Source organism: Cicer arietinum, chromosome 5, assembly GCF_000331145.2.
Source record: "Cicer arietinum cultivar CDC Frontier isolate Library 1 chromosome 5, Cicar.CDCFrontier_v2.0, whole genome shotgun sequence".
Classification (NCBI taxonomy): Eukaryota; Viridiplantae; Streptophyta; class Magnoliopsida; order Fabales; family Fabaceae; genus Cicer; species Cicer arietinum.
Window position 1 is genome coordinate 60,416,448 of NC_021164.2, and position 72,089 is coordinate 60,488,536.

Consider the following 72,089-nt stretch of genomic DNA (forward strand, 5'->3'; position numbering starts at 1 on the left):
AAATGTTAGAATGTGTGGGACAGGGTTGCATCATTAATTAAATTATTTAGGAAGACAATTATATCTTGGTGATATATGCATGGATCTAAAGCTAATAAATCATTAATTAAGAGCTAGGTAGCCTGCATATATATGACAAAATTCATGCTGTACTCACAAATATTTTACAAAACAAGCTTATAGTGACAACCGAATCTTTTGTTTGAATAATAATATAAGTGATTGTGCAAATTGAAATATCTATTTCAGATTTGTGGATGGAGTGCATAAGATAATGTAAGGTCGTTTTAATATAACTTTTACTTTGGTACGGTGCTTTATTTTCCTTGTTTTATTTTCTAACGAGACAAGTGGCGTCTCCTTTTCTTACTCTTTTTTTTGACGGATCTCCTTTTCTTACAATTGACACTTATACCTAATGTGTGTCTCCATCACACATGTTTTTTGTTTTAATAACATAATGTTTACCTAATGTGACACTTCAACCCGGTTCAAACTATCCATCTCATTCATCCAACCCAACAAACCTCAACTCAATTGGGTCAATGGACATAACTAGTTTAAAAATCATGTAACACATAGTTTTTGGGTCGGGTATTGGGTTTGTTGAATCCTAAATTGGACAATAATAAAAAAATTATTTTATTAAACTACACAATTTAATTATTGGTGGATTTTCCATTGACATTAATGTAAAATATAATAATGTTTTTGAATTTGTATACATAATAATAATGAAAGGGTGCTATAAAAAAATAATTACAGTTGCATTAAAAATTAATAATGATATTCATTTTAAAACAAATTTAATTTTGTTAACATGATATTTATTATGAGATAAAATGAGTAAAAAAAAAATTTTTGAAGTGAATCCAATGTAACTATAAAGATGTTAACTCTTCCTCCTCATTCTCCTTCTTCCTCCTCCTCTTTTTATTCTTCTTAATCACTCTGCATTTGCATTTTTTTTTATATGAAAATGTTTGACAGTTTTGAAAGTAAATCATTCAAACATCAGCATCTCTAATTAATAAACAAGATCAAAATCTAAAATCATTTTAGTCTTACTTATTAAATTTCATGATTGTCCTACTTCTTGATTTAGGCTTGTGAATAATTTTTTTCTCACACTTCTTTTTAATATATTTTGAAATTGTTATTTTTAATATAATTGTTTATTTTTTATTATAGAATTTAAGCTAAAAAAATATTGGAACAAATTGGTGGGGTGGGGACAAACTCTCTAGTAATCCTTGTAGAATGCAGATGCTTTAGAGCATCTTCAACGATAGCAAAATGAGTTCGTCGCGTGTAATTACATAAAATTCAGTTTTTGGCGAGTTCATTGTTGGAGATGTGTCAAGCTGTCATCACGGTTCTCTCAAGAAGGAACCATACTTTCGTCACGGTTACCTTTTTTTTAATTAATTTACGAATAATAATAAATATATGACTGTTAGTGGTGGGCCTTATTTAATAAACTCGTGAGCTCATCGTTGGACTAAAAGATAAATGAGTTATTTCAAGATGATGTAGCACGGTGGACCCCATTTAATGAACCAATATTGAGTTCACTGTTGGAGATGCTCTTAGGTTGTTCGTCTAACACCAATCAAAAGACATAAAATCTGCACTTTTTTCAAGGATGTATATTAATGATGCTGATCTTAGTAAAACAAATTCTTAAATTGTTTATTAAATTAATCAAACAATTTATTGAATAATTAATGCACTCGAGAATTGTTTCTATTTGAGAATAAATGCCACTTAATTTCAATAATTTTATAATTTAATTTAAAAAAAAATGTTTTTCATTTTGAGTCATTTGATTAATTTTTTAGTTTTATTTTGATTCCATTTCACTAATTATACACGAACAGTTAATATTTTATTTTTGTTAAAAATTAACAAAAAAATATTAATATGATTAAAATAAGGTTGAGAGATTAAAATAAAATAAATAAAAATTAAGGAACAAAATAAATAAATTAAGAGACTAAACTCTTAATTTGACCATATTTTTAAGTTTGTAAGTATCTATGCCTTAATTGTTTAAGTCTTTGTTTTGACTGGTTTAATTGCCTATGCCCAACCCGAAGACAATGAAAACAGTCCCAAAAAAGTGGGTTTCTTCGCCCACCCAACCTGACTCCCAGGTTACTATGATTGGGCCAGGTATTGGGTTTGACCAAACTCGGCCCAGAAGCGTACAGTCCTAATTTTTATTATATGCATTACATAAAAAGAAAATCTGTTATAAATAAAATATAAAAGAGAAAACAAACTAATTGATCTTAAAATTGGGCTAAGTGGGGCTAACACATAAATTTGTGGTAAAGTTACTGTTTTCATTATTTATCTTCTTTTTGCTTTAGATTTTTATCTTTGTTCGGTGATAAGTTAATTATTTATATTTGTAAACTTTTCTACTGATGAGATATACTGTTTTTCCGAGTTTATTTTAGCAACAATCACTCTCGAACTTTGGATATATTTAACAATTTAGTAGTTGTAAGTTGGTAATGTTTTCCTTTTAAATAATAAATGAGCGTATTCCAGTAAATGTTTATAAGAGTTGTTAAGGTACACCATATTATTTTTTAGAATGATTGTGTATCATAGCAAACTTCTCTTTCTGGTGTACTTAACTATAAGTTGTAATTTGTTAATGTGCTTCTTTTGACAAATTTCACAAAATAACTTACATTCAATTTAAGAAATTGAACTCCGTATAGAAAACATTTTTATAAACATCACACGAAATTTAAACACTCGACAAATAGGGAAGTAGTACATTTATCTCCAAATTAAGATTCTTTTAGAAATGTTGTTGTTTCTTTTATTGGACGTGCGACACTCTAAATTTAAAAATAATATATAATAATTTGTATTATAATTTTTTTTTAAAATTTACATCAGATAAATAAAAACTCTTTCAAAATAAAATGAAACTTTTACAAACTCTTTACTATATCACATTTTTCAAAATTCAAAAGAAATCCCTTAAACTTTTTTTCACATTTCTCATTTATTTTATATTTTACTATTTTTTCCTATTTTTATTTTGATAAAATAAAATTAATAATTATTTAATCTTATTTTTAATACTCCTCCAAATACCACTTATTTTTCATAACTAATATATTTTAAATTAGAGTAGCTAAAATAATTAACTTCTTTTTTTAAAATTACATAGTACTAATAACTAAAACTCTCATATCCAAAATAATCACTATAATCATATTTATTTTTCAAAATATTCACCTTAAAATACTACCATCATTAGAGAATAGCCAAAATTATAAAGTAAATAAATATAACATCAACACTTTATATAAAGTCATAATATCATAACAAATATATGAAAATAAAAAAAAAAATCAAACACATTGCCACTATCCCAAGATAATTTTTTATAAAATAAATAACTAAAATAGGATACTTATAAATAATTAAAATATAAGTATGTGCACACTTAATATTAGTCACACATACAAGAAAAGACCATATTATTTACGAATGCACATCTGCACGTAAAATCATATAAGATCTTATTCTTTAAAATATTTACACTAAAATACTATTATTTTTAGAAAAATATATAATATTTATTATATATATCACTCATTTAGTTAAATATGTACAAGATTAACACATCATAAAAAACACACATATAAAAAAAAAATTAATCATAAGATTAATCAATATATATTCTAAAATAATTTTTACACTTTAATCTAATTTTATCTATTTCATTTTTACTTATTTTCATTGAAAAAAAATTGGACTCGTTTTTATTCCACATAAATACAACAACAACAAAAATGGTATGAACTTTTTTCTTCTAAAAATCCAATTTAGAAATTAACATATCATATCCTTAAGTTCTAACTCAAATAATAGAAAAAAAAAATATTGTTAGGTTGAATATCATACACCAGAACTTTGCAATTATGTGTAAGTTTCAGGTGGTAATTATATAACATAATCTATAGACCAACAGAAAAAAATTAACTTACTGAAAATTTTGAAAAATAAAATTCCGATATGAAAAAAAGAGAAAAAAAATTGACATACCGAAAATGTTCAATATAAAAAATTGGAGAAAAATATTTTATATAGCAGAAATTTTATTTTTAAAATTTTCGCTATATAAAAAAATAGAAAGAAAAAAATTATATATATAAAAAAATTTGATATGCAAAAAGTAATTTCCATACTAGAAATTTCAAAAAAAAAAAGTTTCTTATATATAAAAAACCCAACAAAAAAAAATTACATATCAGAAATTTCATTTTCAGAATTTTCAATATATAAAGAAATGTGGGATACAAAAAATAGACCGGTTCTATTTTAAAATGTTATATGTTTATAACAGAAATTTCAAAAGTTTATGAAAAAAATAATAAAATATAGAGTAAAAATAAGATTTGGGGGGTATAAAACCCAATATTCTAACTTTTGAATTTTAATGTGGACTTCAATGGAGTCCAACAACTCCACCCTAGCAGAAGGATTCTTCGAATACCATTCAAATTTGATTCTTATCTACACAAACTCCCTTAAAAATCAAATTTGTCCTTGAGATTTTTTTCATTTATTTATTAAAAAAAATTATAATTATTCATTAAAATTAGAATAAATTATATTGATCGAGAATTATATAAATCAAAATTGGTAAAAAAAAAAAGTATGAATGTAGGAACAAACTCACATCATCCAAATTATAAAATAAAACGATAAAATATTTACAATAATGACAAAACCTACCTATATGACAAAATTAAAATGTGAGAGATACACATGTTTCTGGAGTTGCAACGTTTATGACATTAATATCATAAATTAAATTTAAATATATATTTAATCGAAGTTCATCTGTCAAACTGAATCAAACAAACACTACATCAAGATGAAATATCAAAGCATTACATTAAAATAGAAAAATATAAATATGTGTGAAAACACATATTTAATTAAGAGGATAAAAAAAAAAATAGTTGGAGAGTGATTTTATGCCAAAAAAATAACTTTAAACTACCCTTATTCAATGGATAGATGAAGAATAGCTAAGAACAAGAATAAAGTTTTATACGGAGACTAGATTTTTAAAAATTCATGTTTTTAGATTTTTGGATAAATGTTACTTGTAACACCCCGTTTTTCAAAGCGAGGGTATATTTTTTTTTTCAAAAGTAATTAAACTAAAACAGAGAAATAGATAAAGAAATGCATTTGGATAAATAATTGAGTCATTATAATTTACAAGCAGCGGAAAGGTTTCTCCAATTATAAATCCAAAACATTTACATAACCATAAATGGTACATGGAGCCCATTCACATAAGAAGTCGAACTGACAATGATAGTATAAATACAGTTTTCCCAAACTAAAAATACTCCAATCCAAACAGAAGGACACCTAGTCCCTATACATCATCCTAATCTGATCATCCTACCAAAAAGCTATACACCCTGAGTATCTCCACGCGCCCCGTGAGATCCTCCTAACGTGACTGCAGTCAAACGTTCCCATCTCCATCCCCGTCCGTAGGGTACGAACCGGTAAGACCGTCCTGACTCTCATCTGAGGGCAAAGCCCAGATTTCCACAATAATTGTAAAGGGTCACCAACCAGAAAATAACAGTTAACACATAGCAATTAAGTTTTTAAATGCTCAAAACAACTTTTCAACTAAGCATGCACCTTAACAGGATTTTCCATATGCTAAAAGTTCATATAATGCTTGCCAATTAACAATGAACTCAAAATGAAGTTCTCCAACCATCAAGTAATACATAACTGACCAAAGCATTGATAAATCAATTGAGAAATCGATTATCTAACTCAAAATGAGGACTTTTGCTGAGCCAATCGATTGCCAAATCGATTTGGTCAGTTCTGCTGAGTTTTTGCATGACCAAATCGATTTCTAAGTCGATTTTGTCAGTTCTGATGAGTCCCTGTGTTGCCAAATCGATTTCCAAATCGATTTTGGCAGTTTTGCTGAGTTCCTGCCTCTCTGCCAATCGATTTCCAAATCGATTTCTTAAAAGATTTTGAAAGACATATTTATACAATCGATTGGCAAATCGATTAGGTCAAAATGGTGAACTTCCTGCAACTCATCCAATCGATTGGGAAATCGATTTCCCTGATCGTTTTTCCAAAAATTCATGCATTAACTCAAGTCATTCCTAATCAAGTTCACAACCTAACACTTAGCAATTCCTACACGATTACCACGGCAATTGGGATCTCGATAACCATCATACTTACACACAACAATCAACACATAACACTTAGCATTTTCAACGCAATTACCACAACGACTCAAATTCAAATCACTTAAACATAAAACTCAAATCAACCACGACTCGCGTGCCAAGCACCCTAATGCAATGCGTATATGCCAAAATGCATGGACTCGGAATTCCAAACCAAAACCCTCCTCGAAGGGCCGTAAATCATAATCGTACCGCCTATCGCAGGCCAAAGTACCAATTACCGAGGTGCCACCTATCACGGGTCAGCACGATTTACTAAAATGCGTAAATCATAAACGTACCACCTATCACGGGTCAGTACAGTTTACCGAGGTGTCACCTATCACGGGTCAACACGATTTACTAAAAGAAAAAGCGGAAATCGTAAATGTACCACCTATCACGGGTCAGTACAGTTACCATGGTGTCACCTATCACGGGTCAACACGATTTACTAAAAGAAAAAGCGGAAATCGTAAATGTACCACCTATCACGGGTCAGTACAGTTACCATGGTGTCACCTATCACGGGTCAACACGATTTACTAAAAGAAAAAGCGGGAATCGTAAACGTACCGCCTATCACAGACCAGTACTGTTTACCGAGGTGCCACCTATCACGGGTCAGCACAATCCACCAAAAATGTAAATCGTAAATGTACCACCTATCACGGGTCAGTACAGTTACCATGGTGTCACCTATCACGGGTCAACACGATTTACTAAAAGAAAAAGCGGGAATCGTAAACGTACCGCCTATCACAGACCAGTACTGTTTACCGAGGTGCCACCTATCACGGGTCAGCACAATTCACCAAAAACGTAAATCGTAAACGTACCACCTATCACGGGTCAGTACAGTTTACCGAAGTGTCACCTATCACGGGTCAACACGATTTACTAAAATATAAATCGCAAACGTACAACCTATCACGGGTCCGTACAGTTTACCAAGGTGTCACCTATCACGGGTCGACACAATTTACCAAATGAAATGCATGAGCATACACAGACTCCATTCACAACAATCGTTAAGCAAATGCAGATATTAAAAGATTCCCCATTTTTAATACCCATTTAACTTAAACGACCTTCAAACAACATTAATTAAATAAGTCATTAAGAGATTCCCCGTTCTTAATACCGATTTAACTTAATGATTTTCAAAACAAAACGTTAAGCAAACAGTCATATTAAGAGATTCCCCATTCTTAATACTCATTTACCGAAACGATTTTCAAAAACGATAGTTAAGTAACCGAGACATTAAGAGATTCCCCATTCTCAACGCCCAGTTAACTTAAACATTTTCCTCAAATACACATTAAGTAAACCGAGGTATTAAAAGATTCCCCATTTTTAATACCCATTTAACTTAAACGACTTTCAAACAACATTAATTAAATAAGTCATTAAGAGATTCCCCGTTCTTAATACCGATTTAACTTAATGATTTTCAAAACAAAACGTTAAGCAAACAGTCATATTAAGAGATTCCCCATTCTTAATACTCATTTACCGAAACGACTTTCAAACAACATTAATTAAATAAGTCATTAAGAGATTCCCCGTTCTTAATACCGATTTAACTTAATGATTTTCAAAACAAAACGTTAAGCAAACAGTCATATTAAGAGATTCCCCATTCTTAATACTCATTTACCGAAACGACTTTCAAACAACATTAATTAAATAAGTCATTAAGAGATTCCCCGTTCTTAATACCGATTTAACTTAATGATTTTCAAAACAAAACGTTAAGCAAACAGTCATATTAAGAGATTCCCCATTCTTAATACTCATTTACCGAAACGACTTTCAAACAACATTAATTAAATAAGTCATTAAGAGATTCCCCGTTCTCAATACCGATTTAACTTAATGATTTTCAAAACAAAACGTTAAGCAAACAGTCATATTAAGAGATTCCCCATTCTTAATACTCATTTACCGAAACGACTTTCAAACAACATTAATTAAATAAGTCATTAAGAGATTCCCCGTTCTCAATACCGATTTAACTTAATGATTTTCAAAACAAAACGTTAAGCAAACAGTCATATTAAGAGATTCCCCATTCTTAATACTCATTTACCGAAACGACTTTCAAACAACATTAATTAAATAAGTCATTAAGAGATTCCCCGTTCTTAATACCGATTTAACTTAATGATTTTCAAAACAAAACGTTAAGCAAACAGTCATATTAAGAGATTCCCCATTCTTAATACTCATTTACCGAAACGACTTTCAAACAACATTAATTAAATAAGTCATTAAGAGATTCCCCGTTCTCAATACCGATTTAACTTAATGATTTTCAAAACAAAACGTTAAGCAAACAGTCATATTAAGAGATTCCCCATTCTTAATACTCATTTACCGAAACGACTTTCAAACAACATTAATTAAATAAGTCATTAAGAGATTCCCCGTTCTCAATACCGATTTAACTTAATGATTTTCAAAACAAAACGTTAAGCAAACAGTCATATTAAGAGATTCCCCATTCTTAATACTCATTTACCGAAACGACTTTCAAACAACATTAATTAAATAAGTCATTAAGAGATTCCCCGTTCTCAATACCGATTTAACTTAATGATTTTCAAAACAAAACGTTAAGCAAACAGTCATATTAAGAGATTCCCCATTCTTAATACTCATTTACCGAAACGACTTTCAAACAACATTAATTAAATAAGTCATTAAGAGATTCCCCGTTCTTAATACCGATTTAACTTAATGATTTTCAAAACAAAACGTTAAGCAAACAGTCATATTAAGAGATTCCCCATTCTTAATACTCATTTACCGAAACGACTTTCAAACAACATTAATTAAATAAGTCATTAAGAGATTCCCCGTTCTTAATACCGATTTAACTTAATGATTTTCAAAACAAAACGTTAAGCAAACAGTCATATTAAGAGATTCCCCATTCTTAATACTCATTTACCGAAACGACTTTCAAACAACATTAATTAAATAAGTCATTAAGAGATTCCCCGTTCTCAATACCGATTTAACTTAATGATTTTCAAAACAAAACGTTAAGCAAACAGTCATATTAAGAGATTCCCCATTCTTAATACTCATTTACCGAAACGACTTTCAAACAACATTAATTAAATAAGTCATTAAGAGATTCCCCGTTCTCAATACCGATTTAACTTAATGATTTTCAAAACAAAACGTTAAGCAAACAGTCATATTAAGAGATTCCCCATTCTTAATACTCATTTACCGAAACGACTTTCAAACAACATTAATTAAATAAGTCATTAAGAGATTCCCCGTTCTCAATACCGATTTAACTTAATGATTTTCAAAACAAAACGTTAAGCAAACAGTCATATTAAGAGATTCCCCATTCTTAATACTCATTTACCGAAACGACTTTCAAACAACATTAATTAAATAAGTCATTAAGAGATTCCCCGTTCTTAATACCGATTTAACTTAATGATTTTCAAAACAAAACGTTAAGCAAACAGTCATATTAAGAGATTCCCCATTCTTAATACTCATTTACCGAAACGACTTTCAAACAACATTAATTAAATAAGTCATTAAGAGATTCCCCGTTCTTAATACCGATTTAACTTAATGATTTTCAAAACAAAACGTTAAGCAAACAGTCATATTAAGAGATTCCCCATTCTTAATACTCATTTACCGAAACGACTTTCAAACAACATTAATTAAATAAGTCATTAAGAGATTCCCCGTTCTCAATACCGATTTAACTTAATGATTTTCAAAACAAAACGTTAAGCAAACAGTCATATTAAGAGATTCCCCATTCTTAATACTCATTTACCGAAACGACTTTCAAACAACATTAATTAAATAAGTCATTAAGAGATTCCCCGTTCTCAATACCGATTTAACTTAATGATTTTCAAAACAAAACGTTAAGCAAACAGTCATATTAAGAGATTCCCCATTCTTAATACTCATTTACCGAAACGACTTTCAAACAACATTAATTAAATAAGTCATTAAGAGATTCCCCGTTCTCAATACCGATTTAACTTAATGATTTTCAAAACAAAACGTTAAGCAAACAGTCATATTAAGAGATTCCCCATTCTTAATACTCATTTACCGAAACGACTTTCAAACAACATTAATTAAATAAGTCATTAAGAGATTCCCCGTTCTTAATACCGATTTAACTTAATGATTTTCAAAACAAAACGTTAAGCAAACAGTCATATTAAGAGATTCCCCATTCTTAATACTCATTTACCGAAACGACTTTCAAACAACATTAATTAAATAAGTCATTAAGAGATTCCCCGTTCTTAATACCGATTTAACTTAATGATTTTCAAAACAAAACGTTAAGCAAACAGTCATATTAAGAGATTCCCCATTCTTAATACTCATTTACCGAAACGACTTTCAAACAACATTAATTAAATAAGTCATTAAGAGATTCCCCGTTCTCAATACCGATTTAACTTAATGATTTTCAAAACAAAACGTTAAGCAAACAGTCATATTAAGAGATTCCCCATTCTTAATACTCATTTACCGAAACGACTTTCAAACAACATTAATTAAATAAGTCATTAAGAGATTCCCCGTTCTCAATACCGATTTAACTTAATGATTTTCAAAACAAAACGTTAAGCAAACAGTCATATTAAGAGATTCCCCATTCTTAATACTCATTTACCGAAACGACTTTCAAACAACATTAATTAAATAAGTCATTAAGAGATTCCCCGTTCTCAATACCGATTTAACTTAATGATTTTCAAAACAAAACGTTAAGCAAACAGTCATATTAAGAGATTCCCCATTCTTAATACTCATTTACCGAAACGACTTTCAAACAACATTAATTAAATAAGTCATTAAGAGATTCCCCGTTCTTAATACCGATTTAACTTAATGATTTTCAAAACAAAACGTTAAGCAAACAGTCATATTAAGAGATTCCCCATTCTTAATACTCATTTACCGAAACGACTTTCAAACAACATTAATTAAATAAGTCATTAAGAGATTCCCCGTTCTTAATACCGATTTAACTTAATGATTTTCAAAACAAAACGTTAAGCAAACAGTCATATTAAGAGATTCCCCATTCTTAATACTCATTTACCGAAACGACTTTCAAACAACATTAATTAAATAAGTCATTAAGAGATTCCCCGTTCTCAATACCGATTTAACTTAATGATTTTCAAAACAAAACGTTAAGCAAACAGTCATATTAAGAGATTCCCCATTCTTAATACTCATTTACCGAAACGACTTTCAAACAACATTAATTAAATAAGTCATTAAGAGATTCCCCGTTCTCAATACCGATTTAACTTAATGATTTTCAAAACAAAACGTTAAGCAAACAGTCATATTAAGAGATTCCCCATTCTTAATACTCATTTACCGAAACGACTTTCAAACAACATTAATTAAATAAGTCATTAAGAGATTCCCCGTTCTCAATACCGATTTAACTTAATGATTTTCAAAACAAAACGTTAAGCAAACAGTCATATTAAGAGATTCCCCATTCTTAATACTCATTTACCGAAACGACTTTCAAACAACATTAATTAAATAAGTCATTAAGAGATTCCCCGTTCTTAATACCGATTTAACTTAATGATTTTCAAAACAAAACGTTAAGCAAACAGTCATATTAAGAGATTCCCCATTCTTAATACTCATTTACCGAAACGACTTTCAAACAACATTAATTAAATAAGTCATTAAGAGATTCCCCGTTCTTAATACCGATTTAACTTAATGATTTTCAAAACAAAACGTTAAGCAAACAGTCATATTAAGAGATTCCCCATTCTTAATACTCATTTACCGAAACGACTTTCAAACAACATTAATTAAATAAGTCATTAAGAGATTCCCCGTTCTCAATACCGATTTAACTTAATGATTTTCAAAACAAAACGTTAAGCAAACAGTCATATTAAGAGATTCCCCATTCTTAATACTCATTTACCGAAACGACTTTCAAACAACATTAATTAAATAAGTCATTAAGAGATTCCCCGTTCTCAATACCGATTTAACTTAATGATTTTCAAAACAAAACGTTAAGCAAACAGTCATATTAAGAGATTCCCCATTCTTAATACTCATTTACCGAAACGACTTTCAAACAACATTAATTAAATAAGTCATTAAGAGATTCCCCGTTCTCAATACCGATTTAACTTAATGATTTTCAAAACAAAACGTTAAGCAAACAGTCATATTAAGAGATTCCCCATTCTTAATACTCATTTACCGAAACGACTTTCAAACAACATTAATTAAATAAGTCATTAAGAGATTCCCCGTTCTTAATACCGATTTAACTTAATGATTTTCAAAACAAAACGTTAAGCAAACAGTCATATTAAGAGATTCCCCATTCTTAATACTCATTTACCGAAACGACTTTCAAACAACATTAATTAAATAAGTCATTAAGAGATTCCCCGTTCTTAATACCGATTTAACTTAATGATTTTCAAAACAAAACGTTAAGCAAACAGTCATATTAAGAGATTCCCCATTCTTAATACTCATTTACCGAAACGACTTTCAAACAACATTAATTAAATAAGTCATTAAGAGATTCCCCGTTCTCAATACCGATTTAACTTAATGATTTTCAAAACAAAACGTTAAGCAAACAGTCATATTAAGAGATTCCCCATTCTTAATACTCATTTACCGAAACGACTTTCAAACAACATTAATTAAATAAGTCATTAAGAGATTCCCCGTTCTCAATACCGATTTAACTTAATGATTTTCAAAACAAAACGTTAAGCAAACAGTCATATTAAGAGATTCCCCATTCTTAATACTCATTTACCGAAACGACTTTCAAACAACATTAATTAAATAAGTCATTAAGAGATTCCCCGTTCTCAATACCGATTTAACTTAATGATTTTCAAAACAAAACGTTAAGCAAACAGTCATATTAAGAGATTCCCCATTCTTAATACTCATTTACCGAAACGACTTTCAAACAACATTAATTAAATAAGTCATTAAGAGATTCCCCGTTCTTAATACCGATTTAACTTAATGATTTTCAAAACAAAACGTTAAGCAAACAGTCATATTAAGAGATTCCCCATTCTTAATACTCATTTACCGAAACGACTTTCAAACAACATTAATTAAATAAGTCATTAAGAGATTCCCCGTTCTTAATACCGATTTAACTTAATGATTTTCAAAACAAAACGTTAAGCAAACAGTCATATTAAGAGATTCCCCATTCTTAATACTCATTTACCGAAACGACTTTCAAACAACATTAATTAAATAAGTCATTAAGAGATTCCCCGTTCTCAATACCGATTTAACTTAATGATTTTCAAAACAAAACGTTAAGCAAACAGTCATATTAAGAGATTCCCCATTCTTAATACTCATTTACCGAAACGACTTTCAAACAACATTAATTAAATAAGTCATTAAGAGATTCCCCGTTCTCAATACCGATTTAACTTAATGATTTTCAAAACAAAACGTTAAGCAAACAGTCATATTAAGAGATTCCCCATTCTTAATACTCATTTACCGAAACGACTTTCAAACAACATTAATTAAATAAGTCATTAAGAGATTCCCCGTTCTCAATACCGATTTAACTTAATGATTTTCAAAACAAAACGTTAAGCAAACAGTCATATTAAGAGATTCCCCATTCTTAATACTCATTTACCGAAACGACTTTCAAACAACATTAATTAAATAAGTCATTAAGAGATTCCCCGTTCTTAATACCGATTTAACTTAATGATTTTCAAAACAAAACGTTAAGCAAACAGTCATATTAAGAGATTCCCCATTCTTAATACTCATTTACCGAAACGACTTTCAAACAACATTAATTAAATAAGTCATTAAGAGATTCCCCGTTCTTAATACCGATTTAACTTAATGATTTTCAAAACAAAACGTTAAGCAAACAGTCATATTAAGAGATTCCCCATTCTTAATACTCATTTACCGAAACGACTTTCAAACAACATTAATTAAATAAGTCATTAAGAGATTCCCCGTTCTCAATACCGATTTAACTTAATGATTTTCAAAACAAAACGTTAAGCAAACAGTCATATTAAGAGATTCCCCATTCTTAATACTCATTTACCGAAACGACTTTCAAACAACATTAATTAAATAAGTCATTAAGAGATTCCCCGTTCTCAATACCGATTTAACTTAATGATTTTCAAAACAAAACGTTAAGCAAACAGTCATATTAAGAGATTCCCCATTCTTAATACTCATTTACCGAAACGACTTTCAAACAACATTAATTAAATAAGTCATTAAGAGATTCCCCGTTCTCAATACCGATTTAACTTAATGATTTTCAAAACAAAACGTTAAGCAAACAGTCATATTAAGAGATTCCCCATTCTTAATACTCATTTACCGAAACGACTTTCAAACAACATTAATTAAATAAGTCATTAAGAGATTCCCCGTTCTTAATACCGATTTAACTTAATGATTTTCAAAACAAAACGTTAAGCAAACAGTCATATTAAGAGATTCCCCATTCTTAATACTCATTTACCGAAACGACTTTCAAACAACATTAATTAAATAAGTCATTAAGAGATTCCCCGTTCTTAATACCGATTTAACTTAATGATTTTCAAAACAAAACGTTAAGCAAACAGTCATATTAAGAGATTCCCCATTCTTAATACTCATTTACCGAAACGACTTTCAAACAACATTAATTAAATAAGTCATTAAGAGATTCCCCGTTCTCAATACCGATTTAACTTAATGATTTTCAAAACAAAACGTTAAGCAAACAGTCATATTAAGAGATTCCCCATTCTTAATACTCATTTACCGAAACGACTTTCAAACAACATTATACCTCAAATATCATTTACTCATAATCATACACAAAGACTTCAAATTCATTTACCACGAAACATTCATCATTATAAACAAAACCTAACTCTAAGGTTTTACCCATAACGCACTAGTTTCGTTTTTCCCCAAATCGATACATTTAACCCTAACAAATTCCTTCCCACACAACCACAGATAAGTCCCTAATGCAAACTAGAAGTTTGGAAGGAGCCCTTACCTCAACGTTAGCTTTAACGTGCGTTTCCGGTACCGCGAGTAATTCCGGTAAAATCTCCGCTCGCAACGCCGCTTCCAAATTAGTTCACTAGCACCGTAGCGTGGTGGTGAGCAACTTTCCCTTCTATCTCTTCGAGAAATGAGGTTTGGATCTAGAAGAAACGGAGGGGTTTGTGTTTGGATCTCAAAAACCGTTTTTCTTCGTTGTCGAATCGATGAGGAAGAGTGGAGTTGCGAAAACCTTGATCTAACTCTCCCCCAACCTTGGGTTACTAGTTTTGAAGAAAAGAAAGCGACGAAAATGAAAAATGGGAGAAGGATGGAATTTGGCCGCGGCGGGTCTGAGGAAGGAGATGGAAAATTGGAAATTTTCTTTCCTTTCTTTTTCTTTCCTTTGTTTTTCCTTTCTTCCTTTTTCCTTCATTCCTTTATATACTATTTTCCTTTCCTTTTCCTTCCTTCTAGTTTTCCTTTCTTTTTCCCTCCAAACAAACATATATAAATATAACTTAACAAATATCTCAAAATCTAGATATTTGTTAAATTACCGTTTCACCTGAAACACATTAAATTCTCCGTAAAGGATTCATCGCAGTTAAATTCAATTTATTTATCGACGAGAAATTTTAATTGGCATCAAAAAATCTTTTTGATTATAAAACTCCAAAATATTATTAACTTTGGCTTAAAAGCCTCTGAGCCAAAATCCAAAATACACCAAAAATACATAAAGCACACTTTAAAATTACGGGTCTTACATTACTCTTATAAGATTGTATAAATTAACTGATTATGCAATTAAACAAAAACGTAATATTGAATATATTTTTTTAGTAAAGATCAATTTTGTTCAGTTTTAACCTTTTAATTTTTTTTTGTAAAGAAAAAAATTTAATTGTTTTTTATTATTACTAGGATTGATCAACTCTCGTTGAATCATCTCAAAAAAAAAAAAAATAGTCATATATTCTTTTGTTTTAAAATAGGTATAAAAGAATAAGATAAAAAAAAACAGGTGTAAAAATTGTAATACTATCTAAATGATAAAAAGCAGAAGTATGATATTAGTGTGAGTTTCACTCTCATCGTAAATATGAAAGATTTATTAATAAATATTCGTAAATATCTCTCAATACTCTCTCTCTTGACCTAGACCATCAAACTCAACTAACCTTTTCCTTATTAAAAAAATCTGAGAATAGTTTTTGTCAAATATTATTATTTATCATAATTGTTGGAAAATAAATAAAATGAGTCAAATAAATAAGTAAAATATGATTAAATTTGGGCACAGCCGCCCCAACCCAAAGGAAGGACTTCCCGCTTCTCCCTCAGTTTGTCTGAAATTGACATTTCCGTTTCATTTCAACTTTCAACTCTTCAAACTTCAAAGTCAACAACAACGCTTCTTCTTCTTCTTCTTCTTCTTTCCGATCTCTCACCGCGTAAGTAACTTCTCATTATTTCAACGATTCTTTCAATCAATATGCCTGCTACCTACGCTTTCGTTCTTCCATAGTAACCATCAACTAAACTTGTCAACCATTTAGGGAAGTTATTTTTTTCATTTTCATCTCTTTTCTCATACACACAGTTTACAGATCGGGAACAAGGTAATTGCAATACATATTTTCAAATATGTATGTCGCTGGATGCGTTTTCATTTTCTTTTTATTCATTAAGACCGTCATTTTTTTGGTTGTTCGTTTGAGCACTCTGTTAACAATTTTGTATTTGAATTATTGGGAATAAATAATACATGAATCGTGAATCTTATTTTAAAAACGTTTTACGGTCCAATCATATTTCACTGTCTCATCACATACTTTAAGAATTATTATTATGATATGCCAAGAAAGTGAAGCGTGATTAGATGTCCATATTTTGATATGTCAAGATAGGGAAATAATATGATTAGATTAGATTAGATGTCTTTGTAATTATAAAACTCATTTTTATTTAGTGATAATTGGCAAATATTGGAAATAATGAAATAATCAATTTCTAATCGTGATGTCAATTAGCGGCTATAGCAGCGCTATAGCATTAAAACGTAACAGTATTCGAATAAATCACCATTTCTGCAATCCGTGATTGACAGTACTGTGATAACTATATTGGAAATAAGGAAAGAAAAATAATTACAGATAAGGAGATTATGCTTACACTGTCATATTGTTTGCAGGTTTTTTAATTAGAGTGTAGCATATCATATACACTATAGCTTGTTTTCACCATGGAAAATCAACACTTGTTGGAGACAAAGGAAGCAAGTTCCCATGCTGTTGAAAAGCTGCAAGTGGATGCTTCTGCCATTCAGAATGAAGATCTGGATAAAGGGGCAAAAGCTCAGGATATTGGTCATGATGGCCCTGAGTTTGACAGTAAACTGGATGATATATCGGACGCGATAAAGGACGGCAAAGATGGAAGGTCTAAGTCTGATACTGATGAAGACGTAGAGACCAAATCTGAAATTAAAGTCAATAATGTTGGACAGGAGTATTCTGGTGAGCCTAAAAATGAAGAAACAAATCTAGATGGCAATTCAGGACAGAATGATTTGGCGAAAGAAGAGGATGGCAGTAGAGACAAAGAATCCACGCATACGGATCGGAAGGAAGATGAAATTCCAAGTGAGGACAACAATTTGGAGCCTGTATTTGATGGAACAGAGGTTCCAGGGTTGGAAGTTATCCGGAGCACATCTACCCGTAGATTGGATGGAGATCAGGACAGTCCAGGTGTGGTTGAGAAGGCAGTAGCTCTTAAAAATTTTGTCAGGGAGAAAAGTGCAGTGGCAGTCTCCACTATGCTACGTCGCCTTTCTGGAAAAGGTGACGAAGCTTCTGTGGGTAATTTTGATGATGAAGGCAAGGATGTTTCAAACATCTCAGAAGTCAATGAAGCCAAATTGGTTTCTGAGAAGCCAGTGGAGAAATCTGCCTGGAATCCCTTAAATTATATTAAGAAGTCGTCTGATGTTGATGCTGAAAACAAAACTGAGCAGAGGGATTCAATAACAGATGGTCCACTGCCACCTTTAGCCATTAAAGGAAGGATTATAATGTACACAAAACTAGGGTGTCAAGAATCTAGTGAGATTAGGCTATTTTTACGTACAAAAAGGCTTAGGTTTGTGGAAATCAATATAGATATATACCCCAGTAGAAAGATGGAGCTGGAGAAGATGTCTGGATCTACTTCTGTTCCCAAGGTGTTTTTCAATGAAATATTTATTGGAGGCTTGAATGAGCTAACAATCTTGGATGAGTCTGGACAGCTTAGCGAGAAGATTGACTTTCTTACTACTGAAGCACCACTATTTGAAACCCCATCACCACCATCTTCTGAAGAGGATGATATTTCCAGCAGTGGAGCAATTGATGAATTGGCTCTTATTGTACTCAAAATGAAAGAATCCATTACTGTGAAGGACAGATTGTACAAAATGCGCAGGTTCACCAACTGTTTTCTGGGCTCAGATGCTTTAGACTTTTTATCAGAAGATCAATATTTGGAAAGACAAGAGGTAAGTTTGTGTCAAGTCTCAACTGCGGGTCTAATGTATTGCATAGAATTAGGTCTTGCTATGCTTTCAATCACATGATCAAACTAATCATCCACTAAATATCTCATAGATTCACTCAATACAATTTTTAGCTTCACAAGGCCATTATTTTCTTTCTAATTCTTGTCTGGTGGTATAGGCTGTTGAATTTGCTCGAAAGCTTGCCAGCAAACTCTTCTTTCGACATGTTCTTGAGTGAGCCCAAATACTCTGCTTTGTGTTTTGATTTCAATGTTGTAATTTGTTTTGTTGTTACTGAGTTAATAATCCTTCCCAACTTAACTGATTTTGGTTTGCTCTTTTGCTTTAGTGAAAACCTATTTGAGGATGGTAATCACGTGTATCGGTTTTTGGATGATGATCCAATTGTTGTGTCACAATGTCACAACATTCGTAGAGGCATCATTACCATCACTCCCAAGCCTTTAGCAGAAATTGCATCAAGGCTGAGGTTTCTAGCCTCTGCAATGTTTGAAGCCTATGCTTTTGAAGATGGATGCCGTGTTGATTATACAAGCTTGCATGGAAGTGAGGAGTTTGCAAGGTGTCTTTATCATTTTATCTCTTTTGCTATGCTTTAGAAGTTCACAACCTTAACGTGCCATGTGAACTTGATAGTTCATTCTATCATTTCAGAATTTCACATGTTAGTTGTACTATTATCATTATAGGTATCTGAGAACAGTGGAAGAGCTCCAAAGAGTGGAAATATGGGATTTGTCTAGAGAAGAGAAACTTGCTTTCTTTATTAATCTTTATAATATGATGGCCATCCATGCGATCTTAATATTGGGTCATCCAGATGGATCACTGGAAAGAAGAAAATTATTTGGAGAGTTCAAGTATGTTATAGGTGGCTCCACCTACTCACTTTCAGCTATTCAAAATGGCATATTGAGGGGAAACCAGCGACCTCCATATAACCTTAAGAAGCCATTCGGTTCAAAAGATAAACGCTCAAAGGTGAGCTATTAGTATTAGGTTACTGCAAGCAATTCCATTATCTAATTTTTCTGTTAATCTAAATTCAACAGTCATAGTAGAGATAACAAGTATTTAGTTTTTATTCCATTTTCTGTAAACTAACAATAAACATACTTTTTATTTTTTGGCAGGTGGCACTCCCTTACCCTGAGCCTCTGATTCATTTTGCTTTGGTATGTGGCACCCGATCTGGGCCTGCTCTCCGGTGCTATTCTCCTGGAAAAATTGACGAAGAATTATTGGATGCAGCTCGCAAATTCCTGAGAAGTGGAGGCCTTGTAATTGATTTGGCTGCAAAGGCTGCATATGCTAGTAAGATCCTTAAATGGTAAGTTCCCTTTACCTCAGAGTAAGCAAACATTTTAAATTCTACTATATTTGGCTAAATGGTTCAAACTCAGTACTTACACTTTTAATCTTGTAAGTTTAACTGGCGGGTAGTATCACTTGAACTTAAAAAATACATAAAGAATCTTGTAGAAATGAAAATGAACAATATATCAGTTAAATTTCATTGTGATATGTAAATCTGAAATATGTACATTTGATCACTGTTATCAATGATTGCTGAATAAAATGCTTGATAGTTGATACTGAGCAGTCCTAAAAGCTGTGTTTTATTTGGTGATATTGAAACTGAAAATTTTATTCCTCCTTGTTCATGCTCAGGTACAGTATAGATTTTGGCAAGAGCGAGGTTGAGGTGATCAAGCATGTGTCAAACTATTTAGATCCAGCTGACTCAGAAATATTATTGGACCTGCTTGCCTCTTCTGAGTTGAAGGTGACATATCAGCCTTATGACTGGGGTTTGAACTGGTAGATCGTGCTATCAAAGTTCTGTAAATAGGTCACCTAGATTGCTTTTGATCTTCTATACACAAATGACCACAAAGAAACGAAATGAATGTCCTATGTTGGCTTCTCTGACTAATTTTATATGTCTCTACAGAAGGGTAGAGTGGTAGGGGAGGAAGAGATAAGGCCTAAGAATTATTTGTTTTCATTATTTCCTGTTCTTCTATATACCGTCTTCCTGCTATATTTTCGTACTTTTTATTGTTTGGTGCAACTTATGCTGGTCAATGACCTCACTGTACTCTGCAACCTCGAACTAGGGATGCAGCTGGTTTACGTTTTTAGGCTAGTGATTGATGCCAACCATTTTTTCCAGATGGTTTTGTGCTTCGTCAGAACTCAAAAATAATGTCTCAAATCTTTATTATTTTTCCTATTGCCTATTTATACTATTGAGGCACAAAATTGTGCAATCTGTGGTCCATATATACCAAAAACAACTGTTAGAAAACCATCCTTAAAAAACAAGACATTTAAGAAAGGATGTGGAAGAAACTTGGGAAACATGCAATAACCAAACAAAGAATATAGAAGGAAGAAAAGAATTGTGTATCGAAATTATTGTTATATGTAGCCAATGTTATGGACTTGTGGCAAATTTTAAAGTAGATATTACCCGCTGTAATTGAGTGCTAAAAATTACTTGAAACTTTAATGATGATTGAGATGATGACATGATTGATGTTGATTCAATGAAATCAATTTTGAGAAATACATTTATTTTTCCTTATTTTATAAATTGACATTGATTAAATCTTATTTAATAAATTGACATTGATCAAATCTTATTTAATAAATTGATATTGATTAAATCATTGTCTTAGTTATAAAGACAAGGAAAATATTGTCGTTGATGATTGTTAAAGTTTCAAATGACTTTTAAATATTGACTTATGATGGACCACCTCTGTAACATCTGCACCAATGTTAGCAAAACAATCTATCACTGGCAAAATGTTACATGCAATGGCCAGCAGCTTCACCCCTACAGTCTGCTGAACAACTGCCAATCAAATATATTTAGAAGAAACCCAAAAGGAATCAACTGCAGCTTCCAACCATATAAAACGTTAGATTGCTCAAATACATATTTGACTAGGCATATCAAAAGTTCTTTTAACTCAATTTTTACTTATAATTCATTTCAGATAGATTATGTGTTCACGTTAAATCTTTTTAAATGGTGGCACCAAACGTTGGTTTAGACTTTATGCAACAAGAGATTGAAATCACAAAAATGGAAGCTAGCCCTGAGAGAGTTTGGATTCCCTTGAGATTGAGACCCATAAGATGATGCAATTCACAACAAAAATTGTCCGATCCAATCCAAATATAAAAAAATTGTCCGAAACATTGTAATTGCACCTATTGTAAAGGTGGCTAAATGATTTTCAGCATTGTTGGGGCAAATACAGTAGCCAGCAACAACACCAGCACGCTCATAAGCCATAACACCAGCTCTAATGTTACAAATTACAACAAAAATTGGGTTCCACAAATAAAAAAAGGAAGAATAATAAAAACAATAAGCTGAAATTGCGTGAAGACTGCAGCCTGGTTTGGTTGAAAACTGCTCAGAGAATCAACATAGTCCGAGTTCTGCAGCTGACCCCTTTTTATACTACTCTCTGCCTACTATACTCACTCAGTTATGATAAGTTGGACAAGGGAGCGGTAGCGAAGTTTTGTTCCCTGACTTATAACTAAGATTTATTTCTTTGTCACGACGTCTTCTCTAGAATAATACACCAGTTGGATTTATCAAAAAATTGATCAACTACTCTAGCATTGGTGATTCCATTTGTCAAGCTGCAAAAAGGATATGAAAATAAATTAGAAATAAGAATTCCATGTTGCACATCAACATGTTAAATCACTTGAAACATAACCTTTTAAAAATTGTTTTGAAATATAGAGGTATTAAGTTCCTAATGAATAAGAAAGTCACCGTAAATTTGTGATGCACGTTCAGATCCAGCTGACTAATTTAAGTTAAGAAGACACACATAATGGCAGACCTTCCCACTTTTATTTCAGAATACTTGAGTCTCTTCTTTGTTACTTTCGAAGACCAATTCTTACTTTTTTTTATAAGATCAAATCTACATTATTCAAATTATCACAACTTCTGAGATACATTATCCTTTTATTTATAGCAGAATTGTCATCCGAGATCAAGCACACCAAACATGAAACCTACTTTAACTTTAGCAACTTATTTCATGGGAGAAAAGATACTCAATAAACTATTACATCCAAAGACTTGGTTCAATGGTTTACAATCTATGATAAACTAAACAAGCAATGATTAAGCATATGATAAACTCTAATGGAGGGTAGGGGATATTACCTTTCAAGCTCGCCTTCACTAAAAACATGATAATATCTGTTATACACTACAGCACCCTTTATGTCATCTTTAGTAGCAAGACCTGTAGCCAGAGCATGAGCAGAGGCGCCGCTAATTTCGGCCCGATGATAAGGTAAATGCCAAGGAACAAAATACTCCTGTTGATTCTTCACATTCTTTTCTTCCTTCAAATCTCCTAAAACTTTACCCTCTTTACAAACTTTGACTCCCTCACCACCCAAACTACTCTCCTCACTTTCCGGAATACTTTCCAACGAAACCGATGAAGGTACCCGAGCACGTGGACTCCCCGGTCCTTGCCACTCTTCAACATATTTTTCAGCAAGTGGTGTCCATTTAGTAACCAAATTTGTATCCTCTTGTTCAACAGCCCAAACAGTAATCAAAACAAGACCACCCTTTTTAACAACGCGAATCAATTCTTCGATAGCTTTCCTCCTCCTATTCTCGGTGCTTAAATGATGTAACACAGCTATAGATATTGCTGCATCACCAAAACCAGTTCTATAAGGAAGATTAACAGCATCGGCAACAAGAACTTCATGTCCTCTATCTAAACATATTTTAATCAATGAAGGACTAATATCACATCCTATAAAAAAGCAATTTTGATTAAACCCTAAGTATTTTCCATTCCCACAACCTGCATCAAGAATAAGGGATCCTGAAGGTAATGATGATAAAAATGAAGCAACTTTTGGCCATTTGGCGAAACGAGTTGAACTGAAATGTGGGGCAATTGCATCGTAAACGTGATGAACGAACTTTTTTTCGATTTCAGGGGTGGATAAACTGGAAACGGATTCAGTGTTGATTTGTTTCATTGAAGTGAAGATTGAAGGAGAGATAGGAATGGGGAAATTGAGATGTTTTGGTTTAAGGGCGGTGAAAGCTATGTTGTTGATCGCGGTGAGGAGTGGAGATCTGCTGCGACGCGATTCTCACAGAATCGCGTCTTAATGCGCGCTACTGGAAAGGGAAAGAAAATTTGAAAAAAATAATAATAATTTAATTAAAAAAGAGAAAAACCTTATGGAGAAGTTTGTAACTGATTCAGGTGGCGGCTGACGGCGAACTTTGGGTGTTTTAGTTTTTGAGCGTTGCGACTCCAACTTGTTTACTGTGTAGTCTACAAGGTTAAAGTGGCATGGAAATTTGTAAATCTTTGAGGGCAAAATGGACTTTGTCACCAGATTATATAATAATAAAAATTAAAACTGAAAATGAGTATATTTTTCCTATCCAAGTAAAAAATTCTCCTGTCGGACGTTACCTTGATATTTTGCTGCAAAATATATTTCGAAATTTATCCATTCTGCGCGACAAAATATTTTTCTATATTTTTTTAAAATTCTTTAATATTTAATAGGATGTTTCGATTCTGCATCATTAAAAAAAATATATATAAATATTTTTGTAAATATATCATAAGGTCTTCTCTAAACACTACCCTTAAATATTCAGTTTCATAAAAAAAATGAAATGATTGAGCGATGTTTTCTTTTACAAAAGAGATTCAAAAATATAAAATAAAATTTGAAGAATTTATTTTATCCTTCATTTCTACATAATTACGTATTAAATTCTAAATAAAAATAATAAAATAGGGTAAATATATTGAAAAATATATTAAAAAAATAAAAGAGTTATTCTAACATACCAAATAATACATATGATATACATAACTAGTTAATATAAACAATTGTATTAATTAACTAACTGTTGTGGTATTTAATTTGTATAACTAAGCAACTAATAAAATTATTATTATCTAAAATTATACGTTTTTTAAAGTATATAATGACACAATTTTAAAATTTTCTCTATGTAAAAGTCGTGTTTGATGAAAAAAGTTTCTTCCAAAAATATAGTTTGTTTATTTTTTAAAGCTTTTTTTGTTCAAATGCAAGTTTTTATTGGTTTAAATTTTTTTAAAAAAGAATGTCGGTTTAGATCTTAACTACCGCAATTATGATTCAATTGTTTTCTCACAAATATATTTTAAAGTTGGTAAGACAATGAAAGTTTGGCTTCTATCATGATAGTACAGTTGGATGCAAAAAGACATTTTATTTCAAAGAGTTGCTTTAATGGAACATTGGCGAAAATATTTGTAGATTCATGAGTTCGATTTTTAAATGTATATCAATTATTTGAACTTTTTCTTAATCTCACCGGAAGTGATAGTCTTTGATCAGAGCAACAACAAAAATTAAATATATATATTGAAGCAAAAGTTTATAGCCAAATTGTAAATGTGATTTAATTATTAATTTGTTGTGTTAACCTTAGTTATCATATTGTGTCCTAGTACTATTTAAGCTTCTTCTTTTTTTGCATTTAAGTATTGAGATTAAAGTAAGTAGAATTAAAGTGTTGATGGTCTCATCAAATTGATTTGAAGAGATGCAAATATGATGCTCGCCGTAAAATTTTATCTTGTAAACACCCAATTATGGTCCTACTCTATATTTTCATAAATAAATAAAAAATCAATGTTATCATTTAAAAATATATATAATTTTAAATTTTCTATTATGGATTTGTGTTTTAAAAAATTTGAAACAAGATTTACAAAATATAATATTTGAATTTATAAAAAATATTTGTGCTCTAAAAAATTGGAAACACAAAATTTAAATTTTTTGAAACATATTTTTGTTATGAAATTTTTTTAATAAATATTTTGAAACAAACGTGTTTCAGAAAATTTAGAAAAAATTATTTGGAACATATAGTTTGAATTTTTTAAAACACAAAGTTTGAGTTTTTTTAAACGCATTTGTGTTTTGAAAAAAAAATTGCTGAGTTTTTCAAAATCCAAATTAAATTTGGTGAAGTATGAAAAAAATTGTTTTTTGTTTAAAAAAACTAATAGGATAAAATTGGTAGTTGAAATGCAATGTATGGGTAGGAGTATAATTTAGAAGGTATAGAATAAAACTTTAGATTAAATATACTTTTGGTCCCTCTATTTTACTCAATCTACAAATTTGGTCTCTCTATTTTTTTATTTGCAACTTTGGTCCATCTATTTTCTAAAATTATGACATTTTGTCCAACTATTATTTTGATTCTTGAATTTGATGTGTGTTTCTTGATAGATGGGTATGGTGGTCAATTGATTGCAACGATGGATAAGAATGAGAATAATCAAATGATATCAATTGCATATGCAATGGTAGAGGTAGAGATAAGGGAATCGTGACAATTGTTTATTGATCCACTATTGGAAGATTTACATAACATACAACCGAAGTATTGAGCATTCATCTCACATACACATAAGGTAATGTTATTATTTTGTTCATGTATTTTCATCACCATTTATAAGTTTATTGCTAATTAATATCTTGTTTAATTGTGATTACTTTAGAACGAGAAGCATAATAAAAGGAGAGTTTGAATTGTGTTTTATTTTAAAACCGTTTTAACAAGGCTAAAATAAAGTGATGAAAACAAAACAAATAAACTAAATATAGAACAACACAACCAAATTATCCTGGCTCATTACCAACACGGTAGGTACGCTCAATCCCTTCAACATGAAGAATTTAATCTACTAATTCACCAACTGAATTACACTTCCATTGAACACCTATTAGTTAGACTGATTGTGTTCAAGTCTTCTCAACCATCTAGCTTAATACAGTCAAGTTGTTGATAGATGCAACCACTATTGGGCTAGGTTATAAAAGAACAAGTTTAAGGGTTTTATGAATAACTCTCACAATAGGGTGTTTACAATGTTGTACTCTAAAAAAATATTTTTCAACACTTAAATAAGACAAAAAGATTAGGAACAAAAATGCAAAGATGAATGTATTGTCCTTATTATGGTAAGTTGTTGTTTGTATTTTTCAATAAGGGTTTCCCATCCTTTTATAGAGATATTCAGGGTTTCTGGCTACTGTTTTGATTCCTAGAAATCAACATGTGTCATGAAGTTTCGTATCAAATATTCTTAGATTGATTCATCATTAAACCTTGTCCAAAAATAGCCCTTGTAATTGATTTTTTTGTATCTTGATATGGAGATAGAAAGAGCAGAGGATATTATGATCAAATTATATCGCATAGACATTCAGACAAATAACATATTCAAAGTGATGAGCATACGATGTACAAAAAATTGTCCTATAAGGTAGAAAAAAAACAATATATATATGTCTCCTCTTAACATAACCTTATAATCATTTTTACTGTAGTCGTCGGCTAACATCAACGCATCTCGAGGCAACCATTCACGTGAACTGAGTAGAGACACTACCATATTGTGGAGTTGGTGATTTGTCATCCTCGATGCTTCAAGAGGTAAACACATAAAGCTCATGTGAATGATTGTGTGTGCGTGATCCATGACAATGAATATTTATGCTCTTAAAAGTAATTTTAAAATATATCTTTTGATTTCTCAATTGTTGTATCACAACCATAGTCATTTATGCTTTATTTTTGTAGGTGTTCGTTTACCTATTTAATAACATGGTTAAATATTTTTTGAAATATCATTCATATAAAATAAATGTTATTAACTAGGAGCACTTTTGATATATATGATATGTACTCTCAATATGATTCTAATATGTTAGAAGTCGAATATGTGTTCTCGCCCTTGTTTAATATTGATATGAATATTTAAATCAGAATTCATAATACAATAATTGCAACAGTTTTAGTTTAAAATTTATTAAAATATATGGTGCTCAATTTTTTTAATTAATAATAAAGAGGCATTATTAGTAAATATTTCTAAATCTATTAAATAATTAATTATTAATGGTGTTTAGCTATGATCTTAGTATGTTTAGTGATTATTTTATTTTATTTAAATATGACATGTGTGTTGTAGTTTATTTTATAATACAGTCTATGCATCGTAACAATTTATTTATTTATTTTAAATAATTGTAATTGAAGAAGTCAAATGAAAGACTGAAAATTTGTAATTTATATTTAATTAATTTATTATTTGTATTAGGTGGCTTTAACTATATTACTTATTACTATATATTTTGTATGTGATTGATGATATGAATGAATAGTTAGTGATTATACTATTGAGATTTCAAACAATTTGTTTTTTCTTTTTAAAATCAAAATGGTTGAACTTGAGATATATACCACTTAATTTTGATGGAATAATTATACAATCAGTGATTAGATGTATAATGAATGTCACAAGAATTAGGGTTCTTTTATTTGGTTGAAGTGATCACGTGCATGATGCACGTGAGTGAAGGACCATCACGGCATCACGTCACGTGATGAAAAAGGATATTGGCTTAGCTGTATGACACGATAAATACTTCTCTGACTGTTTGTAAGTTGAAATAGAGGCTCCATTAAAACAAGGCCATGTGCCATCAAGACCACTATGGCACTAAAGATGACGCACAATCTATATTTAATTCCATTTAAATTACTATTTATTTATATTTTATATGGTAAGTATAAGTCACCTCAAACATGTACATGATCATTGATCCATCAAGCAAGTCAGCAATCAAAGCCGTACAAGTTAGAATAATTTATTTTTTTGTTATAAAAATAAATTTAGCAAAATTTATAAAAATATTTTATAATATGTTTTGAAATTGTTTTTATCTAATTTTAAAAAAGGAAATTAGAATTAATTATACAAACAATTTTTTCATTTTTATAAAATAATTTATATATAAATATTTATACGTTAAACATAATGTTATAAATGTTTAATTAAATTATTTACCTCAACACAACTGTATATTTTTGGCACCACTTGTACGTCTGCATGTCCCCAACAAGATTGTACTCTAATGATTTTTGTTTTTGTTTTATCTATTAATTGATCTATATGTATCTAAAATGAAAACGATTAGTTATTGGACTTGACTTTGCTCCACACATATTAGTGAAAACGATTATATGAGAAAGGTTGACGTCATATATTAATGTTTGAGGTCAGTAACTAGAGTGTGTGGCACAAAGCCATAGATTTTTTTACAGGCCTAGGTGAACGTTAGAAATGAGTTGTTAAGTTAGTTTATCTGAATTTGAATTTATGTCTTTTTTTTTATAATTAAAAAATGCTCTATATTCAATTGATAAATAACAAATTATTAATATATACTAAAATAAAAGTAGACACTAGACATAGATGTATCGATCATTACAATTTTGATGTATAAATTTTATAATTAATAACACTATTTTTAAAAATGTGTATTTTTAGTTAATTTTTTGTTGTTGTATTTGACATAACTTGTGTTGCTGAACTTATAATTAATGAAAACAATTATTTTATTTTATTTTATAAAAAATGTGTGTTTATATAATTTATTTTCTCCAAAATTATAGTAACGTACATCTTCATTTCTTTTGAAAAATAGAAATTACCCCAAAAACAAGTTTTATATACTTTTTTGAAAAAAAAACAAGCTACAAAATTTTGTCCATAGTAATATACGCAAATGGTTCATCAAGGACTAAGGTAAACAAACAAATATAAACATCTTTCGGTTATGAAGAAAGATTTTAAAATGAGTAAAGAAAAAGACAGATTTTAAAAAAGTTTAAAAATAAAGTATAATACTATAAAGAGAAACACCATTTTTGGATTACAGCTTTTCATCAACATGAGCATAAATTTTTGGAACATTGTTCTTTTATTGTTTAATATGAATTTTAGAGAAATGTCTACCAGTCAATGTATATATATATGGTCATAATCCATAAAGCGAGGGCATAAGCCAATGAGACTTGTCTTCATCATGTCCTAATTTAGTTAGAGCCTAAGAAAAAGGGACACTCAATATGCAAGACAATTTGAGTAATAAGGATAATGTAATTACAAAATAGGTGTAGTTATCATATCTTGAAATTTTATGTAACGTTTATATGAATATATTAAATAAATGAAGTATCTATATTAAGATTTAAAATTTTAGAACTAAATATTAAGATTTAATTAGTATATGCACATTGATTTTTTTATTATTATTTTTTTTTTAATGTATATGAATCCAATTATGCTATAGATTAAGTTATATATATAAATAAAAGACATATACAAACTTTCAATGTGACTTGAATAAGTAAGCATTTCCTTAAGTCATAGTCATTTGTTTAATTAGACAATAGTAGTTGAATGATAATCACATCTAATGAGAGGCTTTAGCTGTTTTTTGAAGTTGATAGAACATCTAATCCATCACAGCTCCACTTCACCTTACTAATTAATGGCAACATTTACTGCTAATACACTCCAAGCCAGCACTAAATCTCCTCTCTAATGTTAAACCAAAAATTCACAAGAGAAAACACACTCTCTTATCTCTTAGCAAAGTGGATCTTAGTTCAATTCAATATTAATTCTTGCCTTTCAAGATTAAAATTTTCTTGCTTCTAAATCACCCTTACTCCATAGATTTGAGGCAAGAGTAGCTGCTCAAAATACCCATATTGCCCTGCCCCCAGCACTACACATTATTTAATTTATTTATAATAAAATAATAATAACATTATAACAACACATAACTTCTTCCATCTGGTAATTTGACAAATCTTAGGTGTCAGCTTTTTAGTGGCATTAGGTGATTATTTGTTTTGTCCCTATGGTAACTTCTTCCTGCCTGGTAGTGGTAAATGGGGTAAAAATAAAATACATTGTATTAGTTTGATGCTGAATAATTTAACAACAACAATAATAATTTGAAAGAAAAAAAAAGAAAAATACAAAAATAGAACCATTTTGCTAGTAGCTACATAAATATTTCTAGCTTAGTGTAAGCATTGTGTGTGTTTAGGATTCTCTTTCACTCTTTACTTTCTGTCAGTCATTGGGTTCTGAGTTTAACATTTTTTGTGGGGTTCAATTTTTAGAACTAAACAAATTTGTGCCATTCTCTCAAATCACAATCTTTCTAACTTCTTCCCCCCATTTTCCCACTTTCACCTCTCCTCAAATTCATCGATCCATGGATTCTTTTCGTTAAAGTTTTCAACTTTAGTCTCTCAGCAAGGTATGTTATTCAAAACATGCTTTGTCCTTTTCAAAATTTTATTTTCTAATCTGGTTTTGCTAATCCCACCCCCTTTTCCCTCTTTTCTTCTGTTCTGAAAATGGATAACAAGTTTTTGATGAAAAATGTCTAGAAGGAGAAATGCTTCAGTTCATTTGGAAATTGGAATGACTATGATATGAATATGAACTCTCATCATTCCTACTTTGTTAATTTTCTGTAGAAGGGAAAAACTTTCTTAGGTATCTACCTTAGAGATCTACCATTTTCATTCCATTATTAATACATCTTAAGAAGCTTCTTTATCTTACATAATATAATATACTTGTAATTAGGGATTAGTGGGGTCCTAAGTTGGTCTATAAGTTTTTTTTTTAACAGCTGATTTGCTTTTAAGGTTTGTTTAGTTGAACATTAAGTCATGTTAGTAGATAACTTAAGTTTATGTCTAAAGTTTAAACAAGGATAAGTGTGAATGTGAATTCTTTTGTTTTTTTTTTATTTTTTTTTTTTGCATTCAGGTGATTGTATTTATTGTTTTTGCTTTGGTGGCTATCTCAGTAAACAACAATTAACTGGGTGTTGGAGTTGGGGAACCTTCAAGTTTTGGCAATAATGCATGTTAGGTGTGATTAATTTTCTGGAACAATGTCTAGAGTTACTAAATGGAAGATTGAGAAAACAAAAGTTAAGGTGGTTTTTCGCCTTCAATTCCATGCTACACATGTAAGTTTTCCTAGACTCTACAATTTTTCCTTTCATTTTTTGGTTTGGTAAATTTAAAATTTCAACTAGACAAGGAATTTTGATTTTTGGTTGTTGGAAGGGGAAACATCTTATCTGTTTAACTTGTTATTCGAACTAGAGAAACGACCAGTGTGCACTACATTTAACCTTATAGTTCTCAGAATTTATTCAAAGTTCAGTTGGCATTATGTTATACTTTGAATGCCTGTTAGTATGTCAGTGTGATGGCCATCCTAATCTGTCTGCTACTCATGTGTTTGAGTGAATGCTTAATTGTTTGTTTTGTCCTCCGAATCATTTTAGGTAAGTCTAAGTGTCTAACTCAAACATATTAATATGACATTTTGCTTTGTCAATCTTATGTTCCAACTGATTTGTGAACTTCTTTTCTTTTGGTATATGATCTGATTATTAATTTCAATATTTATATTGCATTCATTAGACATAAGAAGAGGGTCAAGCAACCTATGACCCACTTAAAATATTTTGATGGTATAAAACTGAACAAGAGAAGCAGGCAGTCAAGCAACCTGTTTAAATACAAAGTGACAATTTTTTCACTGGCCGTAGCCCCAAACAATAAAAAAAGAGATTAGTATAATTTTTTTTACCGTTTGTGGCTTTAACTGAAATTATTGACTCTTATTATGAGAAATATTTGGTACCCAATCATGTGATGGCTCAAACTTCTGTGTTTGACTCGGTTCTAAACTTCTATTGGGTTAAGGACTGTTTGACTGCAGTATAATTAAAACCAAAATGGTTTTCTGTAACACTTATTGGTTTATACGAACATTAAAGAAGACTTCAAAATTCTTGACCAAATTTAGCATATCGAAGCAGTAATAGGTTCAACTTTCCCCTGACTTACTGAAAAGTTAGTCAAGCTCTAGATAGCATCTGAGGTATCCATGTATTGAGAATGTAACATGAACAAAGCTATTTTAAGTTCAATATATGCTAACATAGTACTCCCTCCGGAATGAAATATAAGCAAAAATGTATATGAAAATTTGATTTATTTGGTTTAAAATTTAGTTCAAATACATCAACTTTTCATATCTCTATTTTCTTTTATTTCATTCTAGAAGGAGTAACATGGCCCATAATGTCATGTTATGGAAGTATAACTTAGTTGAATCTTCGTGACATATAAGTCTATGTTTAATCAACTTTATTTTTTGACTGAGTTAGTGTTGTTACTGTCATTTTCATAATTGTATTTGTAGATCTACTTGTTTGTGCAATTACCGACGGTAAATTTTGTTTTTGTATGGTCTAGATTCCACAATCTGGATGGGATAAACTGTTTATCTCCTTCATCCCTGCTGACTCTGGGAAGGTAACATCAAAAACAACCAAAGCAAATGTCAGAAATGGAACTTGTAAGTGGTCAGATCCAATCTATGAAACTACAAGACTCCTCCAAGACATTAAAACGAGGCAATATGAGGAGAAGCTTTACAAACTTGTTGTGGGGATGGTAACATTCTTTTCTGACTTTTAAATTGGTATATTCTATTCTGCAATAGCATTCTTAGAAGTTTCACATGTGAAAACAGAAACTCAACTAAATAACACTTATCACATTGTTTACAACTTGATGCAAAATCCTCCGCTGTATCGCTAATATTCACAGTGCATATTGAATAAACTTATTGTTCGGGTTGTTTTCATTATCTAAAAGTGAGACACAATAATTAGTGATACTTTTGATTCATTCTTTTTTGTGTATTAAGTTTATTGTTCAAATTAGGTTTTGGCTGTTAAGATTAAAATCTAATTAATAATGTAATCAACAACAACTTCGTAGTATTTGTAAAATTTGAGTTTCATAATAAATTTGTTGTTGCGTGCCATAATTAGAAATACCTAAGAATTGCCTGCATTTTCAAATAAGAGATATCGTTGTGGCTATTAGTCTTGAGAGAGGCTAGAACTTTTCTAATTTATTTTTTCCCCAACCACTTCAGGGTTCTTCACGATCTAGCATCCTTGGCGAGGCCATCATAAATCTGGCTGATTTTGTCGATGCATTGAAGCCTACTGCTGTAGCTTTGCCTCTTAATGGAAGTGATCCCGGAGTCACACTACATGTGAGGATCTCTGAACTTCATATTCTCTGAAGTAATTTTCTTGTGTGTACCGTATCATTCCTTGTTCACTTACATGGATGTGTTGCTGTACATTTACTTGATGCATTTATTTTTCCTTGCCTCTTAATGTATTGCATGTGCATATTTTATCACATTCCTTATTCACTTACATTAAGATCTCATTGGCATCATGCTTAATGTTTTTTTTTCTCTCATTGTTTGAAGCCAGGTCGCAGTGCAGCTTCTCACTTCCAAAACCGGTTTTAGGTACCATATTATGAATTATGACATTTGAAGATGTGCTTTAGCTGGATACAAGATACTTATTTAATGTTATTTATTGTTTTTAGAGAATTTGAACAGCAGAGGGAACTCAGGGAAAGGGGTCTACAGACAACCTCTGACCAAGGCACTCATGATGAATCTGCTGATAGCAAAGAGTCATCTCCTGACCAGAATGTCAATAATCACATTAATAAGGTTTCATACCTTCTCTCCTTACAAGTGTGCTCGATGTATTCGATATGTGTACTCCTCGTATCCACTTCCGCCTATTCTGTTTAGATCGGACATATGTGTTGTTTCCCTACTTTTGGTTCTTTTCTGTTGGCTCATGCTATCCATTGGTTGGAGAAAAGATAAATTGTTTGATACTTGACAAAAGAGCCTAATGCATTTTTACTTGAAGTTTAAGCTTTTTTTACATTCATTTTCTACACTGATTCTCCTTTATTTATTTCATGAAATTAGGTCAATTCAAGAGTGAGATTGAAAAGGGAATCTAAAGATCTCCTCCGTACTTCTTCAATCGAAGTGGAGTCAGGGTTAAATGAAGAGTATGCTGACTCAGCTGCTGGATTTGATGGCTCTTCTACTACTTCTGAAAGTGTTTATACTGAGAAGCATGATATCTGCAGTATGCATGAAGTGGACAGCCTTAAAAGCACAATCTCTGGTGATTTAGGTGTACTATCTCTCGGTCATAGTCCTCAGCCAGAGAAAGGAGAAGCACCTGATAACCAGTTTCCATCACAGGGCAATGCTAGGGTTCATGGTTGGAGCCTAGACTACTCAGCTGCCAATAACTTGGCTGTTGCTTCCGGAGACTGTAGCAGTAGCAGTCTTAAGGGAAATTTAGAAGCAGTTGAGTCATCTATCGTTGATCTAAAACTGAAGGTGAACTGTTTGCAACATCATGCTGATAAAATAGGTGTTGAAACAAAACTTTTTTCTGAGCAAATTGCTGCTGAGATATCATCAGGAGAAGAGCTAGCAAAAGAGGTTGCTGTACTAAAATCAGACTGTTCAAAGTTTAAAGATGAATTTGAGCAGCTTAAAAGTTCTAAGTTAAGCTTAGCACTTGCTCGCAATGAAGCTACTGAGACAGATCGCGATAAATTATTCTACAATTTACAGCTTAAATGGCACAAGGGGCTTTTGCTCATGGAAAATAAGTTAAGAGATATTCAGAAGGTATCTATGGGAATTCCTGAAAGGGATTTTAGGTTCTTTAACTTGGAGTTAGAGAGAGTGGTTGAGATTTTGCAGGATCTCAAACAAGAATCTGGAGATCCTATTTCGGGGACTATCGTTGCCAATGGAAGAGAGAACAAGCAAATGGATTTACAAATGGGTGAGCAACTTTTAACAGATATTGGGTCTGATGCAGCTTTATATCAACCTGAAAGCTTGACTCGTTATCTTACCGTACCTGGCCTTGTGTCTCATGAGTTTGATTCCGTTGATCCCACCCTTGCTATGAAAGAGAAAATCTTTGAACTTCTAAGGGAGCTAGACGAGTCCAAAATTGAAAGGGAGGGATTCGTGCGAAAAATGGACCAGATGGAGTGCTACTATGAAGCTCTTATACAGGAACTTGAGCAGAATCAAAGGCAGATGATGGCTGAGTTGCAGAACCTCAGGAATGAACATTCTACTTGCCTATATGCAATTTCTGCTGGTAAGACTGAGATGGAGAAAATGCACCAAAATATGAATGAGCAGATAATGAAATTTTCTGAAGATAAGCGCATTTTGGAATCTCTCAACAGTGAGTTTGAAAGAAGAGCTATTTCTGCTGAAGCATCCCTTAAAAGGGCTAGATTGAACTATTCTATTGCTGTTGGTCAATTACAAAAAGATCTCGAACTTCTTTCTGGCCAGGTTCTTTCTATGCATGAGACAAATGAGAATCTCATAAAGCAGACCCTTTCCGATTCTCCCCTTTCAAATACTGATGATTTCCCAGAACCATTGAATTATACTAAAAATTCAGAAGGTCGTGCTTCTAATCAATTGCTACGTCAAAATCACAGTTCTTCCTTTCATAGACAACATTCGGGTGAAGACATTTTACTAAGCGATTTGAAAAGATCACTTCAATTGCAAGAGGGGTTATACAAACAGGTTGAAGAAGAAATCTGCCAGATGCATTTTGTAAATATATACTCAGACGTGTTTTCTAAGGCTCTGGAAGAAACATTGCTTGAAGCCAGTTTTAACATTCAGGCCACGGCAGATGAAAATTTTCAACTCTGTAGTCAGCTGGAGCTTACAAATCAATCCAACGAGTTGCTGGTTCTGAGGTTGCAGAAGGCCATGAATGATATCCTTTCGTTAAAGGAGTACAAGGAGATTTGCATAGCAAAGAGCAATGATCTTACTCATCAGAACCAAATTTTAGAGGCAAATTTAAAAGATCTTGCTCATGAAAACAATCTTCTTACTCAGAAAATGAATGAGTTGGAAGCCCTTCTGACAAATTATAGAGGTTACGAAACCAAATACATTGCATGCAGTGCAGAAAACTCAGAGTTGAAGAGCTTATTGAAAAAAGAAAGCCTAGAAAATGACCAACTTCATGATGAAATATCCATTTTGCAGGAAGAGTTAAAATCTATCAGAACTAAATTTCATGAGCTGGATTCTATGAAGAATGATCTGCAAAATAAAGTCATCTTTTCATCTAATCAGTTGCAGAAATTGGTGGCATCATATGATGATAGACACACTGATCTTTCTCTTTGTAGTAGTTCTGCTTGTTTGGATTCAAAATGTGAAGACTTAGAAGGTCTGTTATTGCGATTAGAAGAGCAGCAACGTAATGCTTTTGATAGGATCCTGGTACTCATTGAAGAGAAGAAAATTTTAGCGTGTGAAAAAAATTTGGCTCAAGTATCTTTAGACACAGCAGAATCAGATGCTCTAGTCATGAAACAAAAGTTTGAGCGTGATTTACAGCAGATGGTAAGTAACATAAGTGTGTCTGGTATCCAGTTGCAGAAACTTGAATCAGATCTTGAGGTGCTTGTTGACAGGATCAGTGCTGGTTTTAAATCTGAAGAAAAATACTCTCAGCAGCACAATGAATTGTTATCCGGTCTTGATCATTTGGAAGCTGAACTTCAGCAACTTAATTCCAGAAATCAGGATCTTACTCAAGAAATTTTAATGCTAGGTACTTCATCTAGAGACCTTGAAATGTGCAAGCTGACCTTAGCAGCAATTACAGAGGAGAAGAAAGCTTTGGAGTTGTCGTTGGAAGACAAAACAGAAGAATCTGCCAAGATTTCATCTGAGATTAATTTTTTGAAAACCAACCTGTGTTCTCTGCAGAATGAGTTGCATGATGAAAAAGTCTTCAGAGAAAAATTGGAAGCTGACCTTCAGCAACTTAATTCCAGAAATCAGGATCTTACTCATGAAATTTTAATGCTAGGTACTTCATCTAGAGACCTTGAAATGTGCAAGCTGACATTAGCAGCACTTACAGAGGAGAAGAAAGCTTTGGAGTTGTCTTTTCAGGACAAAACAGAAGAATCTGCCAAGATTTCATCTGAGATTAATGTTTTGAAAAGTAACTTGTGTTCTCTGCAAAATCAGTTGCTTGATGAAAAAATCTTCAAAGAAAAATTGGAGAAAACAATTATAGATCTTACCACAGAATTGAATGAAAAGCAACACCAGCTGCAGGATTCTGATATGAACAGACAAGAAGTGGTCTATCTGAAGAAACTGGTCACAGACTTAGAATTTGAGAAATCAAAAATCTCAGATCTTTTACAGACATCTGAAATACGTCTTGAAGATGCTTTAAATGAATCTTCTTCTACTAGTTGTCTGGAAACTCACTTGTCTGAAATGCATGAATTTTCGATAGCTACAGATGTTGTTACGACGTCCACCAGAGCTCAGTTTGAGGGTCACGTTGAGGAACTTACTGAGAAACTTAATTCTGCTTGCAGGCAAGTAGATGTGCTTCGTAAGAAGAATTTTGATTTAGAATCTGAACTGAATGTCTGTCTTTGTAGAGAATTAAATTGCATGGAAGAAAATATTACATTGTTGACGAGTCTTGACTACCTAAAATCTGAGTTAGAGGTCTATGCTGCTCAGTGTAGAGCACTAATTGATCAAAATAGTGCAACAGTATCAGAGCAAAAGGAACACCAGAGTAGGACAGAAAGTGTCAGCAATTCTTCTAACTCGTCTGAGAGTGAGTGTGTGCTTAAGGTTGCAAGGCTAGAGCAATTGCTGGCAAATGCTAGTAGGGATGAGGAAAGACTCTTTTTGTCGAAGGAAGAAACTGAAGTCAAATGTATAGTTCTCCAGGGCAAATTGGATGAACTGGAAACTGCAATTACTTCACTGAAACAATCAGATAACGAGCTGATAAGGCTGCAGAATCAATGTAATGAACTTACAAGGAGGCTTTCGGAACAGGTTCTTAAGACCGAGGAGTTTAAGAATTTGTCTATTCATTTGAAGGAATTGAAAGACAAGGCTGAAACTGAGAGTCTTAATGCTCGTGACAGAAGAGGACATGAAGGACCAATGGTTGCTATGCAAGAGTCGTTGAGAATTGCATTTATCAAGGAACAATATGAAACTAAGTTGCAAGAACTGAAACAGCAACTGTCTTTGTCAAAAAAGCATAGCGAGGAAATGTTGTGGAAACTACAAGGCACAATTGATGAAACTGAGAATAGAAAGAAGTCTGAAGCTTCTCAAATAAAAATAAATGAAGAGCTGGGAATGAAGATCTTGGAATTGGAGGCTGAGTTACAAGCTGTACTTTCTGACAAACGAAATATGTTAAATGCGTATGACCTGTTAAAGGCTGAAAAGGAGTGCTCAGTGATGTCCCTTGAATGCTGTAAGCAAGAAAAACAAGAGCTTGAAGCTGCTCTTCTGAAATGCAGTGAGGAGAAGTCCAAAATTGAAGTAGAGCTTACCCTGGTGAAGGAATCAATTGAGACTTTGAAATCTAATGTGAATGTTCGGAATGAAGGCAATGACACATTATTTTCATTAAATCCTCACGAACATGAGAGTGCAAATTCAATTCTCAATTTGCAACCAGAGGTAACTGATTGATTTATTAAATTTTATAAAACATTTTTAGTTATCAATATTTAAGTCATCTATTTTCTAGGATGATTAAATTTTATCCCTTTGTACAACATGCACTAGGGAATAAGCAGAGAAGAAAAGGGAATCTCTAATAAAAAATTTTACACAAGCAAATATTAATAAATTAGTCACCATGTTAGTTTCTAAGGTTTGAACTTTGAACCTTGTACCTCTTGGTTAGAACTTCTTCGTTAGCTCATAATTTGAGTTGTCTGCTTGGATGTGTGATATAGTTTTTCAACCAGTTATATTTCCTTCTTGTTTTCTTTTCCTTTTGTCTTTATTTTCCATTTGTTCTCGAATCTATCCTTTGAGGAAAATATTATGTACTTTCTCTTAGTGCAATATCAAAAGTATACCTTCCTTCATCAATCTTGAGTGGTTAGCCTTAACAATTTATTTGCATAATTGTTTGATAGGATCCTCTTGCGTTTAGAATTATGAATGGATGCCAAACTCTGGGAACTGAAGAGGACTTGCAACAAAATGAAGAAAAAAAGCACCTGGCTTTAGCTGAAAGTTTGAAATCTAGCATTGATCACCTGAATAAGGAGGTAATTTTTTAAGACGCATAAACAAGTTAGGTTCCAATATTTATCCATTTTAATCTAAGCTAGTTTCAATACTCTTTATTTCTGGTTTCCTACTTACTCTTAGAAGCAGTACTTTCTTTGTCTAGTAACATCCACTAGGGAATATCCATAGCATTTTCTTTATCCTAATCTCGGAGTTGCCACTTTTATCAGTGTGTCTGACGCAGTGTTTTTTAATTTCTGTTCTTTGTTTGCAGTTGGAAAAGATGAAAAACGAGAATATGCTTCCTACAGAAGATGGTAAAAACCATGAGCCAAGTTTTCCAGGTCTTCAAAGAGAACTGATGCAGCTACACGAGGTAATTTTTTTTTTTTGTTGCATTGATTACTATGAAGCATACCTTTTTCTAGATTCTTATTGATTAATTATGTACTTTGCTCAGGCCAATCAAGAGTTAGGAAACATGTTCCCTGTGTTCAATAAAATCTCTGTCAGTGGTAATGCATTAGAAAGGGTGCTTGCTTTGGAGATTGAGCTTGCTGAAGCATTGCAAGCCAAGAAGAAGTCAAGCATCCAATTTCAGAGGTACATTCTTCCTTACAAAAGTAATGAGATCTGATAAATGCTGTGGCATTTTTGAAGCACTTTACCTTAAGATTCCTCTTTTATTTCTAAATAGTTAAAATGTGGTAATTAATAAGATTCATCCTCTGATCATCAAAAACTTCCTCCACTACAGTTTCACGCTAAAAACCGGTGGAACAGTGATTTTCCAAAACCAATTTGATCCAAATATTAAAATGCAACAAGTCGGACGATTGTTAGGTTTTAGAGCTTAGGGAATCTCAATATATAGCAAGTTGCAGTAAGAATAAACGTAGTAGTACTGTAGATGAGACAAGAATCCAAAAATTGTGGAAAGAATAGGTACATTTTTATTGAATTATTAAATAAAGTTAAAAACTATAGACATGTCAAATTCCTACTTATTGTCTTGTATTGTTTTCTTTTTTACTACTATAAAAAAATTACTTGAAGGAAAATTCTATCCTTACTGCTAAATGTACATAAGTTTAGCACTTATTTGCTTGTGTGTAAATGGAATATTGCAATGTTCACAATTTATGTTATAGTTGGCTTTTTTACATGCTCACATGCATGAGCATGTAAATGAAAAATTGCACTGAGACCACTCCAGCTACAACAATTGAGACATTTTTTCTCCTATGTTTCAGTTCTTTCTCGAAACAACACAACGACGAAGAAGCAGTATTCAGAAGTTTCAGGGATATCAATGAGCTAATTAAAGATATGTTAGAACTAAAGACAAGACATTCTTCCATGGAGACAGAACTGAAAGAGATGCACGACCGTTACTCTCAATTAAGTCTTCAGTTTGCAGAAGTTGAAGGTGAGAGACAAAAACTCATGATGACTCTTAAGAATGCAAGAGTATCCAAGAAAGCTCCAAATTCCTTATTGCCACACTAGAGCAACATTCTTTAGTTTACCCCCCTTGCACATGCCAATAATCCATGCTTGGTTAAGAATTAAGATATTTGTGGCCCCATTATATCTCCCCTTTTGTTTATTAAATAGATATATAGATATATAGTTAATGTTTCATTATATAAGGGGCCCCATCAACTATGCCAAGAGTTAATATTTTTGCAAGGGTTGGTATGCTATTTCATAACTTTCACAAGATGCAGATAATAATTTGTGTAAATAAAGTAGTGTTTGTCCTTCACTCTTGACTCTAAGAATCAAAGTATAGATATCCCTGTAACACATCTTTTACTCAAGCTTGAGTGTTGTAATTGTTTTTCTGTACAGGAACAAGATCTCAACAATATTTCTATTTAAACTTTATTTTGATGATAACTTGTCTTTTGTTTAAAATCCTACTTTGTCTGGGATATTGTGTGAAAATGTGTTTATATAAGTGAGAGACTTTTTCATCTTAGAATTTTGTAAGGTTGAATTAGACTTAAACGTAAATTTTAAGATATTTTTCCTTCACCTCTATTATTTTCTGATTGAAATACGTTTATGACTTTATTCATAGATAAATGTTGATAATTTAGTGATTATGTTAATTTTCAGAATGAACCTCTTGCTTTAAACTTGTTCGATGTCTAACTAGTTTAAGCTGAATGATAAGAATCAAAATCAAGTACGCATTCATAATATAAAGGACAAAAAAACATGTGGAATGCGAGTATAGGATAATGACGCCTGTTGTTTTGGTTCTTGTGATGGAGGTTTCCCTAATAATTGAGTTTAGATCTGAGTCATTTTTTTCTCTCTATTTATTCATACTAGAAAAATGTAAATAAAAAACTAATTGATAGTTTATTGTACTATTTTATTTTAATATATAAATATATTATTTAAAATATAAAATTAAATATCTATCATTAGGACATGATAGATACCAGCAACATACATTTTGATTAGTAGTCAAACTTTTTTTTTTACAGGACATGATTGTCCATCCTTTTTAGTTAATGTTTGAGTCTATATATACTACAAAACTCCAATAAATCTAAATAAATAAAAAACCAATAAATTTCGTTACATTTTATAATGTTTTTTATTTATTTATGATCTCATTTTACTTATTTCTATATTTGTAATAAATAATAATAATAATAATAATAATAATAATAATAATAATAATAATAATAATAAAATACACAATTTCTATAAAAACGACGGTTTAAAAAGGAAGGGAAGGAGTATGCCTCATATTTTAAAGATTAAAATAATAATAATAATAATAATAATAATAATAATAATAATAATAATAATAATAATAATAATAATAATAATAATAATAAAATACACAATTTCTATAAAAACGACGGTTTAAAAAGGAAGGGAAGGAGTATGCCTCATATTTTAAAGATTAGTTGGTTGATCTATAACATGATTTATTCGTCTTAAACAAAAAAGTATTATCATTAACTTTTGTTATCTATATTATTAAGTTTGAATTTGAGTCTAAATTATAGACTTAGAATCCTCCTCCATAAACAACCTCAACAATATTCATATTGATTGAAATTTATTCAATAAATATCCGGGCACATGCACCACATTCATATGGACGAAATGATTTGGAGATAAATGGTTTGGTCAGAAATATTAAATACAGTATGATTCAACATCTGGACGTCACTTAATTTACTATCATACTGTCTCCACATATAAGTCTATTTTTTAAAGTTTATTTTTCACGTTTTATAAGTCTCCTTTTATATTATCAAATGCATTAATTTTTATTTTCAAAATACCTATATTGGACATACGGGCAAGAAAAACTTCAGATTTTCTCTCTTGTGAAAATTTATGGAATGACCGCAAAGAACAAGATAATAAAAATATAGAATTATGGGGCAGGGAAATTTTAGAAAACTAATAAATATTATTGACAAATTTATTCTGTGAACCAGGTAAAAGAGTCTGTCTTATATGTACGGGAGAGATGAATATAGTTGACCCCATCTACTAAGTGATTTTCATACTACAATATAAATACCATATTCACCTTGTTACCTACGTTATTTAATGTATGTATATATCTAGTATGACAAAATGATACTATCGATTCCTTTCTCTGATATTATTCTAGAATGTCAGTGTCCAAACTGACAGTTTCTATAGGACTTTATTTACCCTGTAAAAATATCAATATAAGTACAAACAAACTATAACAGCAGTACCCTTCCCTTTGCCGACACCTTACACAAAATCCAAATGAATTCAGTCCAAGGAGGCTACTAACTCATGTAGTCATTTTCAACAAACCAACACCTTCAAACATTGACTGACACATTTATTATTTGCAGCTACATATCAATTACTTGGCAACTAACTAGTTCAACATGTCCCAAACACCTACTGGCAACTATCTTCCAAACAACAGCATCTGATTCAGCCGCCGCCGCTGGCTCCACAAGTTCATGCAATGAACTTTGCGACGGATTTGAGGGTGATGGTACCGATGAATCCAAATTATTGCGCAGTTCGGCCTGCAGAACAGCGATATTACGATTGGCATCTTTTGTGATGACATGAAGCTTTCCATGGAAACCAGCAAGTAGATAAGGAGATTCTGAATCATCAGAACCATATATAGGGACTTTTCCAATAACAACTTTCCAAGCATCTTCCCCTTGATCATATACCTTGATCCTTCCATTGTCCATAGTATTAGAAGGATCAAAAGCATATAATTCACCATCCACTACGACGCTTAATTTCGTACCCGCCTGCCGTGCGGGCCAACCCTCGCCCATTCCAATTGGCATTTCTATCCACGAGTTTGTTTCAGGATCATAGATTTCTCCTCCAACATCAACAAAAAAGGGCCATGAATACAAACTTTGTGGAACACATAACCTTCCATTGTATGATGTCAACCCCGTCGCAATTGGCTTTAACATGTCGGCCAAGAAAGCATTGGGAAGGACCTGAGCTCTCGAGAATGGCATACTAGGAACATCTGACCATATACCTGTAGACGGATCGAAAACTTCAGCAGATTGAAGAGGTACTAATCCAGCTGGACCTTGACTAACCCCTCCAACAACATAAAGCTTGTTATTTAAGATCCCTGTCTTACAGTATGCCCGACCTGTCAACATAGAACTCACCTTGCTCCATGTATTTTGTATTGGATCAAATCGCCAGACACATCTCATAGTCGAAGCTTTAGAGAATCCACCTAGAACATAGAGACATCCACCAACAGCTCCAATAGCACAACCACAAAAGGGCATTTCATCAAATGCATCCTTCCGTCCAAGAAAGCCTCTAATAACTTCAGCAATTCTGATACCTTCCACAATGTTCCACATCCAAAGCCTAGAAGAACCCTTCCTAGATTCATCTTCATCGACAACATTAGGCATAGTAGGCAGTCTCTGCCATATCTGAGAACGAGGATCTACCGCGTGCCACTGAAGCTTATTTTCGCCTACCTTAATCAACAGATATAGCCACTCTTCAGTCGTCCCTAGTTCTTTCCTTACTTTATATAATTCTGAACTCACGATAACCGACTTCCACTTCCTCGACACCGACCTTAAATTGAAGTAACAAATTCGAGGAAGTCTAGCAATAATCTGAATCGAAACCTCATCAGGTAGATTAGGGAATAGTCTCGGATTCTCTTCATAGAAGGTAGCCGTCATTCTTTGCCTCTTACATGTCTCATTTGAAGAGACGCCATCTCCCTCACTTTGATCAGAATTGGTATTCGCAACACTGAAAAACGAACCCATATCCGGAAAAACTCAACTCAATATCTGCAAGAAAAAACCAAATGATCAAACTTCTCAAAATTAAGCATCATCAAACGACCACTTTCAATCCATTAGTAGTTAAGGAGAGACAGAAAAACAGTATAAACAGGTAACCATCCATCAAATTATACTAAGAAAAACAGAGAAGAGTGAAATTCTAAACAATTCCTCAGAGGTTTCATCTTCAACAATACTACTCTTGAATGAAATATAAACAAAATTGATAACCGAAAAGTTGATGTATCTAGTCTTAAATCAAGGTCAATACATCATCAACTTTTCAATTACCATTTTTGCTTATTTCAATTACCATTTTTGCTTATATAGTATAATAATAAATTCATTAGTCAGAAAAAGAAACAGAAAAAAAGCTCCCACATGAAAACTGAAAATGGACCCTCTCCATGAAAACTATACTGCTCATAATCAACAAAACAAAGATAATCAATTAACAATGAAACTCAAAATAAAAACCTTCCCCACAGTACCAACCCCAAAAAAACAAGCGGGTGATCAAAACAAGAAATGGAAAAAAAAAGTAAGTGTAACATCATTCATGAAATCACAATATGTAGATCCAATAATATTTTTTAGAGCTGAAGCCAACCGAAAGAAACAACCTCAACCAAAAAAAAAAATTCAGAAATTCAGAGCACTTGTATGATTAATTTTTATTTTACTTTTCATTTTCCCCTGGTTGATTAATCAAACGAATACAAAGTGAAATTTAAGGGTGCGAATTGAAATTGAACAATAAAATCAGAGTCCTAAATTGAACAACTCACAATCAAAATTATTACGATAAAAACTATCAAAAAAAAAAAAAAAACTAAGCGTTTATGAGATACTTAGAGTGAGAAATAAGATAAGTTGGATATGTAATTAAAGAAGGAAAGAGTAAAAACCTGGGGTTTGTGAAAAAAAGGAATGAAGAATAAAATCGATGTTAGGATATGATGAATGGAAACGTAAAAATGAGGAAAAGTGGCATTGTATTCGGAACCATCACTGCAACCGCATCACTGTTCAAACTTCAAACCCAAAATTGAAATTTAAAGCACAAAACTCAGAAATTCCCACATCAAACTCTACTAAATACTATAATAATCGCACTAGCACTATTGCACAACAAAACTTCTTTTGTCTTTTTAATAAGGGCCATTATATAAATAAATTGTTTTACTTTGACTGATAAAACAAACTGAAAATAGCAAAAAAGTGAATATTATTATACTGCATTTGTTTTTTTATGAGAAAAAAAAAATGTACGTGTCTAGATTAGTTTCACACAACGTCTAACGGAAACAATTTAATTTAAATTGCATTAATTCAGATATAATATTCTAAAATATCATTCAAATTATTTTTTAATTTTTAAATCAAATTATTTTTTGACTCATAACAATTCAAACTACACCAAAATACCCTTATTGACATGTGTATAAAGGCACATAAATAAAAAGTTAAAATACATTAAATTTTAAATTAATATAAAATAATCATATTATTTATTTGGTTTATTTGTAATTTTAGTTCTTTTATTATTATATATTTTTTGAATTAGTCTTTTTATTTTAAAACCCAACAGTTTTGACATTTTTTTTGTTTTTTAACTAAAAATGCAATGTGACATATTTTAAGCGACGTGACATATAAAATTATGATGTTGACTTATTAATATCCATGAAATAGTAATAAAATATTCAAAAAACTTTAATTTTAACTTCATAAATGATTCATTTTTGTAATTAACTAATAACATATAAATAATTAATCAATTATCACTGTTCAAACTTCAAACCCAAAATTGAAATTTAAAGCACAAAACTCAGAAATTCCCACATCAAACTCTACTAAATACTATAATAATCGCACTAGCACTATTGCACAACAAAACTTCTTTTGTCTTTTTAATAAGGGCCATTATATAAATAAATTGTTTTACTTTGACTGATAAAACAAACTGAAAATAGCAAAAAAGTGAATATTATTATACTGCATTTGTTTTTTTATGAGAAAAAAAAAATGTACGTGTCTAGATTAGTTTCACACAACGTCTAACGGAAACAATTTAATTTAAATTGCATTAATTCAGATATAATATTCTAAAATATCATTCAAATTATTTTTTAATTTTTAAATCAAATTATTTTTTGACTCATAACAATTCAAACTACACCAAAATACCCTTATTGACATGTGTATAAAGGCACATAAATAAAAAGTTAAAATACATTAAATTTTAAATTAATATAAAATAATCATATTATTTATTTGGTTTATTTGTAATTTTAGTTCTTTTATTATTATATATTTTTTGAATTAGTCTTTTTATTTTAAAACCCAACAGTTTTGACATTTTTTTTGTTTTTTAACTAAAAATGCAATGTGACATATTTTAAGCGACGTGACATATAAAATTATGATGTTGACTTATTAATATCCATGAAATAGTAATAAAATATTCAAAAAACTTTAATTTTAACTTCATAAATGATTCATTTTTGTAATTAACTAATAACATATAAATAATTAATCAATTTATATAATTCTAAATAATGAAATGATATGTCATATCATTTAAAATATATTAAACTATCATTTTTGTAGTAAAAAAACTACAAAATAGATTAAAACTATCAAATTTTAAAATAAAGGACCAATTCTAAAAATTGATGAAAGTAGAATGACTAAAATAGCAAATAAGTATATTTATTTTGTAGAATAAAAGATCAATAATGTAAGAAAAAATATTTGAAAAAGATCATTTGACCTTTATTTGGACCAAATATCATAATTGTTATTTCAGCCAAGTTAATTAATATTGTCTGATTTTAAATATATTGCATAAAATATTTTCTTTTAACTCATCATATTTATAAAAATTAAAGTTTTTAATTGAGTCAAATTAATATTTAATTTTTGATGTCTTTTTTCATTCAAATAATACTTGTAATTTCTTTAATTTTCCAAATCTTTAATCAATATTGAATATAATAATATTAAAAAAAATAAACAAAAATTAAAATTTTGAATATAAATTACTCATATTTATACTTTAATTTTATCATTTTTCAAAAGAAAAAGGAACATATTAATAAAAAAAACAAATTCTTAGGAGCACAAGAAAAGTCGTGTTAGAATAAATTACACAAAAGTTGCTTTATTACATCATTTTTGTTCACCGGCATCTGTACCATTGAGAAACATGCTAAAATTCAACAAAAAGAAAAATAATTAAAAAAAAAAATTGAATTTTTCAAAATTAATATAAGTAGTAAATCATTTATAATAAATATTTGATACACTTTATACAGTAACCATAATCAAACTAACAAATTTTAATACCTATAACTAACTTCAATTATAATACCTATAAGTAACTTCAATTATATATAAGACATATCCCCAACTTTGACATTAAAAAATTATGAGTTTTTTAATTTTCATCCTCCCATTTATATCTCACACCTTCCAATACATTGAAAAATATATATTTTTCAATCTTTTTTTTGTTATATATAAAGTCGAAATTTTGTACACTTATTTTTTTACTCACATATACGAAACTTTACAAAAATTAACTAAATTTAGAAAATTTTCAAACTTTCGAAACTTTGATTGATTATAAAATTTTTGAAATATAACATGAGTTAAGATTTTTGAACTATTCGAAAGTTTGAATTAATTTAAAATTTTCGAAATAGTATTTATTGTATTTGTTAAATATCTTCGAAACTTTCATTTTTAACAAAACTTTCAAAATGCACATTTTCGAAACTTTGAAACCTTTGAAGCATTGAATTTTCGAAAGTTTTGAAAACAAAATCTTCGAAATGTCAAAACTTTCGATAAAGATAAAAGAATCGAAAAAGTTTCAAAATTTTGAAATATTACTCAAATTTTTGAAATGTATATTTTTTATCAAAATAATTACATTAAAATATTTTATTTACAATATAAATATTAATTAAATTTAGTATATTTTTTTTGAATTAAATCAAGTATTAATGAAGTTATTGGTGAAGTTTTTGCTACACCGACGGTAGATTCTACTAATAAATTCATGACTGATTAGGTAATATTAATAATAATTGATATTATTAGTTTTTAATGTATACATATATGTTGATATTTCATTTGAAATATATTTTGTAGATATTTTTTTCTTGAGAAATTGTATTCGAATGAACAAAAACTATTAGAAGACAAAATGGAATAATAATTGTTACTATTATATGTGATACAACTAACAGAGAAAGTAGAAGAAAAACAAAATAATTATGGGATGTGAAAGTGGAATATATAAAGTAAAATCAAAATCAACAATAATTTGTTCTCATAAGGGTAATTTTCCATTCATATTTGGGGCGTTTAAATTAAGATGAGAGAAAATTTGTTAAAGACATGACAAAGTATAAACTTGCACAAAGATTCATTTTGAATTCGTTGAAAGAGCGAAATAAAGAGAATATCACAGTCTCCACTTAAATATATAAAACAATGAGTACTTATTGATCATATTTGACTGAAAATAAACATATACTATCATGATAATTATATTCATGATACAAAATATTAACGATACAAAATACATTCATCATACTAAATATACTAGCACAATCCACTAATGGTATCCTTGAAACATGTGGAGTAACTAACTTAATATCACATAAACTTCTCCATCTAAATTTACCATCTATATGGTCCTCTTCAAAAGCTCATATGCTTTAGCGTCTCGTGTAGAAGATGGATCAAGTTGTGCATAAGATGATGGAACGTGTGGATCGATATCTGGAGTAATACGTAAAGCATCTGAGAGAATAAGAGGATATGAAACATTTAAGTACCAAACATAATAGTTCTCAGAAACCACACCAAGAAACATCACTACAGGCGAGAGACTCTAAAGGATCACTATACATGCTCTCAAAGTATTCTACCACTCTCGATTTGTAGTAGCTAACATCATAGGAACATCACATGGAATACATTAAATGAGACCAAATTGTCAAAGACATCGCTTCGATATATATGAGATTGAAACTCCACTTAAATGAAGGTAGCCGGATAACATCGTCGTTGGTTCAAAAGGATGATTGATTCGGTCATCATCGTATGTGGTAAACACTACATCCTCAAGCAAAATAACATCAAACCTCCACCAATATGTTAAGAACCCACCTTCAACAACATGTTAGGAACCCTTCTACTATCACCCCGCTTACATGTTAGAAAAATGTTCGTAAATTCAGCAACACAAAAATTAAAAGACAATTTGGTAAATTAAAAACACAAATTTATAAATTAATAAAACAACTTAATATGAGTCATATACCTCTATAATAGTGTCATATATCATCCCAACTATCTAGTGTCATGAATAGCTTAATCTCTTAAGTTATCGTATAGCACAAAATGCAATTATACTCCATGTATAGTCTCAGCAACACTCTAAATTAACGAATAAACTAATATAGTTTGCCTCGACCCGAGTGTGAGTCTTGTCGATAAAAATAATGCTATCAATTAAGTGAAAAAGATATATTCTTACAACACACTCAAACTGGTTAGTTTGAATGAGACTTTTGTATAGATTACATAACTACAACAGTCTATATTGAGCACATTTGTTAAAATTTATTTTAGTAGCTTCTTCTTCTATTGTTGATCTTAGCAGCTCATGTGCAACAATTAGAACATTATTTGTATTCATATTTATTGGTGCAATGAAGAACCTACCACTTAGAAAACTAAAAAATTATTAGGCCTCACAAAATTATCCAATTTTACAATTTGTTTCAACAATTTCATTTATAATTTTATTCTTCTTAACCAATCAAATATTTTGATTTAAAAAAAAACAATTGTATAGAATTTTGTTACTTAATTTATTTTATCGTTAAAAGTAAACAAACAGATACGTCAGGCCTGTCTGAATGTTAATAATGGGTGCATTTCTTTGAGCTTAAATAAAAATGATTTTTAGTTTAAAAAATTTAGAGATTATTTTGTAGAGATTTGTTTAAAAATGATTTTTTGATTTATGTTTGTTTATTATTATAAAAATAATTTTTAATCTGTTTGTATATAATTTTATAAAAGTGATTTTTTAAACTACAAAATAACTATAAAAGATACGACTTTTCTAATTATCACTTTTTAGATGTATTTTAAAATTGATTAATGTACTTTAAATACTCATCAGAAAGCAAGAAATAAACATATAAAAACAACAAAAAAAATCGTATCAATATATGAATAATGTAAAAATAAAATAATTCAAATAAAAGGCATAAAAAAAATACTATGTGGAGAAATTGAAAAAGAAAAAAAAACTTTATTTGATGAAAACTTATATCAAAGTCTCATGAAAGTAGAAAAATGATTAAAATTGAGAGCGTGAAAAATAGAGAGAAAACTCTAGTAAAAATTGATAGAGGACAATTTTAGATTTTTCAAAAAGGATAAGGTAATTATATCATTTCCTCTCATTAATAACTTAAGTTGCTTGTTTTTAAAATTTGGGATATCTTTTTCTCTCATCTATCGTAAAAAAAAATGAGAATGTACAATTTTTAGCTAAAAAATAAGTTTTTTAACAAAGTGATTTTTCAAAAATATGAAAGAAACACTATTCAATCAATAAAAAATAATTTTTAATTAAAAATAAATTTCATAAAAAATTCTGAAACGAATGCAGTCAATAATAATACAAATAAGAATTTATTTGTGTCTTGGTCTTGAAAAGGCCAAAACAACATGTCGAAGGAAGAAAAAAATAACAGTAGGAAGATTTACTTTCCACAAGCTAGCGAGTCCAATGAACTGTGTTTTTGCACCACACGAGTGCAGAGATGGGCTCACATAACAGAAGTCATGGGCCGAAGCGGAAGGGAACCAGGCCGGCCCAAGTAGAATGATTCGAAATCCCTCAAAAACCCCGTACCAGCATACGAAACACAGTGACGTAAATCCCCACATAGCCCAAGCCCAAGGCCAGTCTCACAATTCTCCTCAGCCATCTCTTTCTCAAACTCAAGGCCACTCTCTTCTACTTCTTCCTCCTCATTATCATCATCAACATGATCATGATGGATGAGCGTCATGATAACTCTACCATTATCTCGATGTGCTTGGACGCTGTATCCCTCATAATAAACTCTCTCCGTCTTTAAAATCAACCTTCCATCTTTACCACATTCCTTTTTGAAAACCAACGGCACTCCTCTATTTTCTCTCAGCAACGTTATCGCCGGCGGATACTCCTTCTTCTCTCTCTTCCTCACTCTGCAACACCTTCTTTGACTTTCACTTTCACTTTCACTTTCACTTTCACCACCAACCTTCTCAAATATATCCCAGCTCATACAATCACCACTCTCTGTTCCAATCAAATCTCCCATTACAGTCGACCTCACCGCCGGCGAGCCTGGCGATGATGACCACATTGATTTCGATAGTCGTTGCAACCGCGATGAATATTGAATTAAATTCTTTGATGTTGATGGTGTTTTGGTTTTGCTGATGTTGTAGCAATGTAGAATTGTGCAGGGTAGTTTATTTTCTTCTGAATGAATTAGGGTTTCGAGACCATGATAACGGTTATTGTAATAATAATAATATCCATTATTATTATTATTACTATTACGACGCCGTTTTGACCTTAACATGTAGTTGTATAGTGATGAAGCTAAGTGTTCCGCTTTGGTTGATAAATACTCGTTCAACGTATCCATTTCTTAATTTTGTGATGGTGATGATTATCCTGAAACGAATTAAAAGGATAAATTTAGGATTCGATTGGTAAGTTATAGCTGGCAGTAATTCAATTAAATAAATATTGCATTATATTTGGAAAAAGTTGCGGATGGTAAGGTATAAGGTGTTTTCAGGTTCTATAAAAACGTAGTTGGAAAAATATAAGAAAAAGGAAAACAGTCAAAGAAGGAATTGGTAAAATAAATTGACCGGTGTTGTGTAGATTGCAAACATGCAATGTTAGAAGGGTTGCTGTGCAACATTGACGTGTCAAGAACATCCGAGAATTAATAAGTTGACATAACAGCTTGTGAAATTCATATTTCTTAATAAATATTTCAATTATTATTTCATAACAGTTTGTCATTTAGGCATTGACCAACAACATACTCCCTTTCTCTTATTTCCATAAATGTAACATAAGTTTCGATAACTTATTTTATGTTTAATATTTATTAATTAAACAAATAATTTAAATTTAAGGGTAGTATTCTAAATTATTATATACATCTTCTTGTGTTTATGAAAAAAACTGAAGTTTATTGTTTCTTCATAATTTATAATTTTCCAATTTTTTATTTATATTTCCTAATTCTAAATAATTACAAGCTCATTTAAAATTTGACCCTTATGGACTTCGAAGTCTAGCTTCGCCCCAGGTTCAAGAGATAATGTCTCAAATTTTTAGGGATATATATGATATATGATGAATGTTGTCACTAGTCTTGTAGTGTGTGTAACAAGTTTTGTTATATTCTATTGTAATTTTGTTTTGGTATATCAACTTTTTCAATACATATTTAATCTTTAGATTTTGTGTTATTTGTATTTGAATTTGATAATCTGTAAATATATGACTTATAATAAAATTCCGACGTATATTACAAATTTGATTATTAATAAATTTGTTTTGTTTGGTTTCTAGCCAAAAATAATATTACGTGTAAAAAAACATGACATCTAAAATCTCATGAAACTCTTGTATTATTCTAATTCCAATCCAATCCAACATTACAGATTTTTCAACAATATTAATTATATCCTTATATTTTCATAATATTAATTAATTTTAATATCATTTATCAATGAGATCTAAAAAAAAGTAAAAAGAGAGTAAACCTATAAAATCATCCACCACCACTTTTTCTATCCCACAACTAGAGTGGGTGGGTATAAAGGACTGTGTTTATTAGAGAAAATCACTCCCAATTGTGGATGAATTAAGATATAATTAAGCTGCAGTATTGAAAAATAAAATAAGGGTTGAAGCATAATCAAAATTAATAGATGAAATTTGATGGATCAACATGCATGTGAAGCGCGATTAAAAAATCAAATTGCTTTTAAAGAATCGGTGCACAAATATGAATGAGATAATTAATTATCATGACACAAATAAAATAAAAAACCAAAGATACGAAATTAATTAGGGGATCTTACATTGCAATTCAGTGAAGTTGCATTTGCATCACTTTGTTTTCTCTACCCCGAAAAAGATTGGAAAGGGACAGAGAAAACGAGAAAATAAAAATAAAAAATACAAACACTATATTAAAATTAGAGGGTAGTTACTGTTGAGTTACCTCTCGGGTTGTTTGAGAATGAAGACCTCACACCAACTAGGTTCGAAGGATATGAATGTCTTTTTCGCTTTTATGAAACGGCTGATTCATACTTCCGTTCCGTGAGATTTGTGTGAAGTGAAGTGAAGTGAATTGAATCATCTTTTTCTTTCTGTCTATATTTTATTGTGTTTTGAATTCATCTCTGCTGGCTGTCATATTATATATGCCACCTCTATTGCTTAACACAATTGTGTGAAAATTTAAGAATAAAAATATTCAATTTTAAAAAAAGGAAATTATCTCTATGAGTGCAATAAAATAGATAAATTAAAAATATAATTAAGTATAAAAATTATCTACCACTATAATGTGATATTTCACGGATAAAAATAAAAGATTAACTTATGAAATGGATCTTTGTACTATTATACTTCAAATGATTAGTCTTTTGCTTCCCTTTGACGGATATTTTAAACAACCAAAAATAAAAATTATTTATTTTATCTTAATTATAAGAAAAAATAATTATTTTTCCATACTCAATGAGAAATTTATTTTAATTTTATTAAATTTTTAAATTCATAAAAAATTAATACATTTTAAACAAGATTATTAGTGAAAACTTATTCCATAAAATAAAAGTTATATTAATGTATTTTAAAATTAATATCATTAAATGTAATTTTATACTAACATTAAATCAATTTTTCTATATTTAAAAATAAATACCTTAATTTAATTTTTTTGGATACTGAATAATTGGATTAAGTAAATTTTTGTTATATATTATTTTATAATAGTTCATTAAAGTGATAAATGTAACTAATACGACAATTACTTGTATTCAATCTTTTAATTGTACTTTATTTTATATTTCTTCTTGATTATAAAATATATTTTGAAAATAAAATAAAAGTAAAAATAATAATTAAAAAATTAATATTTTTGATATTAAATTTAAATTAAATATATTAATTTTTTGGTTATTTATTTTGCTTATATTTTATTTCAATATATAATGTAATTGAAACCGTTAGTTAATATCATTTTTTAATGTAACTAACAAATAATTATATTTCTCAAACTTTATTTTATGAAAGCTTGTATTATAGAAACAAAAAACCTATTAAAGAATCAAATCTATATCAGTGTTCTAAGCGTCGCATTTGAAATAAAAATTAAATTTTTATTTTTTAATATAATATTACTAATTATTATTTTCTAATTTTATATAACGTGTAGTTGTCAATAGTCCTTTGTTTAACAATGAATATCAGAAATGTAAAAAAAAAAAAACGTGTCTCAATTTTTAGTATAATATTAATTATTTTTTGGCAAAATTACTATTCTAGCTCCTTAATTTATTTTATGATTTCACTTTAATTTTTTAGTTATTTTTCATTCCGTTATTCCTTAATTATAATTCTATTCAATTTTTGTACAAGTGTCATCTATTCATCTCTATTATATGCAAGTTCATACATCTATAACTTTATGATCTGATTCAATTAAAAAATCTAAAATAATTCATCAAACATAGACTTTCTAACTCAAAAATAAATAAATAAATAAATAAATTCAAACACATTCTTCTTGTTATCGTGTACGTACTTCACCAAAAAAATTCAAACATATAACTTTCAAACTAATGAAAAATGAAAAAACAAATAAGATGTTATTATAAAAGGAACAAATAGATTTGATTTGGGTAGCTAGTGTGACCATAACTGAACTAATTCTTTTTAGCATTAATTTTTGTTGGAGTCGAAATTTTAGTGAATTCATTATCTCGATCTCGAGAAGATGAATGAGATGAAGAAAATGAATTAAGGAGGCAAAGAAAATGACTGAGATGAAGGTTATAGAAGAAGAATGAGTTTATGAATTTTTCATTATTATTATTATTATTATTTTTGAGTTTGAAAGGTTATGAATATAAATCTGTAAGTTATTAAAATGAAATGTAATGAGTTTGAAGGTAATAAGTTTGATGAATTTTCTGAGATTTTATATTGAATTGTTCATAATTTTTAGAATTTATGAGTTTGTAAATAAATGAAATGATATATGTACTAAATTTAAAATTTTTACCCAAAAAATAATGAAATTGACCAACTTTATCGGCGGAAGTATAGTTAATGGACTAACTAAACTAAAAAAAATAATTAAGAGACTAAAATAAAATTAGAAAATAAATCAAAAGAGACTAAAAAAATAATTTAACTTTATTTTATTAATAGCATGTGAATTCCTATAAAATTATTATATTTTACTGAATTCATGATAGTGGTTGGTTAATTAATAAAGTGTTTTTTTTTTATTTACAGAAAAAATAAGGGTCGTTCTAGTGCAAATGAAAATAGTACGTGAGATCGACTATAGATTAAGATATTCCTCTCCATATTTTGATATTAACAAAAAATTCAAAACAAAAACACACTAACAATACACGTAGACATTTCAAAGTCAATACTCCTTTCATTATTAAACTACCTATTTCCTCCAAATTCAATTCCATAACAACACTCCTACCATTCTTCTCTCTCAAACTCATCCTCAAAATCTACTTCTCTCTTTTCTTTATTTTCCTTTTCTCTCCAAACTTATATAGGTATTCTTCTTCTTTTCTGTTATTATTAATTTAATTATCTGCCAAAACGATTGAAATAAAGTGGAAGTTTTGGGTTCATTATTTGCATTTTCGGGAGAAAAAATTATCTTTTTACTATTAGTGTACACAAACAATTTGACATCAGCACACTTCTAAATGTAAGAGATTAATTCGTAAAAAAAATTAAATAATTAAATTTTTATTTGAAATTAAATCAAATGATCGATCAAAGTAATTTTATTTATTTTTTTTAATAATTATATATAATTTTTTTTATTTATATATTTGTTTTAATAGAATAAAAAAGTATATTATTTGAAAAATTTTAAGTTATATTTTTTAAATAATTTTTTTAAAGTTTTAAAATTACCAATTCAATTGAAACAAACTAAATCAGGTCAATTTGCTTTTTATCGATTAAATTTTGTTTTGGATTTCAAGAAAAATATATTGCAAAAATCAAACTAAAACAATTATTATTTATTGATTCGTATTTTTTAAATAAAAAATTATCATTGTGAATTATTTAAACCATCTAATTTTTCATTGATTTGATTTGGTTTTGATTTCATGAAAATAAATTACAAAAATAAAATCAAACTAACTATTTTTTAGTTGGTTGACATTTTTTCTTACCTAAAATCAAACTGAATTAAACAAATATATTTTCATCTATTTAATTCAGTTCATATTTCTTAAAAATAGACAGCAACAATAAAATAAGATTAAAAAAGTTTTTGTTTCTATAAAATTTCATTATTTTATTTGTAGTGCTTATAAAAAATTTAATCAACTTTTAGTCTTCTAAAATTTGTCATTTTTCACTTTTTATCTATGATTTGGAATCAACTTTTGTGTATTTTTAGAATATTTGAATTGTTTTTTGCATTAATGTTTATAAAAAATTTCCACAAAAAAATTTATAAATTTTGAAGAAGTAATAAATTAAATATAGTTTTTTCAACGTCAAAAACTTAAAAATCCGTATTTAATTTATTAGTTGTTAAAAAATTCTAAATTTTATAAGGAAGTTAACCATGTCCTAAACATTTCTAAAAAAGTCATCCAAAAATTTGAAGAATAAACAATAATTGATTTAAATTCATGGACCAAACAGGAATACGAAATTTTTTTAAGGGATTTAAAGTTCACATATTTGTTTTATAAAGACTAAAAATAAAATAATAATTTTTTTTTTGTTAACATATACTCTCCCACCGTATTATAAGAATATGTTCTATCTTATTTGAATTCAATGTTTAATGAATTGCCATGATATTATAATATAAGTTAATTCAAATCTCTATAATATATTGTCTCTTTAATTGAAATTTCTATCATGAATATGTATTGGATTAGAAATCAGCAGAATATAATAACAACACTAATTTATTCAATTATTCTTATAAAATATGAAATTGAAATATAATAAAAAAATAATAATTTATAAAATATATGTTTAATAATATAAAAATAATGAATATAATTTGATATTAAACTTAAAAATGAAATATTAATAATTAATATAAAAATATTTATGATTTTATCACAATGATGATTTTGTCTTTTATATAATTTAATAAATTAGCATTTAAAATTATAAAATATAATAATTAATTGAAAATTTAAAATAAATTTAATTTATTTACAAGGGTATTTTTATCATATATATATATATATATATATATAATATCTTTATTTATATTCTGACTAATAAATATAATTATTTAGTTACTCATTATTTTAAATTTTAAATTTATTTAGTAATATCAATATATATTTTTTAAATATAAAAGCATTTTACTATTTCTTTAATATTTTAGCTTTTTTTTTTTAATTTATAGTATTTAAATATAATAAATTAATTTTAAAAAATGTAATGGATCTAGATAATTATTTTATTATTTAAATATAATATATATATATATATAATTATTTTATTATTTAAATATATATATATATATATATATATATCAATTATATTATAAAATAAAATGTTGTAATTATTTTGTATATTAAATATATATATCATAAATCATAATATTTATTTTATTATTGTCATCTCTCTCGTCTCTATTATATTATAAACATCAACAAAGACGAGAAATTTGACGCGGTCTTGCACGGTTGAAGAAAGTGCCCAATATCAAAGGAAACATTTATAATGAAGTTTGTTAGTTATGCCATACTGGTACGCTCAGTTAGAACGGTGCATGTGTAAAATCATTATGTTAATAGAAAGATAAGGAACACAAGCAAAATATTGGGTTTAGTTGAGTTAAAATTCAAAAGATAAAAAAAGCCCATTTGACCAAAAATGAAAAGAGCCCAAACAATTAAAAATCAACTGAAAAGTGTACTGAGGCAAAATCTGAAGCAAATCACAGCCAGGTCTACTAAGAGATTAATCCAATGAAATTTAAGGGAGAGTATTAAAATTAAAGTGCAATATCAAATAGGATAATATAGTTCTTGAAAATATATGACCCTATTATTTTGGTCACTGACCTCAAATCAGCCAATTGTCAACTAATTTAGCCTTTAAAATATTATTTTGATAACAAATTATGTGTTTTAGAGATTTTTATAATAGTAAATTGTATATTTTATAAATTATTTTGATGATTCAAAAATTAATTTAAATTTTTAGTCGAATTAATTGATTGACACACAAAAGAAGTGACGAAGAGAGAACAATTTTGTTGGACTCACGTTGCTTTTTGTTTCTTCTGCAGTATGAGATTACATCCCCGAGATGCGATCATCCATAAACTTTTAATTTTTTTAATTATTTTACAGTAAAAGGTTATAAATGATCGTATCTCGGATATGTGACCTCCTACTGCAAGAAAAAAAAAATAGTCGTAGAGAAAGGATGCAACCTTAAAAAAATAGGACATTTTAATATATATTTTTTAATATAGAGTATGTTGGTGAATTTTTTTTTTAAAAGGAATATATATATATATATATATATAACCTCTAAAAAAACTCACCAATATACTCTATATTAAAAAATATATACTAAAATATCATTTATTTTGTCATATTCCTCAATTTTAGAATTTTAAAAAATTGTTAGTATTTATTTATAAAGGTAAAACTTGTGTCTAAGATTTTGACAATATAAAATATATTCCAATCCTAACTCAATGAAACAGTTTAAATTTTTTTGCCACAAAATAGTTTTACATTTAAGTAATTAATATTTAAAGGTATCTAGCGCACAAAGGATTTTTCAAATGAATATTTGCAATAATTTATCCCCTGAAAAGTTGAAATAATCTAAAACAATTTATAAAGGATATTCTTGTCGTTTTCAAAACTAAACTCATTTACCCTTGATCTATTTATATTATTTTTCTCTTATATCAATCAATAAATTAAATTAATTCTATTTTTTATTTACTCTCTCTTACATATTTATTTCTTCACAACTTCTCTCTCAAACCGAACACATCCTAAATGAAGAAAAGGAAAAAAGGAAACACACAAGGGAGGCCAAGGGAGAGGACAGTACGTTTCGTGGTTTGTTGTGAGAGTTTAATTTATATGAATTCTTAGTATAAATTCTTTTACATAATCGGTTAATTACGATCAATTATATGAGTAATTTTAAAAGTAATGATAACAACAATAAAATATTACTAATGATTTAATAATTATGATTATTTAATGATATAAAAATCATGTAAAAATATATATGGATTAAATTCTTTGTTGTAAGATGAAAGATGTAGACGTCATAAAATTTGTTATTGGCCGAGCATAGTTGCTCTAATTGCAAAGAATTTATTGGTGTTGGATATTGGGGAAGAAATTCAGGAACTTTAGATCCAACATTATCACATGGGATCTTTTCAAAGTTAATAAATAAATTATTAATATTTTTATTTAAAATTGATTTTCATAATTTTTTCGATGCAAAATTATTTATCAAATTATTGTAATCGATTTCGTTTAACAATTATTTTTTAATCGATAATAAAACTAATCTATTTAATCTTTCTTGTGACATCGTTGATCATATATAAGATTTAATTAATTTGAGCTTCGAATAGTTTTTTTTTCTTCTCCTGAAGCGACAATTACAAGAATTATTAACATTATTCTATAAACAATATATGCATTTGAAAAATAATTTAATCTTCTTATATAATTAAGTATGTCAATTGATGTATCATTTTCTACTTGTATTATCTCTCTTAGAATTTTAAGTTCTACAAATAAATCTTATCCATCCATGTGTGAGTTGTCCTTATATTTTAAAGAATGTTCAAGATTAATGCAATTTCCTTTTGATTTTTCATTATCTAATTATTTTAATTTCTCAATATTAAGTAGAAAACCAAAAATATTTGCATACAATTTAAATTGTTCAAATCTACTTTGAAATAAAGTAATTGATCTATCAATTTTGTACAATAAGTAATCAATTTTAAAGGACTCTTCAAAATATTGTACAATGTTATTATCAACACCTTAGTTTCCGCTCCAGACAAATAGAAATAGCTAATCAAGCTACAATTGGATAAAAAAGACTAATAATTTAAAAAATAAATATTTACTTAATACTTAACGAAGGAAAAAAAGACGAATAAATTAAAAACACATATAAGATTAAATTATGGTCACTGACAAGAGCTAATCACATCATGATAATTCAAAACGAAAAATAAAATCAAAACAAAGAATAAAGAACTAGGATCAAAGTAAAAAAACAATTGTTTTGTTTCGTTCATAGTAAAGTTTGAGACGAAAGTTTCAGTATGATATTTTAATAAATATTTTTTGTAAAAAATAATATCTGTAATGTAAGATGTGAAAAACAATATTAAATGATGTTTCCAATGCTATACTCCATCATAAATAATTGCATTATTCTATGATTTTAATTGAGTAATAGCATAATCAATACATATATCTATTCAAATAATAATGATACAGATTATATACCATATAAAAGTTAAAATAAAAAAATAATTTTTTTTTAATGAGACCTTAAACAAGGCATTTCAAGTGGCTCGTTGCCCCATCACATCTAATCAATAGCATGGTACTGTGGTTTTTCTTATCGTTAGGAGCTCTAGACATCTCTCATTCTCAACACAAATGGCAAGGTGATATGGATATAATTTCAACCAAAAGACCATATTTTGACCCTGTAATTAATTATTAACGATAAATTATTTATACTACTTGTCTCATATATAATATATGTAATGACATTTTAATCCTGTATATTATATGAGATCACCGCTCATATAGTAAATTAGTAATTAGTGATCTAGGACAAGTAGTATAAGTAATCTATAGTGTTTTTTTATGTAAATGTCGGTGGTCCAAGTTTCAGATAAAATTTGATGTGCCTAATTAAAATGCGCACCTCATAAATTTTACCGTACTTTTCTTTGTATGATTCTGTCACTTCATAATTGGTGGGGTGGCCTTGAACTTGGATTTTCATGTATATTTTAGTTCCTTTTGCAATAAAACACTCAAAAGCGACATCCTCCTAATTGAATGAGATATACTTGTGTGTCCAATAGATATGGCTTTGGCAGTCTTTTTCAAAAACAAATATTGTCTTATTGATCAATATTAAGATTTTCCTTATCGGCATTAGATTATGGATTACTATTTTAATTGAACTGGAGGAAAAACAGGGGACAACTTTATTTTCATGGACATATACAGCTTCTCAGCTGATCAATCCAAAGATATAGAGCTTTTCATTGTTTAATTCATAATCAGCCACTTGTAAACACATCCACCGCACAAAATAAGTTATTTGTGCCTTTGTTTATGGTTGTGTTATTATCTTTCTTCATAAATTTTAATGTCCTCTATGGTGTACTCTTTCAAGCATATAATATGAAAATTATCCATTTTGTGATATGCACTGAATTTTTTTAAATAGATTTCAATGACTATACAATATTAACTGTTTAAAATAATTTTACAATATCTTCAATGAGAATTTATCGTCTTATTATGTAGATCAAATTAACAGTTGTCTTTTAAAAATAATTACTGTATATGTTATGTTTATTCCACGTTAGTATAAACAATCGAAATAAACAAGTTTTTATCAAAATAAACAAGTTTTTCTCTTTAAAATAATATTTGAGTTTACTTAAGATTCGTTCATTTGCTAAAAAGAAAAATTTGGAGATAAAAGAATGTTGATATTGAATTTTATTTCTATATATTATTTAATGAGTATAAAAATAATGTTATCTAAATATTTAAAATATCTTCAAAAAAATTTAATTTAAATATATTTAAGATTTAAAATAAAATATTATTAAGATATACAATTTAAATTTCTATTATTTTCATGATTTGTTCCTTAATCCAAATATATATTATATTTTTATATAACAATTTAACTTTATATATAGAACTGTGAATAAAATTTTATAATATGAAGTTTCACACAAAAAGAAGAAATTTTTCCATATAAAATACATCATATATAATTCCAGTTCTACAAATAAAATAAAAAAAATTATTATTAATATTGTAATGAGTTATATTTTAATGATATTTTGAGTGCATTATTTTTATTCTCATATTTAATCCTTACGATAAATGATTATATATGATTGAATGTGAATCATAGATGAGAAGATCTAGCACCTGATCGGCTCTTACATAGGACCAAGAAGAAGGCTTCTCTAAAACGGACTCTGGTCTTACTTCGAAGTTAGAACCCTGTTGTTACATATAATATTGGTGGTCAATTGATTAATCAACTGTATGAATCACCATGCATGCTGCCACATGGTTTGCAAGTCTACCATCGATGTATCCATCATCATTCATCACCAAGACCTTTGTGCAACTTGTCAAATGCTGATGCCTTCCAAGTCTATAGATTTTCAATTATTCATGCATATGGTTGCCAAAAATTTAGGTGAAATTTTTCGTCACTTCTTTACTTCTGACGATTATATTAGATGTGGTTACGTCTACTTGAAGCATTACACTCTGTTTTCTATTTTCTTAATGTTAATTCTAATGCATACATTTCAATATTTCTTTGATTATGGAGGCAAATCCGCGTTTTGTTTTGACTAATGATACATATAACATATTGAAAAATGTTTTTTAAACATGGATGCTCATTGGCACTTTAAGAGAGATAAAAATACATCATTTATTATATATATATATATATATATATATATATATCACTCTATCAAACAATATAATTTTTTTAAGTCTGAACCTCATCTATTTAAATTGATAAGTTTAAAAAAATCTATGATTAACTTTTTTATCAACCAGACCGAACCAAACTATAAATAGGTCAGATTATAGGTCATTGACGGACGGTTTAGTCTATTCTCACTTCTAATGATGGTGTGATAAAAGAAGAGAAATAAAGAGAAAAATAATGTATTTGACGAGTGTAGAAAAATTAGAAGTGTATGAATATAAAAGTTGTAATATATTTGCAGGTTTACCAACTCCAGACCAACATTATCTTTCTCGATTATAATTAAAATTGTTAATTAAACTCCTAATAAACGGTCTTTACTAAGTCCCTTAATATTAGGTCTCTATTAAAATAATTTTTAAAGTCTTATTTTATTATTTTTATGTGAATTTAAGTAAGAGACTTATTGTATAATATTTTGTCAATTGAGATTTGCTTTTTGAATAAATTTTGAAATTTATTCTCCTAAAAAAAATATAAAAATAAAATTCTCAAAAAATATCAACTTTTTTTTCTTGAAAATTTTTCAAAACTCTTTTCCTCGAAAAATTGAAAAAAAAAATTTAAAGCATTTTTTAACGGAAACTAATCGAAATTATTATATCAAAAAATTGATTTTTGAAAAATAAAATAAAAAATTTGTTTGTAAAAAAAATTAATAGATGAATTTGAAAAAGTGGTTCTATAAGTCTTATTAAGAGCTTTTTAATTTTGGAGACTTTATTTTTTGTTACATTTTTAATTATGAAATTTTTTAACCTCCTTCTATACGTGGATCGTGACTATAATAACTAATGAGATTGTAAAATTAACACCTATAATTATAATAACATATAAGAAGAACTAAACGAACTTTATTGATGAAACTTGTTAACATTAATTATGGATTAATGTTAAGAATACTATATTGAGTTCATAAAGTAATAGATATGGATAGTAAATCATAAGCCTCTCTTTCCTAAATAATAGACTAATCTTTTGAATTAAACTTTTTTACATGCGTAAGTGAATAGTGACATACGAGTGAAACTACAATAATAGAAAGAACTGTCACTGAATCAGTACGATAGAGTGAAAATCGTTGTGGATGTAGTCATTGTTGATCGATTCTTGTAAGGGTGACAATGCTACTAGTCTCAAGATGAGTAGCTAAAAATTATCAATGTAGTACTTAAACTACAAGGTTTTCCCCTTAATATAGTAGTCATTGGAGTTAAGTTTTCTCCGTGGAATTGACTCATTAAGAGTTAGACTATGAAATTAATTATCCTTCTTTTTTAAATTATATATGTTGTTGTTTTTGTAAATATAAGGTGATATACTTTTGGTTTTTACTAAGGTGGCAATTGAATTTGAATACCAATCCTAGAATATTCCAGCAGACTAAGACATCTCAACTGATTTATAATTAATGATTGAATATATATGAAACAGATTCACCTCCATGATACATAATATTATATATATATGTATAATATTTGTCCACCTGTAGGGATGATGAGGACATGTAAAATACTAAATACTACACATACAACTATATATAAAGTCAGAGAAGGCAAGGAGTTTAAGACATCCTCCTCTCCACATAAACGTTGTCAAAACAAAGGCCTTAAAAGCAAGCATTAATTATTGTGAGGTGAAGCAAAGAGAAACAGAAAATGGGAGTACAGGGTACCTTAGAATACTTATCTGATTTACTAAGTAGCAAGAAAAAGAAGAAGAAGAGGAAGCAAACTCAAACTGTAGCTCTTAAAATCAGAATGGATTGTGAAGGGTGTGCTCGCAAGGTTAAGCATGTCCTTTCTGGTGTTAAAGGTACTTACTTTGTTTATTTTCTTGTATGCTTCTTGAAAATTGCAGTTTTATTTATGTTTTCAACATTTATTGTTTTTATTGAAAAGGAGCAAAGTCAGTGGATGTGGACATGAAGCAGCAAAAAGTAACAGTGAGTGGATATGTTGAAGCAAAGAAAGTGTTGAAAGCTGCTCAATCAACAAAGAAGAAGGTTGAACTTTGGCCTTATGTTCCATACACTATGGTGGCTCATCCTTATATATCTCAAGCCTATGATAAGAAGGCACCTCCTAATATGGTTAGAAAGGTTGCTGACACTTCCAACATTAAAGAGACCACCTTCGACGATACCTATGTTGAAATGTTCAGTGATGAAAATCCTAATGCCTGCTCTGTTATGTAATCATTCATTAACAATGATTTTGTGCTTTTATATATGAAAATTAAATTATGTCATTTTTTCATTCTGAAATTTTAGTTACTAGTAGTATATTAGATTAGAGTTTAGATATTGAACCTCTTTCTCATATTTTTTTGGAGTATTCTAGTTCAACTACTTATTTGTTAGGAAAATAAGCAAGTTATGCCATCAATTATGTGATAAGAATGATGATCTTTGAGGAAATTTAGTGTGAGAAATTAAATTAGGTATTACTATATAATAGCAGATAATAATATATGTTTGCATAATTGGATGGGTTTTCATAATTGCATGTGTTTTCATATACAGCTACTACTATTGTTTGATGATGATTGATTGTTATGTTTCTTGTCTCATAATTTATCTAAAATCTTATTTATTGTTGGGGTAGTTGAAATGGAACACACTTGGCAGGGTATAAGGAAACCTTATTTATGCATATTTATTGACTTTTTCATTTTATCCTATGTCAGTGGAATGTTCTCAACATGTTATACTGAATTAGATTTGTATCATTAGAGTTAGCTTATTTTGAAAATGTTAATCACATATATATTCTTCACTACTCGAGTGATATGTTTCTTATAAATAAATTAATATGCAGGGGCAGCATTGAAATTAAATTACTCGGATGATCAACTAATCAATTACATTTAAGAGATTCATTCAATATATATCACAAAATATTCATATTTATATTAACTAACTGTATTAATAATCTACAAAAACACATAACATCTCTCATGCATATCACAAAAATCTACTGATATCTTTGGCAATTTTCCTTTTAAAGTTGCAAAACGATAACTCTTCGTATTAATTAATTATTTTGTTCATAACAACTTTTGTTATTTTATTATAATTTTTTGACTTAATTTTATTGTTATTAATAAAAAAGTACTTATATTTAATTATACTCATAAAAGATAACATAAAAAGTTGCTGAGGTCGCCAATATCGCTTCTCTGGTCAGTCGGTACTTATTCCTATCCAAAAAGTCTCGATTGTTCTATTTGACTATATATATATATATATATATATATATATATATATATAATATGTGTGTGTGTTTTAATATATTAAATGGTGCTAAACAACATTCAGTTCCACATAGCATCTCTACAACCATTTAAGTTAAACATTCAAGTCAAACAATTTCAAATATTTTCTGCCTAAACCATTATATATGCTCGTTTGGAAGGCAAACCTTCTCCTAATTAATATAATAAACAACTCAATATGTTCTAGTGGATACAAATTTAAATTTGTTCTGATTTAGACATAGAAAATCTATTTTGATTGGGGTGTAGATATTCTCAAATTTAAAATTGAAGGCGGATTTTTGAGTGTTTATATCTCTCTTGCATATGTACTTGAATTCGTTCTGTTAATAATATTATTGTCACTTTTAAATTATATATACATAGATATATTCAACATATTTATTTTTTTTAATATTAAATATTATAGTTTTCTCTTTATAAAAAATGATTTTAATGTTTTTTTTACTTTTATTGTTGTATAATAATTATTATTATTTTATTATATTAATTATAATAAATATAATTTTTAAATTTATTATTTTATATATATGAATGAACGCGAATGAATATATCTAAACCCCGTCACGAACCGGGATGGAGACTTAACTTTCACGATGGTGGGGAGGCCGCCAATATCCTACCCCATTGCTGTTAGGCATGACAACTAGACTTAGGCATGACAACTAGACGACACAAAGAGAATTTTGCCTCCCCATCCCCACCCGCAACGGGTTCGGGTTTCTCCGCCCAAAACTACATTCATTCATAAATATAAAATTATATATATTATAATTAATATAATAAAATAATTATTATTAAACAATAAAAAAATTTAAAATTATTTTTTATAACAATAAAATTATAATTTTTAATATTTAAAAAATATTAAATATATTCATTATATATATTATTTACAACAATATTACTAACGGAACGGATCAATTACAAGATAAATATTAAAACATTCAAACTTATCTCTTCTCCTAAATTTTAATTTTAAAGAATTCACACTAACATTTAATCAAAGCTAATTTTTCTTACTTAAATCAAAATAGATTCGGATGAGATTCCTCAAATGCAAGTTATATTATCATCTCTAATTACCATCTATATATAATAAATAAAATTTTCTTTTATCCAACCATTCCCCCAACACAAAAGTCTTCTTTGATTTTGTGTTATTTCGCTTAAGACATTCATTTATAAAACTGCAAAAAAGCTGCAGTAGCCTTGCCCAATGTCAGTTTGCCCGTTAATCTGATAATGAGAAAAAAATTATTAACAACAAATAAAAATATGATTGCGTTTTTCTTTTATTAAAAAAAGAGATTAACTTGGTTCCCTCCTTTTCCCTCACGGGCTGATAAACTTTTTTCATTGGCCAAAAATTGCTATTTTCTATTTGTTGTGAGAAGTGGGCTTTAATTAAATGAGTAGCAGACAATACTAGCAGAAACAAAATACTACTAGACACTAGTAGAAACAAAAGGATACGTTGACCAAAAATGAAGAAACAAAAGGATACTAAATGAGAAAAAAATGGCAATAATAATACTTTATATTTTTTAAGAAATACCCCAATTATTACTAATTAGGATAAATCAAAAAGTAATTTTATTTGCATGATTAACATCAGGTTTAATGATTAATGATTTAATTACATGCAATCAAATCAGGTTTTTAATATTATTAAAATAATTTAATTACATGCAATCAAATCAAATATATTATTTTTTACAGAAAAACAAATATATATTTAATTGGTCAAAAGATCCCATTTATATTTTTTTATTTATTTTTAGTTTTCTTTTTTAAATGAATAAAAATAATAGTTTTAAATTATTCTTAAAACAAAATAAAAATGTCACTTTTTTTTAACTTTGTCTTTTTTATGAATATATATCAAACGATCGGACAAAAATAGGTGTTTAAAACATTCCGGATTGAGAAATTTGTTCACAACCGAATCATACCTATAATTGATTAAACCAAACCAAATAACATTTGCAAACCTTCTCCTGACTAACCCAATGAATTTTCATTTTAAAAGTCTCCTTTGAATTTGTATCAATTCGCTTAAGACTTCATTTTTAAAAATAATTTGATTGTGTGACGACCAAAGTGACAAAATTACAGGCAACCAAATTATCTACTTTTGATTTTTTTATGCATATAATTTAAAATTTAATTTATTGAAATATTTCTCGATGCAACCACTAGTGAATTGTCAGTATGGGGTTTTGGGTGTGTTAAGTTTGGGCCACAAAGGAGATTTGATTGAAGCTGCTTGATGGAAAGTTGTCTATCTGATCTCTAATCCTATAATTGGTGAAGCCTTTCTAGGTTTGAATTGTGCTAAGAAAATTGGTTGCAAGGATGTTATTCTTGAATTGGATTCCTTGCCTGCGGTTCCAGGTTTCAATCACACATGAAGGGACAATGCTTTAGACCACCAATGTCTCCATCTATAGCTAAGTCTATTTAAGTAACTAATATGAAACATTGGAGTTTAATTTTCCATACATATTTGAAGTATTTCTAAAAAGTTATGTAATATGACTAGTTAGTATCAAACCTAGAGGTAGAATGTTTGAACTCTATGGTATGTGAGACATGTACAATATATATGTCCAAATGTTTGTGTCTACACACAAATTATTCTTCATTTATAAGGATACAAATGATTCTACATATATATGGATGACAGTAAAGAATATAAAGAAAGGTTTGAGTTTAAAAAACTACTTTGCAAATTTTGATTATACATTTTTGTCTAAAATGGATAAAAGAAGATTAGTAGTTACTCCTATACTATATAAAAACCGTTGTGAAACATCAATGCAGATCTCACTATATCTTGAAAATCATCTCCAAAAAGTTAAAACTCAAAAAACAATGCAGGATCAGTCGATCTCATATACCTACACCTATATCTATTATCTCCCCTATCTTCCTTTTCCATGCTACAAGTCGAAGCGCGTTTAAGAGACCTTGTCTATGGTTGTGTATCCTTTTTTGTCATTTCACCCGTTTGCGTCAGACTGTTAAGAATTAAGCTGCAGAAGATCAGAATAAAGTAAAGGCAATGAGAAAATGCAGTAAATTTATTATAATGTTGACTTATCGAATTAATGAATTTTAACATAATTGGTTATAAAGCATTTGAAGTACAGAAGCAGAAAGTGTATATATAAAATTTGACTCATAATGGACAAAAAATAAATGAAAGAACTTGAACCAATTAAAGCTTATTAACAGCACAATGAACGAATTTTGAAATATGGGTTTTTTATATCATATTGGAGGGTGTGAGAATGATCAGAGAATAATACAAACCCTTGATTACTAAATACTAATTGCTGGAAAACAATCCCATAAAAATAAAAGAGAATGGTGAAAACGTGTCAAATTAGTGAAAAAACAAATCAAGATTCTGAATTTATAGTTTTTATAAATTTCTTAAGAAACATAAACACCCTTTCAATGTATACACTATAAACATTTTTTTCCCTAATTTAAAAAATAGATATAAGTTAACGACAAGCAAAATTAACTGTGATTATTATCAACTTAGCTAGTGCCAATAAGCCATTATGAAAGGGACACAATGATTGAACCTTTCAATAAATTAAACACTTAAAACTTTATGCTATAATGGAAAATAATCATAAAAATTAACAGATTAAGTATCTGAACCAATCAAAACCGAAGAATCTAGCAGATAATTTAATATAAAAAAGGGGGGGAAACCTAGGTTAGAAAACGGTGGAAGAAAAATCTTTGAAAACGTATGAAAAGCAAAGTAGTAAATCAATCAAACAGATGAAGGAGCAGTAAACGTACCCCCACCGGCACCCTCTTCAAGATTTGCTCTTTCCGACTTGAACATCTTCTGGGAGAAAAACGAATGGTTGGGTTGTTGTTTCTGTGATGATGAAAGCATTAATTGATTGTGAAAAGGGTGAATTTGAAACTGAGAAGAAGTAGAAGAAGAAGAGAAAGGAAACGACACGTGTGAAGAAGAAGAAGAAGAAGAAGAAGCAGAAGGTGGTTCGATATTGAAGGTGAAAAGTTCTTGACGTTGAGAAGAAGGAAAAAAAGAATTAGGCGGCGGCGGTGAAGATAGTAGTGGCGGCGGCGGTGGTGATGGAGGAAGCATAACTTGAGGACCAATAAAAGAAGCGAGTTCTTTCTTAGCGTTATTAAGTTCAATTTGCAAGGATTTAAGGTTATGTTGAAGGAGTGAAATAAGACCAACACAACCATAAACAGGGTCTCTTAAACGAGCTTCGGCTTCATAAGCGAGTGACTTAACGGCGTCTTCACGCTGTGAAGCGTTCACCTCATTCAATAGCTTTGCAACGTTGCTAGCGCCGAACACTTTGTGTACGTACGCAAACTTTTGAGGAT

At 29.4% G+C, this 72,089-nt stretch overlaps 6 protein-coding genes across 10 annotated transcripts in view; 3 read left to right on the top strand and 3 right to left on the bottom strand.

Moving 5' to 3' along the window:
- Nucleotides 1-16,655: 16,655 nt before the first annotated feature.
- On the top strand, nt 16,656-21,197 carry LOC101511967 (uncharacterized). 2 transcript variants are annotated; one of them, XM_004515593.4, is made up of 7 exons: nt 16,656-16,816; nt 17,557-18,903; nt 19,082-19,137; nt 19,253-19,486; nt 19,614-19,905; nt 20,058-20,254; nt 20,596-21,197. In XM_004515593.4, the coding sequence occupies exons 2-7, from the start codon at nt 17,608-17,610 to the stop codon at nt 20,747-20,749; spliced, it is 2,229 nt and encodes a 742-aa protein (XP_004515650.1). In that variant the 5' UTR covers nt 16,656-16,816; nt 17,557-17,607; the 3' UTR covers nt 20,750-21,197. The 2 variants fall into 2 exon arrangements, with proteins under 2 accessions (XP_004515650.1, XP_004515649.1); XM_004515592.4 differs by lacking the exon at nt 16,656-16,816 and adding an exon at nt 16,826-16,984.
- Nucleotides 21,198-22,083: 886 nt separating this feature from the next.
- Nucleotides 22,084-24,276, bottom strand: LOC101511642 (tRNA (carboxymethyluridine(34)-5-O)-methyltransferase). Its single transcript, XM_004515591.4, has 2 exons — nt 23,135-24,276; nt 22,084-22,593 (listed from the first exon to the last, which is right to left on the bottom strand). The coding sequence occupies exons 1-2, from the start codon at nt 23,977-23,979 to the stop codon at nt 22,506-22,508; spliced, it is 933 nt and encodes a 310-aa protein (XP_004515648.1). The 5' UTR covers nt 23,980-24,276; the 3' UTR covers nt 22,084-22,505.
- A 6,643-nt stretch (nt 24,277-30,919) lies between these two features.
- LOC101511009 (uncharacterized) lies at nt 30,920-41,831 on the top strand. 3 transcript variants are annotated; one of them, XM_004515589.4, is made up of 11 exons: nt 30,920-31,158; nt 31,680-31,884; nt 33,188-33,388; nt 33,879-34,001; nt 34,231-34,268; nt 34,352-34,481; nt 34,752-39,365; nt 39,833-39,967; nt 40,204-40,305; nt 40,390-40,532; nt 41,183-41,831. In XM_004515589.4, exons 2-11 carry the CDS (start codon nt 31,807-31,809, stop codon nt 41,436-41,438), a joined length of 5,820 nt encoding a protein of 1,939 aa, XP_004515646.1. In that variant the 5' UTR covers nt 30,920-31,158; nt 31,680-31,806; the 3' UTR covers nt 41,439-41,831. The 3 variants fall into 3 exon arrangements, with proteins under 3 accessions (XP_004515646.1, XP_012567354.1, XP_012567357.1); XM_012711900.3 differs by having other exon boundaries at nt 31,720-31,884; XM_012711903.3 differs by lacking the exons at nt 30,920-31,158; nt 31,680-31,884 and having other exon boundaries at nt 33,248-33,388; nt 34,227-34,268.
- Nucleotides 41,832-43,575: 1,744 nt separating this feature from the next.
- LOC101511315 (F-box/kelch-repeat protein At1g22040) lies at nt 43,576-46,404 on the bottom strand. Its single transcript, XM_004515590.4, has 2 exons — nt 46,165-46,404; nt 43,576-45,262 (listed from the first exon to the last, which is right to left on the bottom strand). Exon 2 carries the CDS (start codon nt 45,236-45,238, stop codon nt 43,802-43,804), a length of 1,437 nt encoding a protein of 478 aa, XP_004515647.1. The 5' UTR covers nt 45,239-45,262; nt 46,165-46,404; the 3' UTR covers nt 43,576-43,801.
- A 19,573-nt stretch (nt 46,405-65,977) lies between these two features.
- Nucleotides 65,978-66,671, top strand: LOC101510690 (heavy metal-associated isoprenylated plant protein 24). Its single transcript, XM_004515588.4, has 2 exons — nt 65,978-66,236; nt 66,323-66,671. The coding sequence occupies exons 1-2, from the start codon at nt 66,080-66,082 to the stop codon at nt 66,616-66,618; spliced, it is 453 nt and encodes a 150-aa protein (XP_004515645.1). The 5' UTR covers nt 65,978-66,079; the 3' UTR covers nt 66,619-66,671.
- Nucleotides 66,672-70,302: 3,631 nt separating this feature from the next.
- Nucleotides 70,303-72,089, bottom strand: part of LOC101510141 (LOB domain-containing protein 36-like) — a 2,083-nt gene continuing 296 nt past the window's right edge. Inside the window, exons 1-2 of one of the 2 annotated variants that reach the window (XM_027330920.2) lie at nt 71,523-72,089; nt 70,303-70,720 (exon numbers count right to left, since the gene is read on the bottom strand). The exon at nt 71,523-72,089 is cut by the window's right edge and continues 296 nt beyond it. In XM_027330920.2, the coding sequence (XP_027186721.1) occupies nt 70,716-70,720; nt 71,523-72,089 (572 nt within the window). In that variant the 3' untranslated portion in view covers nt 70,303-70,715. Of the gene's footprint in view, nt 70,736-71,522 lie in introns of both variants that reach the window. The other variant, XM_004515586.4, reaches the window with a different exon arrangement.

Coding starts and splice junctions, on each gene's coding strand:
- LOC101511642 (XM_004515591.4), bottom strand. CDS start 23,979: ATGAAACAAATCAACACTGAATCCGTTTCCAGTTTATCCACCCCTGAA. Junction 22,594..23,134: donor AGTGAAGGCGAGCTTGAAAG/GTAATATCCCCT, acceptor TCCTTTTTGCAG/CTTGACAAATGGAATCACCA.
- LOC101511315 (XM_004515590.4), bottom strand. CDS start 45,238: ATGGGTTCGTTTTTCAGTGTTGCGAATACCAATTCTGATCAAAGTGAG.
- LOC101511009 (XM_004515589.4), top strand. CDS start 31,807: ATGTCTAGAGTTACTAAATGGAAGATTGAGAAAACAAAAGTTAAGGTG. Junction 31,885..33,187: donor TTCAATTCCATGCTACACAT/GTAAGTTTTCCT, acceptor TGTATGGTCTAG/ATTCCACAATCTGGATGGGA. Junction 34,482..34,751: donor TCAATAATCACATTAATAAG/GTTTCATACCTT, acceptor TCATGAAATTAG/GTCAATTCAAGAGTGAGATT.
- LOC101511967 (XM_004515593.4), top strand. CDS start 17,608: ATGGAAAATCAACACTTGTTGGAGACAAAGGAAGCAAGTTCCCATGCT. Junction 18,904..19,081: donor AATATTTGGAAAGACAAGAG/GTAAGTTTGTGT, acceptor CTGGTGGTATAG/GCTGTTGAATTTGCTCGAAA. Junction 19,906..20,057: donor CAAAAGATAAACGCTCAAAG/GTGAGCTATTAG, acceptor ATTTTTTGGCAG/GTGGCACTCCCTTACCCTGA.
- LOC101510690 (XM_004515588.4), top strand. CDS start 66,080: ATGGGAGTACAGGGTACCTTAGAATACTTATCTGATTTACTAAGTAGC. Junction 66,237..66,322: donor TGTCCTTTCTGGTGTTAAAG/GTACTTACTTTG, acceptor TTTATTGAAAAG/GAGCAAAGTCAGTGGATGTG.